The 71,744-nt window shown below is 39.8% G+C and overlaps 4 protein-coding genes and 1 pseudogene across 6 annotated transcripts; 2 read left to right on the forward strand and 3 right to left on the reverse strand.

Moving 5' to 3' along the window:
• Positions 1-580: 580 nt before the first annotated feature.
• LOC110043916 (uncharacterized) lies at positions 581-8,058 on the reverse strand (annotated as a pseudogene). The gene is made up of 3 exons (XR_016202155.1): positions 7,176-8,058; positions 1,212-5,973; positions 581-1,126 (listed from the first exon to the last, which is right to left on the reverse strand). The product of XR_016202155.1 is annotated as an uncharacterized LOC110043916 (transcript).
• A 13,745-nt stretch (positions 8,059-21,803) lies between these two features.
• On the reverse strand, positions 21,804-34,610 carry LOC149102725 (uncharacterized). Its single transcript, XM_089274061.1, has 3 exons — positions 32,605-34,610; positions 30,100-30,992; positions 21,804-28,909 (listed from the first exon to the last, which is right to left on the reverse strand). Exons 2-3 carry the CDS (start codon positions 30,926-30,928, stop codon positions 25,083-25,085), a joined length of 4,656 nt encoding a protein of 1,551 aa, XP_089130187.1. The 5' UTR covers positions 30,929-30,992; positions 32,605-34,610; the 3' UTR covers positions 21,804-25,082.
• Positions 34,611-36,581: 1,971 nt separating this feature from the next.
• On the reverse strand, positions 36,582-43,291 carry LOC110066583 (uncharacterized). The gene is made up of 4 exons (XM_089274066.1): positions 43,196-43,291; positions 40,829-41,419; positions 40,333-40,539; positions 36,582-38,563 (listed from the first exon to the last, which is right to left on the reverse strand). Exons 2-4 carry the CDS (start codon positions 41,414-41,416, stop codon positions 38,165-38,167), a joined length of 1,194 nt encoding a protein of 397 aa, XP_089130192.1. The 5' UTR covers positions 41,417-41,419; positions 43,196-43,291; the 3' UTR covers positions 36,582-38,164.
• Positions 43,292-53,732: 10,441 nt separating this feature from the next.
• LOC149102726 (uncharacterized) lies at positions 53,733-58,357 on the forward strand. Its single transcript, XM_089273539.1, has 3 exons — positions 53,733-53,870; positions 56,022-56,500; positions 58,211-58,357. The coding sequence occupies exon 2, from the start codon at positions 56,022-56,024 to the stop codon at positions 56,475-56,477; it is 456 nt and encodes a 151-aa protein (XP_089129665.1). The 5' UTR covers positions 53,733-53,870; the 3' UTR covers positions 56,478-56,500; positions 58,211-58,357.
• Positions 58,358-65,428: 7,071 nt separating this feature from the next.
• LOC110055090 (LIM domain only protein 3-like) lies at positions 65,429-71,615 on the forward strand. Of its 2 annotated transcripts, XM_089273195.1 has the most exons (3): positions 65,429-65,997; positions 67,442-67,670; positions 71,226-71,615. In XM_089273195.1, exons 1-3 carry the CDS (start codon positions 65,988-65,990, stop codon positions 71,455-71,457), a joined length of 471 nt encoding a protein of 156 aa, XP_089129321.1. In that variant the 5' UTR covers positions 65,429-65,987; the 3' UTR covers positions 71,458-71,615. The 2 variants fall into 2 exon arrangements, with proteins under 2 accessions (XP_089129321.1, XP_089129320.1); XM_089273194.1 differs by lacking the exon at positions 65,429-65,997 and having other exon boundaries at positions 66,004-67,670.
• The last annotated feature ends 129 nt before the right edge of the window (positions 71,616-71,744 follow it).

A 71,744-nucleotide genomic window follows, 5' to 3' on the forward strand; every position in this document is an offset into this window, starting at 1 on the left:
ATACAAGGTTGCTTGTAAATGTGAAATTTCTCTTCTCGTGTTCAAGTTCATATCTCACTTGTTAGCTGGGCTCACTCGTGAGATATCGCGTTGAACACTCGAAGATAAATTCGATATCTACGCGTAATCCTTAATCATAATCAGCATTATACAAGTATTAGCATCACCGGTTTCCATAGAAACAATCCGACTTGAAAATTTTAACTTTCAGTACTTTTCTGCCAGAAGCGAGTTTTTTTCGTGTTCCTATTATATTTCTTCTGAAGACTAAGAAAAGACCGGTTTAAATAAGTTCTGGCTATAATTTTTACATAACAAACTGTTCTGGCTTCTAAAAATTCTCGCCAATTTTCTCCTGGTTAATCATGATTTCTTTGCCTTTGTTGACTAGAAAAAATGACGGAGTGCATTTCATCAGAAGGAATTTACCGTTATCTACCTAGACAGGCTTATATTTGCAGAGGGCTTTGTGTTTATAAGAATTTTCTAGCTAACCGTAAAATACACGAGGTGAACATCTAACGTTAACGACTCAAAACACGATAGCGAACTGGAATAACAATAACAAATTCTGCAGTCGTCGAGTAGGTATTACAACTCAGCTTTGGAACAAACTGCTATGACAAATATAATACAAAAGAAATCTCAGTGGAGATTTAGGACTTAAGACTGAATCTAAACACAAGCCTATAGGCTTCGGATCGAACGGCCTAATATCTAAACGATTATTGCGTTTGAGGTTTCAAGAGCATATTTTCGAGTCTGAAAAGTAGGAAAATGTTATTTTCTGTAACTATGCCCAATATCTGACGATGACCGATACATTTAATATGCTGGATTCCTAGAGATAACGTAAACAGGTGCATTTTGATCAAGCGACCACCAGCTTCAATTCAAACCCGGAAGAGGCTTAGATGGAGACAAAACGGTGCCCTGGTAGTTGGGGTTAGGCCACAAGAGGGGTAGGAGCTGGAATAATGGGCAGGGGAAGAAGAAAGAAAAATTTTCCCATCTCTTTCACCGCCCACTATTCCTAAGCCAACATGGCGGCTAATCTACTCGATCACAAGTCACTACGGATACCTCGCGAATACACCGTGCACGCAGAAAACAGCTGCTCTGTAGGCTAGGAAAAGAAAAAGAAAAAAAAAACAGTTACATCCTTAATCAGGGATGTTTAAGAGAAGGAGTAAAAAACTTAAAAAACGTACTCATCACTAGCTGTCAGCGATCATTAGATACTCTTCATTCAAAAATTTAATTCTGATATCAAGAGCACGCTTTTCTGACTCAAGGGCGGCGGTGTAATCAGTCAGCGAATGCTGTGTAACTCCTAGTGAATGGTAGCTGTCAGCGGTCTTGGGATGTTCTTCACCAAACAATTTAACTCTGATATCAAGAGCACGCTTCCTCGACTCAAGGGCGGCGGTGTAATCACTCAGCGAATGCTGTGTAACTCCTATTTCACAGTAGCTGTCAGCGGTCTCGGGATGTTCTTCACCAAACAATTTAATTCTGATATCAAGAGCACGCTTCGCGGACTCAAGGGCGGCGGTGTAATCACTCAGGCAATGCTGTGTACTTCCTACTGAATGGTAGCTGTCAGCGGTCTTGGAATGTTCTTCACCAAACAATTTAACTCTGATATCAAGAGCACGCTTCCTTGACTCAAGGGCGGCGGTGTAATCACTCAGGCAATGCTACTGAATGGTAGCTGTCAGCGGTCTCGGGGTGTTCTTCACCAAACAATGTAACTCTGATATCAAGAGCACGCTTCTTTGACTCAAGGGCGGCGGTGTAATCACTCAGCGAATGCTGTGTAACTCCTATTTCACAGTAGCTGTCAGCGGTCTCGGGACGTTCTTCACCAAACAATTTAACTCTGATATCAAGAGCACGCTTCCTTGACTCAAGGGCGGCGTTGTAATCACTCAGGGAATGCTGTGTAACTCCTATTTCAGAGTAGCTGTCAGCGGTCTTGGGATGTTCTTCACCAAACAATTTAACTCTGATATCAAGAGCACGCTTTTTTGACTCAAGGGCGGCGGTGTAATCACTCAGGGATTGCTGTGTAACTCCTAGTGATTGGTAGCTGTCAGCGGTCTTGGGATGTTCTTCACCAAACAATTTAACTCTGATATCAAGAGCACGCTTCGCGGACTCAAGGGCGGCGGTGTAAACACTCAGAGAATGCTGTGTAACTCCTAGTGATTGGTAGCTGTCAGCGGTCTTGGGATGTTCTTCACCAAACAATTTAACTCTGATATCAAGAGCACGCTTCGCGGACTCAAGGGCGGCGGTGTAATAGCTCAGGGAATCCTGTGTAACTCCTAGTAAATGGTAGCTGTCAGCGGTCTTGGGATGTTCTTCACCAAAGAATTTAACTCTGATATCAAGAGCACGCTTCCCGGACTCAAGGGCGGCGGTGTAATCACTCAGGGAATACTGTTTAACTCCTAGTGATTGGTAGCTGTCAGCGGTCTTGGGATGTTCTTCACCAAACAATTTAACTCTGATATCAAGAGCACGCTTCTTTGACTCAAGGGCGGCGGTGTAATCACTCAGGCAATGCTGTGTACTTCATACTGAATGGTAACTGTCAGCGGTCTTGGGATGTTCTTCACCAAACAATTTAACTCTGATATCAAGAGCACGCTTCCTTGACTCAAGGGCGGCGGTGTAATCACTCAGGCAATGCTGTGTAACTCCTAGTAAATGGTAGGTGTCAGCGGTCTTGGGATGTTCTTCACCAAACAATTTAACTCTGATATCAAGAGCACGCTTCGCGGACTCAAGGGCGGCGGTGTAATCACTCAGGGAATGCTGTTTAACTCCTAGTGAATGGTAGCTGTCAGCGGTCTTGGGATGTTCTTCACCAAACAATTTAACTCTGATATCAAGAGCACGCTTCTTTGACTCAAGGGCGGCGGTGTAATCACTCAGGCAATGCTGTGTACTTCCTACTGAATGGTAGCTGTCAGCGGTCTTGGGATGTTCTTCACCAAACAATTTAACTCTGATATCAAGAGCACGCTTCCTCGACTCAAGGGCGGCGGTGTAATCACTCAGCGAATGCTGTGTAACTCCTATTTCACAGTAGCTGTCAGCGGTCTCGGGATGTTCTTCACCAAACAATTTAATTCTGATATCAAGAGCACGCTTCGCGGACTCAAGGGCGGCGGTGTAATCACTCAGGCAATGCTGTGTACTTCCTACTGAATGGTAGCTGTCAGCGGTCTTGGAATGTTCTTCACCAAACAATTTAACTCTGATATCAAGAGCACGCTTCCTTGACTCAAGGGCGGCGGTGTAATCACTCAGGCAATGCTACTGAATGGTAGCTGTCAGCGGTCTCGGGGTGTTCTTCACCAAACAATGTAACTCTGATATCAAGAGCACGCTTCTTTGACTCAAGGGCGGCGGTGTAATCACTCAGCGAATGCTGTGTAACTCCTATTTCACAGTAGCTGTCAGCGGTCTCGGGATGTTCTTCACCAAACAATTTAACTCTGATATCAAGAGCACGCTTCGCGGACTCAAGGGCGGTGGTGTAATCACTCAGGAAATGCTGTGTAACTCCTATTTCACAGTAGCTGTCAGCGGTCTTGGGATGTTCTTCACCAAACAATTTAACTCTGATATCAAGAGCACGCTTGGCTGACTCAAGGGCGGCGGTGTAATCACTCAGGGAATGCTGTGTACTTCCTACTGAATGGTAGCTGTCAGCGGTCTCAGAATGTTCTTCTCCAAACAATTTAATTCTGATATTAAGTGAACGTGTGAACGATGTGATAGCTTCTGTGTAGTTGCCTTTCCGGTATTGAATTTTGCCTAGGTCGAAATAGTTCTTGGCTAGCGCCTTCTCCTGTTGTTCTTGACTTTTACCACTCTTGTCTTTTTTTTTATCGCTTTGTTGCAGTGCGCGTTTGTGAAAGTTTATCTTTTCCTCTGTAAGCATTAAAGCGTCTTTATCCCTACCAAGTGACTCGAGCACATTAACGACATTGCGATGAAAGGTAAACCAACCAGTTTTAGTGGTGTTGAGTGTTGCTTCACAGTCGTTTATTATGGTAAGCAACAAGTCGCCAAGAATTTGATTGTTTTCAGAGGTAGAGAAGTTTGCTATTACTTCGCTCACAAGAAAGATAACTTCAGCTTGAAGAGACTGGTTTTCCGACGGAATTGCTTTGTTTGTCGGAATGATGCGTTGTTCACCAACTTTCTTTATTTCTGGCTCTGGCAAAGGTATCACCAGTAAACAATTGTCTCTGGCATCTCTGCATTCCTTTAGTGCCTTTAGATAAAAGTTGGATGAGCTCACGGAATCATTTTTGCTTTGGTAATAGATTGCAAAAATTTGAAAAATAACAATCCTCAAAATGGTGTGCTCTTGACTTGTGTTCATGGAGGAAAGCGCTTCTTCCAAAACTTTCAGTCCATCCTCTGTCTTTCCGATAACAAGCTGATGGAGTCCATAGTAGAACAAGTGTTTTCCTTTCTCTCCATCACAATGGGAAGAAGTTGGCACTTTAACAGCCTTGGACATAAAAAGCAACTTCTCTGTGTTTCCACTTGCGCCCCAGGTCACTTGTCTAAACGCCTTGGAAGTAAGTAGGTTCCGGTAGGAAACATTTTTCCCAGTCTGATGAGCCGCCATTATTGCTGAATCGAGAATTTTGTCAAACGTAGAACCCTCATTAAAAAATAGAGTGTCAAGAAACAACTCTGCTTTCGCCAAAACATGGAAAACTCTGTCGGCTGTTTTCGACTCCAAACAACCATCAATTAGACTTTGAACAATGTTTTTTTCCTCTTCATAGAACTCAATGAACGCAGACATGGAATGCCCAGAAAGGAAATTATTATTTAGTTCCTCGAACAGGGCAATGTAAAATGCATGGAAGCGAGATTTTGAGACGAGAACTGTTTCTTTCAGGTCAGCTTCTCCCTTTTCTCTTGCAAATGACTGAATTAGTTTATGCATAGAGAATTTACTAAAATCTGAACAGGAATCAATCAGAGATTTTCTCTGAAGTCTTCGCAACACCTTTTCTGCTTCGGTTCTGGTTATCCCCAAAACAGCTGCGGAAATCTTTAAATCAAAATGCGCAGGAAGAATACACAAAGATACCAGTGCCTCTTGGTCTTGTGTAGAAAGTCTCTGGAAAGACGACTCGAAAAGAGATCTCAGTCTCGAATTGCTTGGATAATCAGGGTTGTCCAAGATTTCTACAATGTTTTCTGTACGCCCCATGAATTCAAGATACTGACTTGACAGAGTAAAATCTTCAGAAATGGAGGAACACAGTAATTTTATGGCTAAGGGAACCTGCCCACAGATTTGTGAAACTTTTGTCAAATCAGAAGAGCTTGCTTCTGGGAGAAATTTTCCAGCTAGGGTTTGACATGACAGTTTGTCTAGCTCTCTTATTCTGACAGACTTGTTTCCCTGAAAATGTAAATTCAAATAGGGGAACGACTCTCTTGTGGTTAAAAGAAAGTTGACCTTGTCACTACGATTGAGGCTTTCTTCGATGAGGTTAAAAACCTCCTCCTTTACGTTTGGCACACCACATTCAAGCAGGTCATCTGCATTATCCAGGATTATAACACAGCGATCCGATAGTCTGTCAAAAATTAAGCAAAGCTCATCGCCAGCTGATAAATCCTGCAACTTATCAGTTTCAAGTGTCCCAGCTTGTCGGAACAGACTAAGAAATTTGGACGTTAAATCGCTTTTTGACTTGAGCCCACGTAATGAGAGAAAGTAGACGGGCAGCTCACGTGCTTGAAGATGATGACCCACGGCGATGGCAACTGATGTTTTTCCAAACCCTGGCGAACCCCAGACGGAGACGAGTCGGGTAGATTCGGTAGTCATGTGACCAACAATTTCATCACATTCTTCCTCACGGCCAATGAAGTAGGGAACTTTTGGAGGAAGGTTTGATCTCGGTAGAAATGTTTTAAGTCCTGTAAATCAATTAACCAACAAATAAAAATCAAATTAACGAACGAACGAACGGGAAGATGGATGGATGGACGGACGGACGGACGGACGAATGGATGGATGGATGGATGAATAAATAAATATGTGCACTGGAGGCTAGTAAAACATTGCTACTCAAGAGATAGAATATACAAAACAAGTATTATATAACATACTTTTCCTTCAGGCCAAAGTTATTCGGAGGCTAATTATTGCTAATGCGGGATTAGAAAAGAAAACATTTTTTGTTTATTCTTTTTGTTTTAAGTCAATTTTTTCTCACCAATTTTCTTGAAGGAGACAACAAGTGTCTTGCGCAAGTCATTGCTGCCATTTTATGAAACAATTTAAAGTTTTCGTTAACCCGGGACTAGCTTAGCGCTTCTCAAACAGTAGGGAAGGGAGACTTTTGAGGGCATCACCAGCTTTGGCTGCTTGAAACTTCAAAAGCACTGAGGTAACGAACTCCTAAAATTTATTTGGGAACAAATTGGTAGGACTTATCATCGCTCAAGGATCTTGTTGTTTGAATTTTCCTGTTTTAAATGAAAATAACTTGAAACATTTCTTGCACTAGCGTTGTTCTAGATGTTGACTACGTTTGAGCCAGTTTTAGTGGTTCTCTAACGCTTTTAAAATAAACATCAGAAAATCCAACATGGCGTCTGTTCAGAAATACTGACGCATTTCTTTGTCGTATGACGTCATAGTTCCATGTTGTGGACTTCAAAGGAAATAGCTTGAACGAGCAATAAATCCTCAGGTTTCAGTGTGACAGCTCTTATGTTATAGAGTGCGGGCTCAACCACCCCTTCCCCCAGGATCCGCGAGACCACGAAACTCCGTCTGAATATTGTTAGTCCATTTTAATTAACTGGCCCATTTCATTCCAGAGGTTTGATAAAGCTAGCAATCTACAGTTGATAAGTCACTCTTATGTTGAGATTTCTTTTCCACTGACCATATAGACGGCTGAAGCAATGTAATTTTAGTTTCACTACTAGATTACGAAAAATTCTTTCTTTTATACATAGGTAGCCGATGGTTACTCACCGAAACGGGAAAAAGGGTAGCGTCCTATTTTAGCGTGCCTCTACTTACAAGTCCTCTTCTATGGTAGGCACCTATTGGAGTTTATCAAAGGATTGTAACTTGAAATAAAAACTCTGGAGTGCTGCTTATTTACCTGGTCGCTCAGTCTTGAGAAGCTCTTTAATCTCGGCAATTTTCTCATTCGCCATTTCTTGGTTTGCAGTTGCCTTTTCAATGGTCTTTCTCAACTCTAAGGCGTCTTCTTGTCGTTCCTGCCTCGACTGAGCAAGATCTGACCTCACACCCATTAGTTCATCCTCCACATTTTCCTTGAGAAAGGTGATTTCTGTTAGCAACTCCTTTGTGATGTCGTCTTTTAACTTGCAAACTTTTTCGATGGGAAAGTCCGACTCGGTCAAACTTCCAACGGCATCAATAGGGTCAGTCGTGATTCCAAGAGCAGTGATGGAGTCTTTAGTGTGTTGAATGTATTGATCAAATGTCTTTTTGTCAATCTCGGAACTGAATGAGTGACAAAATGCATTTCTTAGGAGTCGCAGCTGATCAATCGCCATTGCAAACGTTTCAGCATGATTTCCGCTCAAGCTTACCACGGAAGAATGAAAGGTTCCATGAGGCAGCTTACAGTGCTTCAAGTACAAATCACTGAGTATCCGGTGATGACCTGTTGTGTCTGGTAAAGCGAATGACTTCGCGTAGATAGTGGCCTGGAACAGGGCGCTACAATCCCATTCTTCGTAAGGGAGGTGTGTGGGTACTTTGGTCTTACCACCCTCTGTAGCAAGGAACATGTTTCGCACAGCAATGGAGTCATCCCACGGCTGGTAACCAGGGAGATGTGCAAAGGTATTGTCCCACATTTGTTTAAAGGTTTGGCGTAGCACCTTGGGTATCTCATCCAGGACAACAAAAGCAAACTTGAAATAGTTCAACTGTTCGTTCGTAAACGGCTGTAGAGCCATTACTGATAGCAATACACTAATTCCAGTGAAAAGTGTTTATATTGCCAAGACGACAATACTGTCCCTGTTAAAAGAACGACACAGAACAGTTATCATTGTATGGTGGCCTTGGCAGCGATTGAAAAATTGAAAAATTAAAGCGAAATCCGATACGAAATCGAGCAATTTCAATTTTTAACGGACAAAACCTGGTATCATAGTATAACTTTAAGTATGTTACATACATAGCAATAACTAATCCCGGTGAAAAGTGTTTATATCGCCAGGACAATACTGTCCCTGTTGAAAGAACAACAGTGAACGTAAATCAAGGAGTGATTAGAACAAAATCGTTTTAAAATATAAAAAATATTGTTTTTTTAGGATGAGAATTTATATCTCAGGGTATAAGACCCCCTTAAGCTATAAAAAAAATCCAAGTGGGGTAAAACACCTTTGAAATCATGGATGGGTGGTCTTTTTATTTTTTAATTTTAGTCCTGAAATTCACAAAGTATGACCACCATAGCTTGAATGCTGTTTTCATAGGAAAAATTCAAATCAGCGCGGCCCCCCAGGCTTAATTGGATAAAACGCTGGTTTAAACAAATCCTTTAGTACTTGTATTTAGAGCGGGACTCCGGGGGCACCACAACTATAGGAAGAGAACCACATGCATGCATGGAAATTAAAAAACCATGCAACTCATTTTGATGGTCAACATGGCTAGCGGCGTGGATCGCGGGCGCGGGCGCCCTACGAAGTCGCACAACACGGCGACCATACTCCAGCTAATCCCAAGTTATGCAGCCTTGGTTTACGGTGCACAACTTTGATATCGGACATCCTTGTTATGGTTAATTGACCCCTGTCAAAACAAATTATCCCGCTGAACAGCGTCACGTGACCGTATCGCAGCCTCAGGTTTAGAGACCAAAAACTGCAAGGGACCGCATACGATAAACGCTGTCAAAGTAGGATCTACAAGAGATCTGATCAGCTCAGATCTAATCTCTTGTAGATCCTACATTGGCAGCGTTTAGCGTATGCGGTCCCTTGCAGTTTTTGGTCTCTAAACCTGAGGCTGCGATACGGTCACGTGACGCTGTCCAGCGGGATAATTTGTTTTGACAGGGGTCAATTAACCATAACAAGGATGTCCGATATCAAAGTTGTGCACCGTAAACCAAGGCTGCATAACTTGCAGTTGCTGGTTTCTCATTTATGTATTTTCGAACCCATAGTTAGTGGAGGGGACTATGTCGAACCGTAGGTCTTTCAGATCCGATACGCTGCGTTTTAAAGCATGGTACTGGCCATGCGGTTTAATGTACAGGCTGGCCTTATTCAGCCACATTTATTTGTTTGCTTTTCGAAACACCAATCGTGGCACTTTGTCTCCTTGTGTCCCGAAACACGTGATGTGGTAAAGCGTGCTTCGGGGCGCAAGTGCATGAGTTCAAAGTAGGGAACTTGATATAGTGAACGGGTCATTTTGCAATTTATGTGCGTTGGCTGTTGGGCTGGCGTTCTATATCTTCGCTACACAGTGCTGACGAGTCCCAAGAAGGACGAAACAGCTGTCCACTGTTGCGATCCTGCTTTATCGGTTCTTGTCATTGGTGTCTCGAAATTTTTTCACTTAGTATCAGCCTTGCAGTCTATTGTTTGTCAGGTTTAGAGCTCACCAAGAACTGGGTTTTGGTTGGATCGCCGGCTCAAGCAAGTTTAACTTGATATAATTTGGGCCTTATACTTCGGAAGCCGGTTAACGCTAACCCAGGATTAAAAGTTAACCGAACCCTAAATTTTTCTTGTATAATTCCGTTTTTCACTGCCTATGCTTTGTGTAGTTTGAGGTCATTCAAACTCAAAAGAGAAGGTCACAGAATATAAACTGAAGACCTCACCACAAAGTTACAAAACTCAAATCAAGATTCTCGTTTATCCTGGGTTAGTTTAATTTAGCTTGGAACAACCCGGTCCAGGAACTGCGCTTTTAGGCTTGGCTAACTCTATTTAAAAAATAAAGAAGCCTCGACTGTGTTCTGTTCTGTTGTAAAGTACGCAGGAAGCGGTAGAGCACGAAAGAACTACAGGGGAAAACACGAGAAGTAGTCGAGTGTTTTTTTCTACTTTTTGAGTTTTTGACAAAGCACGCTGTTTCAACCAATCACAACGCGCGTTATATGGAAACTTTATTATAAATATTAATAAAATTTCCTTATAACGTGCGCTCTGGTTGGCTGAAACAATCTGATTTAATTATTAGAGTGCAGATGCGTGGTAAGATAATTTTCAAATTTTTGCTTTGGCTTGTTGACAAATGTGACCCAAATTAAACGTCCCCTTTGAAGAAGACAAACGAAACGGCAACGAGCTATTTGTCTGCAGTAAACATAGCTGTATGGAGACCATTGTCAACAAAAGTAGTGTTTAAGCTGTACGAAAACAAGAAGTTTTAATTTGCTATATTCCGACAAAACAGCAGTAACGTAGAGAAATAACCAAATTCTCAATCTAGCAAAGCTTCGGCGATAAAAAAAAATATTTGTTAAAAAGGCAGAAATTAAACTTTAGATGTAAACAAGACAGGGACACAGGGCGTACATAGCATGGCAAAGGTGGCGTAGAAGTCTTCTCAATTCGTATACAAGATCTCTGCCAACTTAGCTTGTGAACAGGCGCCCTACTGTGTTTTATGGGAAGGAAAAAAACGGGGGAGCGGAGATAGCCGAGAGTGGTCTGGAGAGGGAAAAATCCCACCCCGTTAGTTTCGCTTCGCTCGTTCCATTTTGTTTTTTCGGCCTCGTTGGGAGCCTGTTCACAGACGGTGCCAATTCTCCCATATTATCCAGTAGGCCTGTCCCAGTTGTGCTCGGCAACTTTCGAGCAACTGTTTAGGGTTCTAGCAACATCGACCAAGCTTTGTCTTTCTGAGCAACGTTTGAGAAAAATATAGGTTTAGAGCACATATCAAGCACGGAAAAAGTCAACGATTTCATACAAAACGTCAATTCAATTTAATTATGCGAATGTCTTGAATGTTTATCAACTTTTTGAAGTTTGAACACATAACCTGTCACTTGACGTCAATCGAACCATGTGTTTCGTTCCGTTGGCTAAGAGTGTCCTTAAACTTTCGCCTATATTTACGAGCAACTCTTTAAAGCTAAGTTTCAAGCTATTTTTCTTCACCGATGTTAGCAATTATTGTGAAGAACGAAAAATAACGCTTTTAATTAACGTTTATATAAAAATATCAAGACATTTTGGTAGCAACGATTAGGGACAGGCCTATTATCCAGGAGTCTCCTGGATACAGACCGAATCCACCGGTCTCCCGTACGAATCACCACTTTTACTTTGGCCAATAATTATCATTTTCGGGGGAAATATTTGGAATATTTGCCGATGCATTTTTGTGGTGGAATCTGCAAAATTCTCCTTCTAACGACGCTTTTTAAGGTCGAGAAAGTAAAACTGCCAATGTACTAGCTTACTTCTTCTTACGTGATGCATGCTGGGAAAAAAATTATCCGTGATGCGTGATTCGATTGAAGAATTCAGCGTGATGCGTCATTGGAATCCTGAAGCAAAATTTCACCTCAAAGTGACCTGGAGAATCAAAATTTACCTTCGACACTTTTTTTCGTTGTTATTGCATCGTTTAGGAAAGTCAGCGTGATAACGGAGCGGCCGGGAAAATACAGAAACAGGCGAAGGGCGGATTTAATCCTCGTACTATAGCTCGTTCCTGGATTAGCGTGCGCCGCCTGGTGTGGATCTTAATAGGGTATTTCATACTTGATTTATGCATCGCTCAAGTCCAATCGATATCAAAATAGAAATAGATTTAGAAATCGATATCGCAGCCACACATAATCTCATTGTTTAAGTATCAATCTACTTGTCGTTTAAAACTTTGTCTAAATCCTCTTCACATACACTTCGAAAACGCAAAGATACTGCCGCCATTTTGTTCTGTTCTGAACAACCGCACGCTTCTAGGCTACCACAAGCTTTGTAGCTTTAATTCTTACCGTATTAAAATAAAGGTTTTATGATTATGTTTATGTTTATTCACTATCTACAGTAGAATAAGAGAACGGCATTCGTGATAGAACGTGAGTAGATTTATACTAAACACTGTTAGCTCTTATCACCTGTCTTATGCTCGATTGTATTTTTATCGAGCGAATTCTATTATTCTGCTGTTATCGAGCAAAGCAAACTCGAATGACTCTGGGGCTAAGTTTGAATAAAATTACTCAGTATTAAGATCTATTAAATCGAACCTTTTATATTGGGTGATCAGATTGAACCCTTGGGAGAGAGAAAGCATACATTGCAATAGGTTTTAGCCACCCAATTAAGCGAGCGAAAAATGATAGTCTGTGGTTCCGCTTTGAGTACCTTGTAAACAGAAAGTTTATATATACAACACTCTCTCTTACCTTCAAGGCCCCTTTAGTATTCTGGATATTTCGAGGATATTCCTTAAAGAAACAAGAACTCTGTGCACGATTGTGGTAAAATGACACAATTTACCGAACGTTAAAAGAAGTCTGTTGAATTTTCTGAAGCCTTTTTCGTCAGTCTTTTTCCGTGTCGATTCTGTGAATTTTAATGATTCCGTAGCATGATGCAATCCTAACACATCCCAGAATACAATAATTATAAAGGCGAAAACATTATTTTCAGTCATAAACTGAATGAGGCAGAAAGGATCCACAAGACCACGTCTGCTACGTGATAAAGTGCAGATGACACTAACTTTCTTAGATATGTAAAGTAGGTCAAAAATGAAGATGTCATTGGCTAAAAAAAGAAAATACTCTTCATTGCTGAATAGCATGCAACGAAAACTAGAAATGACGTCAACATTGGCGTTGATAAAACAAAACAAAACAAAACAAAAAAACAAGTTCTATAAAAACAAGTTAAGTGTTGTCAACACCGTTCAACTTGGTTTCTTTCTTGCTCTGTAAGTCGATCGTCACCATTTAGTACTGACGTCTCTTTTCCCACCTCGATCAATAATGCTGAATCCGAATGCAGGTCTAAACGAGAGAGCTTTTAATATGTTTTGAACGAAGCTGCGTAGACAAGCGAATATATCTTGCATAATTAAAGGCCAGCCGAGTGTCACGGGCTGCGCAGGTGCAAGATTTCTTTTTCCATATAGGCTTAAAATTCCTTTTGAGCGGCGATATTTAACCTTACTGTGTTCTTTTAGCATTAAGAAAAAGTAAAGTTCTCAAAACTAAATTATTTTGAGGTCAGTCTGCGTTTAATAATTTTAACTTGTTCCGTGTTTCCGGCCCCGTCGGTCGCAGCGTAGTCATAATACACCAATAGTAATTGTTTCGTGTCAATAGTTTTTTTATCTCGAAAGATTTCTTACTGCTACTAACAGCCACGTTAATGCAGATTCTACAGTAAAAAACGATTTAACGGTCGCGATACGAAATCATCTTACAAATCTTGCCGTAACATATTGCACTCCATTTTAATATTGTCGAATTGCAGCACGATCCACACATCTTTTAAATTAACCGTCATATGAAAATATTAAATGTAAATGTTTTTTTTACTAAATTTGCGAACTAGTAGCAGACAAGAAATAACTTTGAGATTAAAACACACAGTTTTAAATTTGAAAAACATGTTTCGGATGACCAACATCCATCGATCTTCAGTTGCAAATACAAATGAACCGCTAGTCGGTGTGGTATAAAAGCGAACTTTCATAGAATATACGAATACTAAATAACAACATGAATATGAAGCACTAGAAGATACAATAGTTAAATTTTCACGAACGCGTGTACAAGACGTCGGTTTGTCTCGTTGACATAACAGGCGCTGCAGCCTGCGCAAGAAAATTTGTAAATAACATGGGATCGTGACAATTTAGATATGGCATCTTTGGCACTAAATAAGTTCTTGATCTTGTATGGCGTAAACACTAACTTGATGTCTAAGTTCTTGCAAGAGAATTGGGTTAAGCGCTTGATTCTGTGTTGAGCGTTGCTAGAGAAATTTATCCTTCCAAATTATCCCTTTTATGACAGCTTTCTCTTTGTGTGTTCAAGGCAAGGGCTATCCATTGTAGTCAATATTTTCCTTTGTTCACGCAACACGACTGGCTCTGACGCCATTTTGAATCCCGGGTTTTGAATTTGCCGAATTCAAACTTGAAACTGATTCCGCCTGAACTTTTCACGTTTCGAACGAAACGTTGCACATGAGTAATTTACGACATTGTCCCTTAAAGCGATGTGCAACCGATTTGACAGGTCAGTTCAGTAAGTCACGTACTACTGCCGTGGAATGCAGCGCAAAGCCTTACTGAGACAAGGCTTTATACAATCTACTCTCGATAACTCGAACCCTCCCTGACTCGAACCTCGCTCTAACTCGAACCAAATCGATTTGCCCTGGATTTTCGTCATACATTTACTGTAATTTTACCCTCGGTAACTCCAGCCCTCGATGACTCGAACCTCCCGGTCATTTTCTGCATAATTTTACCCTCGATAAGTCGAACCATGTCTGTCAGAACGTGACAAGTTAAAACAAACAGTGTACTGGAAAAAACAAAAAACAGCCAAATTTATTTTGAAGTAGCCCGACATTGTTCTCTTTAAAAAAAACCTGTACAGTTCACAGTTCCTGAACTTCTCCCTGCTGCTTTCCTTTGTTATAGTTTTCACATTACGTTACGTTCCGATTTATACACTAATTTAGAGGTGTATTGTTTTATTTTCACTCGCGGACTTCTCTATTCTGTTATTAATTTTATTAAAATGTACACTGCATGAATAGAAAAACATCAAACACCGTTTCCAGTCATTTGTTCTCAACTCCCGATAACTCGAACTCCTGATAAATCTCCCTTCTCAAACTCACTAATAATTTGTCTAGTTAAAACAAAGAAAATCACAACCGTGAAGGAGGTTTGGTCTTAATTACCATAGATTTTACTTCTCCGTTTGCTCCTTTTTTTATCAAACACTCAAGAAAACGTTTCAATGGTTATCCAAACACCTCGAATTTCGTCAAAAATACTCCGCTGCGCGTCGTATTTCAACTCTGTTCTCGGTGTTTAGATGTCCCGATGAAACACTGTCTCTCGTGTTTGATATATTACTTGAATTGAAGGGTTGAGTTATCCGAAGTCGACTGTAGTTTACACTAAAAGAGATTTTCCCGCATTCGTAAATGTTTCCGGATTCATCAATTTTAGAGTATTCGGATTCGTAGGCGTTTACACTGAAAGGGTGTCCTGATTCCTAACCATTTCCACATGAAGACAACTCCGGGGACATTCATGAATGAATGGTTAACAAGTTGTCTGCTGTCTCGACAACAAGCAACAAAATGTCGCCAAAAAGAAGGCTAGGGCTACGGTGAGAGAGTCTGAAGTTTTCTTTGCACTCGCGGACCACGCTATGGTTGTCCATCATGTTGTCCCACTAGGCATTTGTACCGGGTTTTATATAAAACCGTCGGGGTGAGGTCTTCGATCGTGCCATCCTCTTCGTCTCCGATGAAGTGTGGAGGACGTAAACATTGTCGTTGTCTCAGGAATATGACTTTCGCCATCATAAAATTGATTGTCGGCACCTGTAATAGAGCTGTAATAGAATGAGGCAACAGCGACCGGCCGCCATCATATGACTACTAGGCTAAGTCCGCCTCTTAGGTTATATCACGAATTCAAAAGACCGCAGGCGGAAAAATAACCGGATTCGGAAGAAAATCGTTTACACGACAAAACTCTACGGATTCAAAAGTTTTCGTATTCAAATTCCCACTTGAACTGATTCCGGATTCAAAATCTCCGGGGACACGACCAAACCGGGAAATTCCTATTTCGGATTCGTCCTCTTGTGTGTAAACGGCAAAACCAATCCAGTACTAAAACGTTCCGGATTCGTCACGAATCCGGAACAATTTCGGCTTAACAGTGCCTTTCAGCCGTCTCGGATGTCCTTGCTCCTGAAGATTCGAATTGTTTAAGTGCAAGGGAAATTTAAAAATATTATAGTAGCACTTGATATTCAAGAAATATAAAGTGATATTAACTTTTTGAATGAAATTTCTACCAAACAAATGGCCCCCTCCCTTGCACATGTTGCTGCACAGTCCGGCTAAACTGCCCTGCATAATCAACTTCGGCTGTTACTTCCTAGCAAAACTTTTGCCCTCAGAACTCTTCCTCAACCTCTCCTATTGCCATTCACCTGATCAAAATGTGCCCAGTTGAGAGTATATATACTGTGACGCTCCTATAAATACGCCTGCATTACAGGCTAGTCTTGGTCAATTTCAATGAAAATTAAGACCACCCCGGCCCTCCCTCATTTCAATAATGGAAACAATAGCACGGTTTGGTTGTAACTTGAGTTCAACATTAATTCGGGGGGAGGGGAGGGGCGGGGATGTAGGGTGGTTTAATTTCTTTTTAAATCTGACCAAGATAGTAGGTTACAGAAATCACCATCTTTAAGACAACAGTAGGAAAAAGAATGAAATTTACGGGCTTAATTTACCGCCCTCATATTTTAGAAACATCCTCTGCCTGTCGTCCAAGCATTTCACTAGAGTTTCCCACTTGCATCGCGCCAAATTTATCGGTGGAGTTTTCCACCGGTGACGTAAGTACACATTAACCAATGAAGAAACAAGTATTGACTATAGGTCATGACGTCACGCGCGATCAACGACACAACTTGCTGAGCAAATGTTTGCTGAGTTCAAATACTACAAAAATCTTTTTTCATTTCAATAGCTTTTGATCTCGGATATACTTAAGGATATGAATTTAATGGGAGCTATTAAATACGGTCTATCTAACTCAATTTCAAGTCTTTGAAAGAAGAAAAAGGAAAAGCAGTGGAAGGCTATTTATCCGACCAATACGTGTTCACTTACTGATGGACGCGAGCTGAGCTCCTACGTGATCCAGATCGCTTGAGAGAATTAAGTTTGGACCTTTCGAAGAATAACAGAGGCGTTCCTGCAGTTTGCGTAATTGTTGCACTTAGTTTTAGTTGATTCAATGAATGACCAAGTTTCTTCTCTACAAAGAAAGAGCATCGCAGCAAGTTTTCCTCGGCCGTTTTACCGTGTTGAAAGCAGTCGTTGATCGATGAAGGTCTTTTGGGAACAGTGCATTTATTCTCTGCCGTTCGTTACGACTTCGATTCTCAACTTTATTTAATCAAGAGAGCTTTACAGAATTAAAGTTCTCCTCGACTAATTCCGTCTTTTTTAGTTAATTCGGATTCTTGTCGGTACAAGCTAGATCTACATAAGTTTATGGCATTTGTCAGGCAGTTTTCTGGTCGATCGCTAACCTGAGTATTAGGCCTTTCTTAGCAAGAGGGTAGGGGTAGGGGAAAATTGCAGAGAAAGGCCTGACACAAACGTTTTAATTGGCTTATGTCGAACATCCAAAATCTGGATGTTACGCTGATTGGATAATACACAATGCAACATAACATCACACTACCTGAGGTAAAAGCATTTCGTGTGGTGGTAAATTCTTTTCTGTCGGGATATTCATCAGGGTTGTTCAGAGCTTGTTGTTTCATCGTCGAGCTCAGAGTATCGGGTCAGAAAACAGAGTTCTCTTTTCTGAAGGTCTTCGCTGAGCCCCTTCAGTTTCATTTTCACAAGTGCCTTTTTTTTTGCTGCTTCGCCTTTGGCGTCACTCCAGTTGGGGATCGCTGGCCTCGAACAGGAATTGAACCTCTTGGACTGGCTATCGAAGGAGTTCGTGGAGTGCTTTCCTTGGCCTCCTCGAGTGCCCTACCACCCGCTAATGTCTCCAGTAACTCCGTGAACATTCTGCAGCAATTCACTATTTTCCTAGCGCATTTTTTGCAAACAGACCTTTTGCCGTCTTCACTACCTTGAATGACACTGAACAATTCTCAACTTGAGAAATAATTCCACAAGAATGACAGGTTCTTCACACAAATCATTAGAAAACTCTTTGTACGAAGTTTCAGAAAACAGCGGTACTGTAGCGACACACCTTCCATACTCTGTGTGAAAATTTTCGAGGCAAATTGTGCAAATATTATCGGAAACCATTACAAACACGGACGAAACTGGATTATTTGCTCAAATTCTCGCCGTTGCAATTGTGATCTGTGGTACATGCAAGTAAACATGACAGCCGAAAATGATTCTAATTGCATTGGTTAATACGTACAATGACGCTTATCACGCTATGAGGAGGCGGAAGACTGCAATAAAGACCCTCGTGTCAGGCTTTTCTTTGCCGGGTGTTTCCTCCTCCTCCTACCCCGCGAGTAAGAAAAGCCTGATACTCAGGCTAGTCGATCGCTGGTTAATCTACACTAAAGCAAATAATTCTCGATGAGAGGGGCATTGGGGTATATAAGAAACCGCAAAACCGGAGAAAAAAATCATCGAAAACCGCAAAACCGGAAAACAATTCACCAAAAGCCGAAAACCGCTAACAAAATCGTCAAAAACCGATACAATGGTGACAAAAAGGGCATACAGAGCAAACTACACTAACACTAATTTTATCAAAGTATTAGTGAATGTCATGGACTTGTCTGAAGCCTTCGTATCCTTTAGTATCTTTTAGCTTTTGCAGCCGGGCTTCTCTCTTCCCTTTTCACTTAACATCTAAACGTGTTTCTCTTTCGAAAATTCTCGCCGCTCTTCCCCTCCTCGTAAAAAACACAACACAATCCACAATTGCTTATTCCGTTGCTGGGGCGGGAGGCACGTTGGTCTGCTAGGTCAAAGTCTCGGGCGTCATTCGAGACACGTGATCCCCTACCGTGACATTTAGTTTGTCACGCATTCCTCTCAATAACTTTGGTGTTTCGCGGCCGAAAAACCGATCTCAAAATAGCCAAAACCGCAAAACCTAACATCCCAATGTCCCCCTCCTCGATCGGTTTAAACACAGTTTTGTCTTTTCAAGAGGCGTTACTCAATGGAACAGCTTTTACCTTTCGTCAATATTGCTGACTACATACTGCACGGTACACATGACAAATAAATTGATTCGAGTTAGGGAACAGTACTCGTAAACGTTTTGATGAAAATCATTTTCTGCTTTCGCGGCGATCGCGCGCGGAGCACATGAAAAGTGAGAAATGTCAATCATGTTTTTCGCGCCAAAAATTTACGCTCTGATTCACATCGTTGCAAGTGAAGCAAGTCGACCACTCGCGATTTAAGACTGGTTTCCATATGATCGCAGACGATCGCAGAGGATCGTGGATCGCAAATCGATGATCGCAGACGATCGCAAAGAGAGTTGTTTCCATACAATCGGAGACGATCGCAAACGATCGCAGAGCGGACTGTTGCATACATTTCGGACAGTGTCAAAATTACACGCGCGTTGTGCTGACAGGAAAATCAAATTAATTTCTTCTTTTAGTCAACCTATTTTGAAATTCCCTTGGCACTACATCTCGCCCCGATCCAGAAGGTAACGTTTTCAATCGCTTCAGATAACGACTATACGCAGTTCTTATGTTGCGGAATTTCACCTCCGCCTCAGCCGCCGATAAATTAAATTTCTCCCCGATTTTTTCCCAGCAGTTAGCCTTTTTGTTTTTGTCTTTGAAATCTTAACTGTTACGGTGGTAAACGCACTCATATCGCGCAACTTTCTCCATAAATTTCTCGTTACTAACGTTACCCTGTTCAACGCCAGCCATATTTACAACAAATAAGTGGTTGCTTTGTTGCTAAGAAGCGTTGAATCATGGGTCGGAATTCAAAACATTATGGGATACGTTTCGATCGCAGATCGCAGAACTTTGTTTTCCATATGATCGCACGATCGCAATTGATCGCAGACGATCGCAGAAGTAGGGGTGGCGAATGGTCCTTCAAAAACCATAGGTCTCGCAAAATTTTCGCCGAATTTCACGGGTCTCGCAGTCTCGTTTTTTAGCGGTTAGGTGCGTCTCGCAGTCTCGATTTTTTTCAAGGCTAAGAAAGTCACGAAGTACCGATTTATATATATATTTTTTCAAGTTAGTAAAGTGAAATGACATCACAACATCTTAGAAACTTAACGTCTTGAGTTCGCATTTAAAACACTTTAAAGTCTCGGTCTCGCAATTGAAGAAATTAAAATGTCTCGGGCTCGCAAAGAAAAACGCTAATCTCGTCGCCTCGCAAAGTCTCGCATTTACCATTCGCCACCCCTAGAAGTGTTTCCATATGATCGCAGACGATCGCAGAACTTTTTGCGATCTGCGATCCGCGATCGTCTGCGATCATATGGAAACCAGCCTTTACGTCGCAAGCGCACGCCCTCGCGACTTCGTCGCTCAAAGATTATCCTCACGCCTCGCCCGAGATAGATAAATAAGTCAAGGCTTAAGAAAAGGTCGACTTGTGGCAAGTCTACGCTCGCTTCTGTGTTTTGTTCCTCTTTGCGTTCTTCGCCGCGGAGTTTTGAGTAAAAGAGAGACTGCTCGCAGTCTAAGAGAATCCAATAAGTATTTCGCACTCTTTTCTTTCCTCCCAGACCTCCATGCGCAGTTCACGATAAACACGCGCAAACTGCGAGAATTTCTTGCGCGTTTTAAGGAAAGACATTTTGCTGGTCACTCATTCATTTCGCTGACTTATTTGTTAACATGACCCTTTGTCATCAACGGCCAATCCCAGTCGAGAATTTGTTGGTTGAGAATCTGTCTGACGGTGACGCCAGAATGGGCGGTTTATTCAAGACCGCCATATCAAGACTCGGTACAGATGAATAGAATACTCTTTGCTCAATTTTAATGTCTTGTAACTGGGAAAAGCCGATTTCCAAGGATGGTCTCCTCCCAGTTTATCGTTGCAATGCAGGCACGGCATTGTGTCGTGTTCTTGTTTAAGGAGCTAGGCCACGGTTTTTGAATCTGCGAGATCAATATATGTCACGACACCAATCAGGGAATGTTGTCTTGTTGTATCTCTCTTACCTGAACTAACGTCAAAAGAAACATAACAAAATCCGACTTATCAACTTGAAAGTGAATAATTTGTTATCGATCCTTTTCAGAATAATTTGTTACCGATCCTTTTCAGAGTATCAAGTACAGAAGCAGAATATGGCCAATCTCACACACTACAAGCCTCCACTGAGCAGGACAAAAAAACAGTGGCTAAATGCAATACGAAGCGTTATACCCCACCCCGAAAACTATTAGACCTACCTATGATGTCACGCGTGCTTTCCAACGTCACGCAACGCCTCGGGTACGGATAGGAGCGTTGAGACAAACCTTAATGCACAGCAGTCGACGTCCGGGAGAAATTGCGTGGGGAGTGTACGAAGTCACGAAGTGTCCTCGTGGAAACTTTTTGCAATTGGTTGGGACTGACACAGACTTTTAGTATAGCAAATGAACTTTGTCCGGTCCGCCACCTCCCAGGGATCATGGATAAAAGTCAAAGATGAACTTTGACCCCCCAGAAGCGATCAGTTCCCAAATCCAGCCAGGCATAGTTTATGAGAATGGAGAGATTGGTCATCTCGGTAAAGAAATTGTTGACGATAACCAAGTTATGCCAAGGGCAAGAACATATTGCGTCGCAATGTTTTGAAACTCAATTATTAAATTCGTTGCTTCAGTCCTTTTACAAGGACAGAAAACATTGCGGAATACCACTCTTTAAGCGTACTTATTATAGAATGGGGTGCCGAGGCTGAATAAGGTTTGTGAGGGCAGCCAGATTCTTCCAGTTGCAGCGTAAAATGGATAAAAGATAACCAGAAAACAAAAACAAAGACTATAAAAGCACAAGGGTTGTTTTCTCAGTTTGAATACTTTTGTAACGTTTTTGCACACGCGGTGACAGACCCCGGTAGCTAGCCAAATCTCCATTCCAATTTATAGCGAGCTGTACATTACAATTGTAAATGTTTTTTGAATTATTTACTTTAAAAATAGTTATTTTCTAATGACTGTTGTAAAGCTTTTAAATTCAAAATTATTAGAACGGATCACCGCGCCTGCAAATATTGGACCAGCCAATCGGAACTCGACAATCACCGAAAAGCGCGGGAAAGTCAGGAGCAGTCGGTGACGAATGTGGGAAAGGTCACGTGAACTCATTCACTGAGTTTTCAACGCACCTGATTGGCTTTGAGAATATAGTCTCCGCTCTGATTGGTTAGGGTCGGTTGCATAAATTGCACGGAGTGTTTTTAACCAATTACAGTCAAATGAAAATCTGTCCAGGAGACAAATTTAATACGTAATAATGCTTTGAGACTGATGTGCAGTCGTCTTGAGCAATACTAGTGGAAATATTCTAAGAAGAGAAATATTTTATAGTTAACAAGCAATAAAATATTGCATTTATAATGCAGTGAATAAAATGATAGCAATTTTCTGTAAATTAGTAATTGGAGTATTTACTAGTATCTACATTACTTAATTTCTGTGTACAATGCTTTTTCTAAAGGCTGGTTTTCACTAGCACATAAGGCTGCTGGCAGTTTGTTTTTCTCTTGAAATTCAGCAGGGATTAAGAGGCGACACGCTTTAGCCTCGAAGGAATTGGGACGAGACTGATAAACACTCGTCTAAGAGACCCTAAGGGCGAGTCCACACTTTGCCGGAGGAGTTTGGAAACACGGTAACGGTGAAAGCTACTGTCCACACTTATCTGTCCCGTTAACGGAGCTTTTCGAAAACCCCCTTCATACCGGGGAAAATTTAAAAACGCCGGCTTTTCGTTTTAGCGTGGACATGAAACATTTTAAAAACGGAGCTTTTCGAAAACGATGGCGTCAAGGCAATCACTTGATTTCTCTGCCCGAGTTTTCCTAAAACGGGTCAATCCTCAGCGGATTAATGCGTTTTCAAATTTCTCCGACGTAGTGTGGACGGAAAGCATTTGATGCGTTTTCACAGTGAAAACGCTGGTTTCCAATTTCTCCGGGTTTGGTGTGGATGGGGCGTAAGAGAAGAAACTGGCTGCCCGGAGCTTACTAGCACATACGCAAAGGCAGTAAGATGTTGACAATTAAAGTGTTGTCACAGGTCAGGAAATGGTGCGGGAAAATAATTCTTCAGGTCAGGGAAAAGTCAGGGAATTTTTATCTTGAGTCAGGGAAAATTGACATTTTGAAAAAGAGAAAATTTAATCAGTCTAACACTGTTAATTTTCTTCCATCAAAGTCAGGGGAATGTGGCAGCAATGTAATTAGAGCCTGTTGTGCGGAAAATTTCCCAGCAAATGGCAGTTAACAGCAAGTTACTTCATCTGCATATGTTCTTTCAGGTTACGCGCTAATGAAAACTAGCCACTATACAGAGGCAGTGCAAAAGGACCTTAGCACTGGGGTTAAAGATGCATTGTCAACGAAATGTTACCTCTTTTTTAACAAGACCTTTAGATTTGATACCTTCGTAGGGTAAAATCAATATCCTTTGATCATTTTGAAAGTACAATACTTCTATCAACACGATGCCTTAACTTACATAAAATGCTAATACTTCTTTTGATGTTTTTAGCTATAAATTCTACTTGAGTTTTCCAGTTTAAGTGTGAATCATTTAGTATGTCTGCGGTGTTTTACATCGATTACAAGCCCTGAGAAAAGCCGTAATCGAACACGTGTAAAATTACGATGATTTCAGTTGATCATATCGATGAAGTAATGTTAACGTCTGAAATCAATCATGCCAATACTTGTATATTGCTGATTACGATTTAGGATTCATTAATTAGTGTTTGATAAATAAGGAATAAGACACGGGCGCGCGTAGATATGGAATTTATCTTGGAGTGTTCAACGCGATATCTCACGAGTGAGCGCAGCTAACAAGTGAGATATAAAGTTGAACACGAGAAGAAGAATTACCACATTTACAAAAAACTTGTATTATAATAACGACGTTTTTTGACAGGTTTCCGAAGTTTCCGACTACTTTCCAAAGATTTCCAAAGACTCTCCAAAAGTTATCCAAAGGTCACACGAACGTTTCTGAGCATTTCCCGAAGATTACCAGATTTACAAAGACTTCCGGCGAAGATGTTTCAATCAAACACCAACAAATTTAAGTGCAGTTTAAAGGGTTAAACATGATATCCATAGAAACAATCCGACCTGAAAATCTTAACTTTCAGTACTTTTCGCCCAAAAGCGAGTCTTTTTCGTGTTCCTATTATATTTCTTCTGACGACTAAGAAAAGACCGGTTTAAATAAGTTCTGGGTATAATTTTCTCATAACAAACTGTTCTGGCTTCTAAAAATTCTCGCCAATTTTCTCCTGATTAATCATGATTTCTTTGCCTTTGTCGACTAGAAAAAATGACGGAGTGCTTTTCATCAGAAGGAATTTACCGTTATCTAACTAGTCAGGCTTATATCTGGAGAGGGCTTTCTGTTTATAAGAGGTTTCTAGCTAACCCTAAAATACACAAGGTGAACATCTAACGTTAACGACTCAAAACATGATAGCGAACTGGAATAACAATAACAAATTCTGCATTCGTCAAGTGGGCATTAAAACTCAGCTTTGAAACAAACTACTATGACAACAACAATACAAAAGAAATCTCAGTGAAGATTTAGGACTTAAGACTGACTCTAACCACAAACCTATAGGCTTCGGATCGAACGGCCTAATATCTAAATGATTCTTGCGTTTGAGGTTTCAAGGGCATATTTTCGAGTCTTAAAGGTAGGAAAATGTTATTTGGTGTAACTATGCGCAATATCTGGCGATGACCGATACATTTAATATGTTGGATTCCTAGAGATAACGTGAACAGGCGCATTTTGATCAAGCGACCACCAGCTTCAATTCAAAGCCGAAAGAGGCTTGGATAGAGAAAAAAAGGTGACCTGGTAGTTGGGGTTAGGCCACAAGAGGGGTAAGAGTTGAAGTAATGAGGAGGGGAAGAAGAAACGAAACTTTTCCCATCTCCTTCACCGCCCACTATTCCTAAGCCAACATGGCCGCTAATCTACTCGATCGCAAGTCACTACCGATACCTCGCAAGTACACCGTGCACGCAGAAAACAGCTGCTATGTAGGCTAGAAAAAAAAACAAAAAACCAGTTACATCCTTAATCAGGAATGTTTGAGAAAAAAAGTAAGAAACTTAAAAAGCGTACTGATCTGTAGCTTTGAGCGGTCATTGGATGCTCTTCACCAAACAATTTAATTCTGATATCAAGAGCACGCTTGGCTGACTCAAGGGCGGCGGTGTAATCACTCAGGGAATGCTGTGCAACTCCTAGTGAATAGTAGCTGTCAGCGGTGTTGGGATGTTCTTCACCAAACAATTTAATTCTGATATCAAGAGCACGCTTCTTTGACTCAAGAGCGGCGGTGTAATCACTCAGGGAATGCTGTGCAACTCCTAGTGAATCGTAGCTGTCAGCGGTGTTGGGATGCTCTTCACCAAACAATTTAACTCTGATATCAAGAGCACGCTTGGCTGACTCAAGGGCGGCGGTGTAATCACTCAGGGAATGCTGTGTAGTTCCTAGTGAATCGTAGCTGTCAGCGGTCTTGGGATGTTCTTCACCAAACAATTTAATTCTGATATCAAGAGCACGCTTGTCTGACTCAAGGGCGGCGGTGTAATCAGTCAGGGAATGCTGTGTAGCTCCTAGTGAATGGTAGCTGTCAGCGGTGTTGGGATGTTCTTCACCAAACAATTTAATTCTGATATCAAGAGCACGCTTGTCTGTCTCAAGGGCGGCGGTGTAATCACTCAGGGAATGCTGTGTAGCTCCTAGTGAATCGTAGCTGTCAGCGGTGTTGGGATGTTCTTCACCAAACAATTTAATTCTGATATCAAGAGCACGCTTGGCTGACTCAAGAGCGGCGGTGTAATCACTCAGGGAATGCTGTGTAACTGCCACTGAATGGTAGCTGTCAGCGGTGTTGGGATGTTCTTCACCAAACAATTTAATTCTGATATCAAGAGCACGCTTCTTTGACTCAAGAGCGGCGGTGTAATCACTCAGGGAATGCTGTGCAACTCCTAGTGAATAGTAGCTGTCAGCGGTGTTGGGATGTTCTTCACCAAACAATTTAATTCTGATATCAAGAGCACGCTTGGCTGACTCAAGGGCGGCGGTGTAATCACTCAGGGAATGCTGTGTAGCTCCTATATTATGGTAGCTGTCAGCGGTGTTGGGATGTTCTTCACCAAACAATTTAATTCTGATATCAAGAGCACGCTTGTCTGACTCAAGAGCGGCGGTGTAATCACTCAGGGAATGCTGTGCAACTCCTAGTGAATAGTAGCTGTCAGCGGTGTTGGGATGTTCTTCACCAAACAATTTAATTCTGATATCAAGAGCACGCTTGGCTGACTCAAGGGCGGCGGTGTAATCACTCAGGGAATGCTGTGTAGCTCCTAGTGAATCGTAGCTGTCAGCGGTCTTGGGATGTTCTTCACCAAACAATTTAATTCTGATATCAAGAGCACGCTTGTCTGACTCAAGGGCGGCGGTGTAATCACTCAGGGAATGCTGTGTAGCTCCTAGTGAATAGTAGCTGTCAGCGGTCTTGGGATGTTCTTCACCAAACAATTTAACTCTGATATCAAGAGCACGCTTGTCTGACGCAAGGGCGGCGGTGTAATCACTCAGGGAATGCTGTGTAACTGCCACTGAATGGTAGCTGTCAGCGGTGTTGGGATGTTCTTCACCAAACAACTTAATTCTGATATTAAGTGCACGTGTGAAGGATGTGATAGCTTCTTTGTAGTTGTTTTTTCTGTATTGAATGCTGCCAAGGTCGTAATAGTTCTTGGCTAGCGCCTCCTCCTGCTGTTCTTGACTTTCACCGCTCTTGTCCTTTTTTTCATCGCTTTGTTGCAGTGCGCGTTGGTGAAAGCTTATCTTTTCCTCTGTAAGCTTTAAAGCGTCTCTGTCTCTACCAAGTGACTCGAGCACAAGAACGACATTGCGATGAAAGTTGAACCAACCAGTTTTAGTGGTGTTGAGTGTTGCTTCACAGTCGTTTAGTATGGTAAGCAACAAGTTGCCAAAAAGTTGATTGTTGTCAGAGGTAGGGAAGTTTGCTATTACTTCGCTCACAAGAAAGATAACTTCAGCTTGAAGAGGCTGGTTTTCCGACGGAATTGCTTTGTTTGACGGAATGATGCAGTGTTCACCAACTTTCTTTATTGCTGGCTCTGGCAAAGGTGTAACTAGTAAACAATTGTCTCTGGCATCTCTGCATTCCTTTAGTGTCTTTAGATAAAAGTTGGATGAGCTCACGGAATCATTTCTGCTTTGGTAATAGATTGTAAAAATTTGAAAAATAATAAGCCTCAAAATGGTGTGCTCTTGACTTGTGTTCATGGAAGAAAGCGCTTCTTCCAAAACTTTCACTCCATCCTCTGTCTTTCCGATAACAAGCTGATGGAGTCCATAGTAGCACAAGTGTTTTCCTTTCTCTCCATCACAATGGGAAGAAGTTGGCACTTGAACAGCCTTGGACACAGAAAGCAACTTCTCTGTGTTTCCACCTGCGCCCCAGGTCACCTGACCAAACGCCTTGGAAGTAAGTAGGTTCCGGTAGAAAACATTTTTCCCAGTCTGATGAGCCGCCATTATTGCTGAATCGAGAATTTTGTCAAACGTAGAACCCTCATTAAAAAAGAGAGTGTCAAGAAACAACTCTGCTTTGGCCAAAACATCAAAAACTCTGTCGGCTGTCTTTGAATCTAAACAACCATCAATTAGACTTTGAACAATGTTCTTTTGCTCTTCATAGAACTCAATGAACGCAGACATGGAATGCCCAGAAAGGAAATTATTATTTAGTTCCTCGAACAGGGCAATGTAAAATGCATGGAAGCGAGATTTTGAGACGAGAACTGTTTCTTTCAGGTCAGCTTCTCCCTTTTCTCTTGCAAATGACTGAATTAGTTTATGCATAGAGAATTTACTAAAATCTGAACAGGAATCAATCAGAGATTTTCTCTGAAGTCTTCGCAACACCTTTTCTGCTTCGGTTGTTCTGGTTATCCCCAAAAGAGCTGCGGAAATCTTTAAATCAAAGTGCGCAGGAAGAATACACAAAGATACCAGTGCCTCTTGGTCTTGTGTAGAAAGTCTCTGGAAAGACGACTCGAAAAGAGATCTCAGTCTCGAATTGCTTGGATAATCAGGGTTGTCCAAGACTTCTATAATGTTTTCTGTACGCCCCATGAATTCAAGATACTGACTTGACGGAGTAAAATCTTCAGAAATGGAGGAACACAGTAATTTTATGGCTAAGGGAACCTGCCCACAGATTTGTGAAACTTTTGTCAAATCAGAAGAGCTTGCTTCTGGGAGAAATTTTCCAGCTAGGGTTTGACATGACAGTTTGTCTAGCTCTCTTATTCTGACAGACTTGTTTCCCTGAAAATGTAAATTCAAATAGGGGAACGACTCTCTTGTGGTTAAAAGAAAGTTGACCTTGTCACTACGATTGAAGATTTCTTCGATGAGGTTAAAAACCTCCTCCTTTACGTTTGGCGCACCACATTCAAGCAGGTCATCTGCATTATCCAGGATTATAACACAGCGATCCGACAGTCTGTCAAAAATTAAGCAAAGCTCATCGTCAGCTGATAAATCCTGCAACTTATCAGTTTCAAGTGTCCCAGCTTGTCGGAACAGACTAAGAAATTTGGACGTTAAATCGCTTTTTGACTTGAGCCCACGTAATGAGAGAAAGTAGACGGGCAGCTCACGTGCTTCAAGATGATGACCCACGGCGATGGCAACGGACGTTTTTCCGAACCCTGGCGAACCCCAGACAGAGACGAGTCGGGTGGATTCGGAAGTCATGTGACCAACAATTTCGTCACATTCTTCCTCACGGCCAATGAAGTAGGGAACTTTTGGAGGAAGATTTGATCTCGGTAGAAATGCTTTAAGTCCTGTAAATCAATTAACCAACAAATAAATGAACGAACGAACGAACGGGCAGATGCATGGAGGGATGGATGGATGGATGGATGGATGGATGAAGAAATAAATAAATGCACTGGAGGTTAGTAAAACATTGCTATTCAAGAGATAGAATATACCAAAACAAATATTATATAACATGCTTTTCCTTCAGGCCAAACTTTTTCGGAGGCTAATTATTGCTAGTGCGGGATTAGAAAGACCAATTTTTGTTTATTCTTTTTGTTTTAAGTCGATTTTTTTCCCGTCAATTTTTATGAAGGAGCCAGCAAGTGTCTTGCGCAAGTCAATGTTGATGTTTTATGAAACAATTCAAAGTTTTCGTTAATCCTGGACTAGCTTAGCCCTTTTCAAACAGTGGGGAGGGGGGACTTTTGATGGCATCCCCAGCTTTGGCCGCTCGTAACTTTAAAAGCATTGAAGTAAGGAACTCCTAAAATTTATTTGGGGACAAATTGGTATGACTTATTATCGCTCAAGGATCTTGTTGTTTGAATTTTTGTATTTTAAATGAAAATAACTTGAAACATTTCTTGCACTAGGGTTGTTCTAGATTTTGACTACGTGCGTTTGAGCTATTTTTAGTGGTTTTCTAAAGCTTTTAAAATAAACATCAGAAATCCAACATGGCGTCTGTTCAGAGATACTGACGCATTTCTTTGTCGTATGACGTCATAGTTCCATGTTGTGGACTTCAAAGGAAAAAGCTTGAACGAGCAATAAATCTTAAGGTTTCAGTGTGATAGCTCTAATGTTATAGAGTGCAGGCTCAACCACCCGTTCCCCGGCCCCAGGATCCGTGAGACCACAAAACTCCGTCTGAATATTGTTAGTCCTCTTTTAATTGACCGGCCCATTTCATTTCACAGGTTTGATAATGCGAACAATGTACAATTGATAAGTCACCCTCATGTTGGGATTTCTTTTCCACTGACCATAAAGATGGGTGAAACAACATAGTTCTAGTTTCACTACTAGATTACGAAAAATTCTTTTTTTATAAATAGGTAGTCGATGGTTACTCACCGAAACGGGAAAAAGTGTAGCGTCCTATTTTAGCGTGCCCCTACTTACAAGTCCTCTTCTATGGTAGGCACTTATCAAAGTTTATGAAAGGAATATAACTTGAAATAAAAACTCTGGAGTGCTGCTTATTTACCTGGTCGCTCAGTCTTGAGAAGCTCTTTAATCTCGGCAATTCTCTCACTCGCCATTTCTTGGTTTGCAGTTGCCTTTTCAATGGTCTTTCTTAGCTCTATGGAGTCTTCTTGTCGTTCCCGTCTCGACTGAGCAAGATCTGACCTCATACCCATTAGTTCATCCTCCACATTTTCCTTGAGAAATGTGATTTCTGTTAGCAACTCCTTTGTGATGTCGTCTTTTAACTTGCAAACTTTTTCGGTGGGAAAATCCGACTCGGTCAAACTTCCAACGGCATCAATAGGGTCAGTCGTGACTCCAAGAGCTTTGATGGCGTCTTTGGTGTGTTGAATGTATTGATCAAATGTCTTTTTGTCAATCTCGGAGCTGAATGAGTGACAAAATGCATTTCTCAGGAGTCGCAGCTGATCAATCGCCATTGCAAAGGTTTCAGCATTATTTCCGCCCGGGCTGACCACGGAAGAATGAAAGGTTCCATGAAGCGGTTTACGGTGCTCCAAGTACAAGTCACTGAGTGTCCTGTGATGACCTGTTGTGTCTGGTAGAGCGAAGGACTTCGCATAGATTGTGGCTTGGAACAAGGCGGTACAATCCCACTCCTCATAGGAGAGGTGTGTGGGTACTTTGGTTTTACCACCCTCTGTAGCATGGAACATGTTTCGGACAGCGATGGAGTCATCCCACGGCTGGTAACCAGGGAGATGTGCAAAGGTATTGTCCCACATGTGTTTAAAGGTCTGGCGTAGCACCTTGGGGAACTCATTCAGGACAACAAAAGCAAACTTGAAATAGTTTAACTGTTCGTTCGTAAACGGCTGTAGAGCCATTACTGATAGCAATAAACTAATCCCAGTGAAAACTGTTTACATTGGCAGGACGACAATACTGTCCCTGTTAAAAGAACAACAGAGATTGGTGGCGATTGAAAAATCGAAACAATAAGACCATATCCGATAGGAAATCGAGCAATTTCCATTTTTACAGTGGACAAAACCTGGTACCATAGTAACTTAAAGTATGTTACAGTCCTTTTTGCATTTTCTAAAAGCTAAAGATATAAACAGTTGTCCGAGACAACACCAAATACAATTTCCGATATGAACTCGAGAAAATAAATTTCAAAGTTCAGAGAAATTGTGCAAACACAGGTAAAATTTCATTATCAGTTTCATTTCAACAGTAGTTTCGACAGTACTTTCATGTGAACTTTAAAATTTGTTTTCGACACTTGATGTTAAGTAATTAGTGGAAATGATTTCTTTTGAGAAGATAGCACAGAAGTTTGCAATACAATGTAAATAATCTCGGTACAAAGTTTTTGTCCGCTTGTTACTCGAACTTGTGGTGGATTCTTTCTTAAGCTTATAAAAAAATTAAACTCGGGTAAAACGCACTTTGAAATCATGGATGGATGGCTCTTTTGGAAAAATCACAAAGTGTGACCACAACAGCTTGAATGCTGTTTTCATAAGAAAAGATTTAAATCAGCGTGGGGCCCCAGGCTAACTACATGTGGGAATACAAAAGTTCTTAGTTGTATACAAATTTATAAAAACGTTTTTCAGTCCTGGCAAGATTTTCGTTGTTCTTGATGCACTTTTCCCAGCAAAACAGACAAAGCTCTGTCTTTTACCATGCAACATAATTACAATACAGTACCCTTGATTAATGGCGTTTCGAAATACCAGCAACTGTCATAACTTTATGCATAACAAAGACATCTAAAATCGTCAGTTTCAGTATCGCGTTGATTGCAGATAATTCAAAATAAAAACCATCAGAAAGAGCCTAGATTTCTTAACATTATTACAGAAGATAATAGTCGATTTTAATGCAGCAGATTGTCTTTGCTCAGTTTCGCAACTCGGTCTTGCGGGCGTTTTCATCCATGAATGCTTATGGTATTTAATTGTTAGAACATATATGAATTTGTGATTTCTATCGCGTGATAGCTGACGAGGGTGCAGCCCAAGTTAACTATAACGCATAGAAATCGAGAGCAAATAATCTGATTGTTTTAGTATAAATTTGCTACTTGTTTAAAACTTATCTAAATTCTTTTCACAGACACTTCGAAAACACAAAGATGCGGCCGCAATTTTGTTAACAATCTCACACTGTTAGTCTACTCACTATCTAACACATAATAGATAATGAGTTGGGTAGCCAATAAGAGAACCGCATTTGTGATTTCAACCAGAAACTGTTAGTTTTTATTTCGATTGTATTCCAAAAGATAGAAATAGAGCGAGCGAGTTCTATTGTTCTGCTGTTATCAAGCGGAGCAAAATCGAATGATTCTGCGATTAAGTTCGAATAAAATTGCTCCGGTATTAAATCGAACTTATCATGTTGTCTGATCAGATAGAACCCTTGGAAGAGAAAAGCTCATATTCCAATAGGTTTTAGCCACAGAATTGAGCAAGCGAAAAACTATATGTAGTCTCTGGTTCCGCTTCGAATAACTTGCAAACAACAAGTTAATTACAACTCTTTTACTCACCTTCAGTATTCTGGATATTTCGATGATATTCCTTGCAGAAACATGAACTCTGTTCACGATTTTGGTTAAATGAAACAGTTACCGAACGTTAAAAGCAAGTCTGTTGAATTATTCCTACTGAATAACCTTTCTAGTCAGTCTCTTTCTGGAATCCTGTGGCATGACAAACGCCTAACACATCCGAAAATATAATTATAAAGGTTAAAAAGTCATTCTCGTAGACTGAATGAGGCAGCAGTAGTTTGTCTAAACTGATCCACAAGATACACAAGACTACGTAATAAAGTGTAGATGACACTGAATTTCTTAGATAGGTAAAGTAAGTGTAAACTAAAGGTGAAGAAGATATTTTTCAGTACAAAACAGCAATGAAAACTACACGTGACGTCAAAAATTTGGAGTGACAGAAAACACAAGTTTTGTAAAAACAAGTTATGTAAGTGTTGTCGATCCAATTCAGTTCGTTTTCTTTCTTGCCATGCAAGCCAATCATCACCTTGTGAAACTTTTCCCACCCCGATCAATGATGCTGAATGCAAAATTAAACCTAAACGAGAGAACTTTTATATACTGGACGAATCTTTGTAGGGATTCAGTGAATATAGCTGAATCTTACATAATTAAAGGACCCCTCTTAATCTTAAAGCAACGTGCGAGAGATTTGACGCCTCAGTTAAGTAAGTCACGCTCCAGTGCCGTTGACTCAATGCAGCGGAAAGCTGAACATAGAATTAAACAGTCCTTACATGTATACAATGTTTATAATTGTTGTTCAGCAAGAAAATATGATCAGGATCATAATCTCTTGTGTTCAGTCGTGACAAGATTTTCATTTCTGGTCCTTGATGCCCTTTTCTTGGCAAAATAGACAAAGCTGTCTTTTACCCTGCAACACGATGTTAATGGCGTTTCACAATACGTGCAACTGCCACAACTTTATGCATAACGAAGACTTCTAAAATTAGACTATGAACGCGAGAACGCGCAGCCCGATCGAGTCAACTGGACAGTCAACTGTACTATCACGCCTTAGAGATCGAGAGCGAATAATCTAATTGTTTTTACTATAAATCTACTAGTCGTTCAAGACTCTAATTAATTCTCTTCACAGACACTTGGAAAAAGCAAAGATGCGCTCGGCCGCCATTTGTTAACAACCGCACATGTACACTACTAGGCTACTCACTATCTGCAACAGAATAGAGAATGAGTATGGCAGCCAATAAGAGAACGGCTTTCGTGATAGAACGCTAATAGATTTTTTCTAAAAGTTGTTAGCTCTTATATTTACATATAGCGAGCGAGTTCTTTTATTCTGCTGTTATCAAGCGGAGCAAAACCGAATGACTTTGCGATGAAGTTTGACTAAAATTGCTCAGTATTAAATCGAACTTTTTATCTTGTCTGATCAGATGGAACCCTTGGAAGAGAAAAAGCTTATATTTCAATAGGTTTTAGCCACTGAATTGAGCGAGCGAAAAAATATCTTTAGTCTGTGGTTCCCGTTCGAATAACTTGTAAACAACAAGTTATAACTCTTTCACTTACCTTCAGTATTCTGGATATTTCGATGATATTCCTTGCAGAAACGAGAACTCTGTGCAAGATTCTGGTTAACTGAAACAGTTTACCGAATATTAAAAGGAAGTATGTTGAATTATTCCTACTGAATAACCTTTTTAGTAAGTCTTTCTCTGGGAATTTAATCCTGTGGCATGACAAACGCCTACTGTAGCACATCCGAGAATATTATTATAAAGGTCGCAAAGTCATTCTCGTAGACTGAATGAGGCAGTAGTAGTTTGTTTAAATGGATCCAGCGCAGAAGACTACGCGATAAAGTTTAGACGGCCCTGATCTGACTTTCTTAGATATGCATGTAAAGTAAGTCTAAAATAAAGATGTCATCGACGAAAAAAGAAGAAAATATTCTTCAGTGCAAAACGACAATGAAAACCAAAGTGACGTCAAAAAAAGAAAACAAGTTCTATAAAAACAATCCCGTTCAACAAGTTTTCTCTTTTGCCCCGCCTGCAAGTCGATCATCACTAAGTGAAACTGAAAATGACGTCTCTTTTCCCACCCCGATCAATGACGCTGAATGCAAAATTAAGTCTAAACGAGAGGGATTTTATTTACTGAATGGATCTTCGTGGGGAAGCGAATAAAAGTATTCTGTTGGGTTGCCCCAACAATTCGCTGACACCTATTTACCGTACCGGCACCCCACCGGCACCGCACAGTACCCCTTGATTCGGTGTGCAGCGTGCGTGCTAACCAATAGGCCACTCTGTCTCTATCAAATGATCGACTTGAACGCTGCTTCAGGCCGTCGATAAAACCAGGAACATGGAACATTCCGAAACATCGCGGAACATCGAATAATTATGATAATTATAAGAAAAATATGCGAAATTAACTGAACAAAAATTAAATTAATCAAAAATAAACTGGTATCAGCTCGGAAAGTAAAAAACAAAACAAAAACGTAAACGAAACAAAACAAAACAAAAAAAGACTGCAATGAGTGAAGGCTCGCAACTTAGATGACTAATCCATTCCTTCCAGTCGTTCGCCATCAGTTTAATCACGTGACTGTGCCTTATTTCCAGATTTCGTTGTTCATAGAAAACCAAGCTGGTGGCGTTCGAACTCTTTAATTAGACCGAAAAATATGGGTACACGAGTGTGACTTCTTTATTCAATTCATTACGTCAATTCAAAGCCTGATAGGTATACACGATTTCTCGTGAAGAAATAGTTTCTCCATGAGATAGAAATAGAAACTCTTGGGCATTGAGGTTCTGGTCTAAACAAGTTCGTAGTGTTCAAGCTCTGATGACAGTGTAAACAAATACAAACAAAACATTTAAAAACATTTGGCGACGCGCTGTCTTGCAGGGACGCTGGTCACAACTTTATTGTCTCAAGAAATATTTGTTACAAGTGTTCAGTGTCGATCTGAAAAAGAATTCGCCAAAGTCTCGCCAATGCATATATACCGTAAGAAAAGGTTGTGCTTCAGGGTGACAGTTCACATGTTTTTCCTGCAAAATGTTTTGTCCGGTACAAGTTAATATTTAATTAATTAAATGAACTTTTATTACAGGCTATAATCTATTCATCGGTAGTTCAACTTCACGTGTAATTGATATCTGAAATTCGATAAAACTTAGTTTTCTATCGAGCCTCTCGAACGCCACCAAAGTAGACCAAACATTTGAAGTACGCGCGTGAACGCATTGCTCTAATTTTTGATTACCACTAGTTTATTGAATAATAACTTGCTTGTTACTCGGGCTTGCGGAAAGGCGAGTCTGCAGCTGAGTTTCTGCACTTGGTGGGTCATAGTGCCTGGCGTTCCTCGCGGAGAGCGCGAAAACTGGAGATGACGATTGCAACATAACGACGGAACAGTAGTGACAAAGCTATGGCTATTGACTTAACAAGCAACCATATGATGCCCCTGTGAACACCTCAGACGTTGAAGAAATCTGGGATCAACAAAGGAAACGCAATGAATTACCTAGCATTCATCGTCCGAATGTTCTATGCTCGTGTGCTGTAAGCCACGTGACGCAATTGGCGGGAAAGAAGAGGAGCCTGCACTCATTGTGGTTAGTTGGATGAATATCCAACGCTCCCTACCCCACCCTGCCGACTCCCCCCTACCCCCCCCCCCCAAATATCTTTTCATATTTTGAGCTGATACCTTTTTTTGGTTTATTTTTTACATTTAATTTTACATATTTTTTCTCATAATTATCATAATCATTCGATGTTCCGGGATGTTCCATGTTCTGGCTTTTATCGACGGCCGCTGCTTCATACATGCATGCGTTCTTATCTTACGCCTTAACCTTATCAGTGGTCTCGTCTACGGTCCACCGAAGCATGAGATGGAGAAATCCCAGCGCCTGTGCAAACTACTGTCACAAGCCTTTTGTTATTTTAAAATCAAGCGATCCGGACACACCTTATTGGCCCTGATTTGAAACTTCTATTTAAAACATATTAACAAATTATAATCCAGCAAATATTTTTGCTCGCGCGCGATTGGTCTAAACGCATCACGTGACTGAATATGCCCCAGCTAAAACTGGGGAATATCCGAGTGATATTCCCCAATTTTCAAAACTGCGCGTATTGCGAAAAAATATCCGAAGGATAATAAACACAATAGTCTTCATTTGGCGCGAAAATATGCTTGGATATTTGTCCTTGAACATTATCTGCTCCCCAGGGCTCACAGGTTTTCTCGAGCTACCCTCTGGGAAAACTGTTCCCTTCTTGGAACAGATAATGTCCATGGACAAATATTCGAGCATCATTTCACGCCAAATGGAGGCTATTGTTTATTTATCACTGGACAAACCCCAAGTTATTTGACTTGTCTATTTCCGGACCACTCAAAAGTTAGTTCTCTGTGCCCTTCAAATCTCTAAATCCCCGTAGTATCTACAGTAACATCTGAGAAACACGAATTCCCTATGCTGCAACTTATTTAAAACATTTTTCAACTTGTCAGTTTTTTTTTTCGTCTTAACTTCTAAATTTGTCAGCGCATTGAAGTTTTAGAGTGCCCCAAAGAACTTAACTTATTATTATTAAGTTATCCTATGTTACGGACGACTTGTTATATATCACGGCATCCTGTTTTATCGCACGAAAAAATCCATGTGTTGTAGTTATAGAAAATCAAAGTCACTTGAGCGATATTTAACAATTATTCTTTGAGCGCGCGTTGGATATGAGATGGTAAATAGCCAACGAGGCCCGTAGGACCGAGTTGGCTATAACCAATTTCATATCCAACAAGCGCGAATGGAAAAATTGCTTTATGAAATACAGTACGCTTATATACTTGGAAATTATAGCTTAAAAAACCCAGGTCACTCATATCATTTCAGTCTAAGTCCTTTTTTGGAAGGCAAATGTCAGAGAAAGTAGCTTACAAGCAAGGAAAGGCCGTTGTCCCGACTGATTACCATGGCGTCTTCGGTGCGCAACGACACTTCAGATCAGCAGCAGATACAAATGGTACAATTTACACGGTACTACTTTAGGTACAAACTCTTTTAAGAAACCACTCGACGGCCTACAGACCCCCGGTCGGGCATCTAATAACACAGACAGACGTAAAAAGTAGGAACCTTTTTTTATACGAGGTTAGGAAATCACACCAACAGTATTATTTTGTAATGTTTTCTCTCGAGTGTCATTGCCCGAATCATGAGCGTTTTTTCCCGAAAAATTACGTTATTTCCGTAGCTGGAGGAGGGGGGCTGCAGCCTCCCTCACCCGCCTCCCCCCCTCCCCCCCAGCTCGTAAGCCTATGATTAGTATAGAAAATCGGTTTGTTCGAGAAACAATTAGGGATTAATTGTACGCGTCAACCGATTAGTAATTTTCAGGAGTGGCTGTGTTACACACATATTTTCTTTGTCACCCATACATGGTACTATTTACAGTATGTAATGAACTACCACCAGGTCTCACGCGGCCCTTAAAACTTCATTATTGCAATATCAACAAGCTTTCCCTGTCTGTTAATTGTTCACTATGCAGTCATGTAAACTAAAAGTTTTCTCTCCCCTTTGAATCCCAGTCTGCCGTGCTGAACAGCCAAGTCATCCAACACCAACAAATCACCCTTCTTCCATTTAAACCCAACTGCGCATGTCCATGTGGTAGCTAATATGTGCTGCAGTACTGCAGGTTCGATATCGCTGCCATCCCCATAATAAGTATGAGAAGGCTGTTTGTGATCGGGGATTTCAGTTCCCCCAGGAAATAACCGGTAGTACATGCAATTAAGACTTGTTGCCTGGTTGAACCAGATTTTCTCCCCTGTCTCCGGGTGTTGTATACAGGCGGGCCTGTTATGCCAAAGGTATAAATCCCCGCTGGCATCCCATGTGACTTTGCTGCCTTGCTCTGTCACTCCCTTTTCCACGACCTGTAATGAGGGGAATAAAAAAAAAATGGACTAAATTTTTGACAATTGTGGTGAATACACTTAGCTTCAACATACGTACGTTCCAACATACTTCAATGGGCGCCTAGCTAGTTTTTAGACATGCCACTCAAGCAGGCCAGGCGGTGTTGGACACGACTCGCTCATTTTCAAGTGATCGCCGAACGGCAAACATGTCAGTGTGCAGAAATGATAAGGGAATATGAAGGTTGCTCGCTTCCAATGCTGAAAGAAATCTTGGAAGACATCCGTATTAACTCTTCCGCAGGCCGCCATCTTCAGTGCTGAGCACCTGATTTAGGAATCGAAGCTTCGCAGTACGTCGAGTCTCTAAGGTTGAACTGAAAATTACTATTTCTGCTTCTGACATTTCGGCTGTTTCTTTTTAAGGTATGTCAAGTTATGCATGAAGTACATCGGTGTACTTCTGGCCCTGTCTTGGTGCTCGATATAGATTTTCGTTCGAGGCCAAAAGAGCTGAGAAGTAAAACTTCTAAAGAAACTGGGAGAATAATTCGAAAACAAAGCAATGGTTTGTCCTTGAAACTTGTGTAAGGCTTGATTAGTCGAGTTTCGCTCGCTGTATTTTCTAATCAAAAGGAATCATGAAGAGCTTGCCAATAAAGAGATGGTAAACTCTGATTATTTTATTGCGGAAGAAGAGCATGATTGATGGAAAGGTTGTAAAATAATATTTGTACCAGTCCCCCATACCAAGTCATACTTTCAGTAAATTCTTGTTTACTTACAAATCTAAAATTAATGTACTGTACACAGCTATATATAGTCGACAATGTAATATACACGATTTTGGTCTTGCTCAACTTCCTTGAATGATCTACTGATGAATTCCCCCTATAGACGTTCCACCACTGGCAAATTTATTCAAACTGGTGAGGGTAAGAAATTTCTCTTCGCCTAGTGCTGTTATTAGATGTAACTTGTATTTGCTCCGAGTGTCCTTTCTTGGGATATCGGAAAATGTGATATGGCTGAAAGGAGAGAGGGCCCACAAAACGAATGTTTTGACCAAATGACGTACCTCAAAAGATGTACCTTTTACAAAAAGCAATACATAGATTTAGCCAAGCCTAAAAGCGGAGCTCCTGATTACAATGGTCAACTGGGAAGCGGTCAACTTTAACCTCGATGAACTGAACCTGAACCCGTGACATGGTGATACGATAACATGGATGTCCAATATCAAAGATGTATGTAATAATATGCTAATTTATGTATAAAATGTACAAGAATGCACGTACAAGAATGTGCATGAGTGAATAAGAGCATGAATAAGTATGTCGTAATTTATGCGTCCTTAGTCAGTTGCATGATGTAACGCGACGGTTAGGATCTCTTTAGCATTAAAGCGTTTCTTCTTCGAATGCTCTTGTCGTGCTTTTAAAGATCAGTTAAAACAATGTACGCCGTAAACAAAGACTGCATGCCTCGGTCGAACTATTAGCTGGGGTATGGCCGCTGCGTTGCGCGACGTCGACGTCGTCGTGCGGCGCACGCGCCCGCGATCCATGCCACGTGCCATGTTGACCATGCAAAAAGAGTTGCATGGTTTTCTATTTCTATGCATGCATGTGGTTCTGTTCCTATAGTTATGACGCTCCGCCTTGCAGCCCTTCGGGCCGCCGGAGCTCCGCTATTTAAGGATATCATCATGCAAAGCTTAGGAAAACACAAAATAGAGAAAACATGGGGAGGGTAGGAGGTGAACGTGAAAACATGCAACTGCTTACCTCTCTGTCTTCCGTGTTATACACGTGTTGCCAATTCAAGTACTTTTTATTGGATTTGTCTGGCAAGTATCTGACGTAGCGCACTTGTCTCTCTTCAAACTTTCGCACAACTTCGGGGTCCAGTTTGGAGAGGAGTTCGCTGTTTTTAACCAGAGATGTTTCACCACCACAGCCATCTGCAGGTTCTTTCAGGCAGAAAAAGAAAAGCTGTAGGGAAAGAGAGAGTGGTAACAATTAGTTAAAGGCTGGCTAATTAACGTCACTTACAATCGATATCGCTTCCATAATAAATCCTCCGCCTTCTAATATATGTTTAAGTTCTATTAAAAAGAGAATATAAAGGACTATTGTTTTCTTACCTCTTGGGTATAACACGGCTCTTTCTTTGGGATCTTTTACACATAAAGAGCATTCTATTTTGCACCACGGGATAATTTATTGTTCATGACTCCTGCATTCTCAATTCGTGTACTCTATACTTAATCAAACTGCTAACCTTGGAGGGGTAGACCTCAGTGTATGACATTTCGTTGTGTGGATCTATAGTCACATCATCTGGATCATCGTTAGCGGTGTAAGTTCCTACACTTTTGTCAATTTGCTGTCGGAACGCCGTACCACCCTCGTAAGCCATTCCTTTCCAAGGAATTTCCTTTGCAATAGTTGAAAAGTCCTGTGCAGTTTCCGCTGGAAGACCGCGGAACAAAATGGCGAGATGGTTTGCGTGTTTTTCCTCTACGTACTCCATACATTTTGTGGTCAGTTCGGCGAGGGAGGAATGGTGCGGATTAATAACTCGCACGCCATGTGGGAATGACTCTCTTGGTTCTCCCAGGAATTCTGGGAAACCTTCACCCGTTGAACCAACAGTGAACAGCCTGTCCTTGAGCCTCGACTTGAATTTAGTCACCAGTTCCTCTCTGGGTAGTGGATGAAAAATTCTCTTTGTTGTTGGATTTTCCTGACTTTGCTGGGTTGAATAACTGCAAATAACATTTTTGACATAGGCCTTTCTGGCTCTGGGAATACTGCACCTAGGAAGTCTCGAGACAGATGTGCGAAGCCGCAGAAGCCGAGCTGCCATATTCTGTTAAGGGAGATAAATGATATAGAGGATATTACACGATTGCGAAAAGATATGAATTTTATGTTCGAGTGGCAAGAACAATATATTTTTCTTGGCATTCGAACATAAAATTCATACCTTCTAGCTAACGTGTAATGTTCTTTTTATTATATCGACATACTGACGACAGCGTTTTTGACGATTTTCCGAAGATTTCCGAAGATTCTTCGAAACTTGTCCGAAGGTCACATGAACGTTGCCGACTATTTTCCGAAAATGTCCGAAGAATACCGAAGAATACCGAAGATTGCCGAAGACTTTCGAGGAAGACCCGAAGATGTTTCGATCATACACCAACGAATTTAAGTTCAGTTAAGAGACAAACTCGATATCTTCACTAGTGAGGATATGGAAAATACGCCACTCGAGTCCTGGATGTAGTTTCGTATGAATTTTACGAGTGGTGTATTTTCCAGTAAAACACTCGTGTCCATGTAAAAAAATAGGAATTACGTTTAAAGCACGACAATTCATATTTCAAGTTTGAACAAGCTCAATTCCATAAAAATTAAATGTTATTGATATAGACTTAAGACTTTCACTCTTTTCTGTTATCACGATATTCCAACTGAAAACTTGATGATACTTGATAATATAGTCAATATACATCTTTTAGACTGACGGACAATGCTCGGGATAACTCTACGCTTAATTAAAGTCAACTCATTTGAGCACAGATAGCCCAAGCTCAGTATGTGAGCATCATAAGAAGCGAAGCGAAGGTTGGAGTCCCTCTCAGGACCGGGTTCGCTTTCAGCGGCGAAAAGTCTCGTCAAATTTACGCCATTGTGATTTTTCCACCAGAAACGGTTTTGCTGATAAATTTGCCACCTACTCCATTTTTCTCGTCTCTGAATTCCGATATTAGAGGCTGCAAATCGCCGATAAAGTACACTATTCAACGACGTGGCAACCCGTGGCCGGACTGCATCAGCAACGGAATAATCCACCCGTCAACGACAATTTGAAATCCAAATACAGTGACAATTCGAAACCAAGGAGAGTCGGCTAGACTACACTTAACAGCGACAAAAGTACTTTCCATACAATCTCTTACAATGAAGGTCATGTTCAATTGTTTTAAAACTACGCTCCGTACAATTTTAAAATTAGGACTGTATGTCGATACTTTATGACACATACCGAGCTTGCGCTACCTATTATTTGAGCGTGACGGCTTGTCACAAAGAAAATATTCTGTGTACGGCTCCCCGCTTTACTCTTTAAAATAGCCTGCGAGCAGGCTCACCTTTGAGCGGTTACACGCCGAGAGCGCGGGCGAAGCGATCTGACGGAGATAAGTCTCACGTGAAGACTAAAGACGAGACCGAGGATGGTTATCACTGTTTAACAAAGCTTTATTCCTCAGACAATTCAAAATGCCAAAATAATGTGTACTGTGCAATTCGGGGGACCTAGATTTCAATAGAACCATTTATCCGACCACGTAAACAAACTGTAGCGCCGATAGGTTTCCCGAGTGAACTTGATATCGAATCAAGTTTAACGACCATCTTTACTGATCCAATACGTTAAAACTGAAAGGCAAGTAGAATCACTCTACTACATGGTAAACTAAATCCGATCTGAATAGACAACGAAGAATTGTTGCTGAAAATTAACTTACATAACAACAGAGATTGATCACTTGTGGAAGCATAAACTACGTTCCTTGCATACAAACGATAAACAAAGCCTATAAGGCGACGATAACTGGATAACAATATCGTTACATACCTCTATCCCTATTCTGGGGCGAACAGCGTGAACATGAAGAGCGAGTGTTATCGAAAGAACTAAACCACGCACGCTGCTCTTACGCTTCGGTGCGCATCAATTATGACGTCGCCGGATGTAACGATAGTGCAACACGAGAGACGCTACACAAGCAGACCTCATCTGTATGTATTTCATTGAGATATTTGGCACATCTATTTACGTCATTTACTACAAACTACAGACTGCAGATGACCTCCTGGAAATGAGGGTATTCCAAAAGACACAAAGTAAGAATCCATGCTAAAAATCGTCCTTTACAGCGGCCACATTTGGGACAGAGTGACAGAGAGAGAGGTGGCCGTTTAATATGGGGAGGTAGGGGTGTAATATAGCACCTACTTTTTCGGGGTGCAACATTTCCGTGTCTTAAAAATTGCTTATTTTAGCATATAAACTGTACTTCATACAATCAACTTCTAATTGCTTGTATGAGTCTTACGACAGCTTCTCACTACGGTTGATAACTACAGCGCGTTCGACGCTTTCAATGAACAGGAATGACTTGACGTTCAAGAATATGTTTGAGGTAAATAATTAATTGCAGTTTTTTTCTGTAGATAATTATTTTTCTCACCATGAAAGAGAAATCAAAACGCTTTTTAAGCCAACTCGTAATGTTTGAAAGGAACATCTTTTATGTGATGCATATTTATGACAAGGAGGTCAAAAAGATTTTGAGGACTTTGGTTATTGGGCCATCGTAGTTTAACGAGGAATAAAACACAAATAGCGGTGATAAACATGTTAAACTTACGCATTTTAATAACTTGACGTTTCGTATGCTACGCAACATACATTTTCAAAAGTGGAATAAAGACCGTTACAATTTTTGAAAACTATATATGAAATGTAAATAAGGGGTCTGGAAACGAGATTAAGAAACATCTGTTTCTTAACAGTAAAACAATAAAAGCCTGAGCCTCAGCCATATCCGACCATATAAAAGCAACAGGTCACAACATCAAGTGGGATCATTTTCATATTCTAGCTTCTGGTAAAACAGATTATCATTGTAAAATTAAAGAAACTTTGCTCATCCAAGAACTTAGGCCGGCTCTTAATGTAAACGCCAGCAGTGAGCCGCTGATACTTTATTAATAAGCTCAGGCTTTTATTGTTTTACTGTTAAGAAACAGATGTTTCTTAATCTCGTTTCCAGACCCCTTATTTACATTTCATATATAGTTTTCAAAAATTGTAACGGTCTTTATTCCACTTTTGAAATGTATTTTGCGTAGCATACGAAACGTCAAGTTATTAAAATGCGTAAGTTTAATATGTTTATCACCGCTATTTGTGTTTTATTCCTCGTTAAACTAAGATTTTGAGGAGTATGTATGTTGCGTGACACAGCATAAATTATACAATTATACATATATTAAAAAAAACAACTGAATGTGTTATTTAAACAGTACTTTATAAGTAAATAACTATGATCAGCTTAAGGCGGGGGTTAACCTAAAATTCTGTAAAAAAAAAAAATCGAAGTTTTGTCTTTATCGGAATTTGAATCCTAAGATATTGAAGTTTTATTTTTGAGAATTTTTTACTATAAGTTCAAAGCTCGTTTTCTCAAAACGAGTTATTTTTGCCTTTGAGAAAAGATATTTTGAGAAGTATTTGTCCAGTTGAGCTGAAATTTTCAGGATTTAAATTTGTTGTTCTGAGTAAGTTTTGTGTTTTAAACATGGAGCTTTTCCATTAGTGCATTTTATTTAAGGTATCCATTGAAACGTATGGTGGACTTTCTGTATCAGATTTGACTGGTCACCACCATTTCATGGGTTTTTAACTTTGAAAAATCTCTATACTTAAAAGAGCAACGTATTCAGTCTTCTTTTAAAAAATGTAAAAAAAATATTCATTTTGATCAGTTCTTGTAGAGTATATTTCCTCAAGTAAGTCCTGGCATTCCCCAGCAAGTGGTAGATTTAATCTGCCGCTGTCAGGTTTTCGACAATACAGTCCAAGGGTACAAATATATTTTTTTATAATCTTTGGTCTTTAAGCTTTCCAAAATTGTTACTTTGCCATGGTTTGGAATTAAATCTTAGCCACGAGAAAAGTTTGAATAAATGGTACGTTTTTAGGAGAACCCCCGCCTTAATCTTTATCAAATTAAACCAAATCTATATTTATTATACGTCTGCTCGCCTTTAGAATTGCCCTGGTGAGTCGAGGGCTATTCTGATATCGATGTTTTTGTCCCTAGGACTTGCAATTTGTCAGATTAATTTTCTAATTCATCAGTTGCACGTTGGCAAAGTGGTAAGGTTTCATCCGGGTGGTCTGAAGTTAGTAAGGTCGGTGGTTTGAACCCTGGTGTTAGACTGGTGTTTTTCCCCTTCTAGCTATTAACGGGTGGTTTGCGTTTATAAAGGTATTGGAAAATAAAAATAAAAATTACAGTCATAAAAGTAATGAAGTTATAAAAGAATATGAGGCGGTATGGACATTTGAAATAATTCGCGGAAGAAAAACTCTTCTCGAGCATGAAACCCTCGCAGATGATTTGTGGCAAAGATTTGGTTGAAAGCCACTGTCAAAGCGGTCGATTGATCGAATTATACACCCACCTTTGTCGTAATTTGCTAGCGCCTGTTCGGCTCAAAGCACGAAAGATCAGTTCGTCGATTTGGCAGCCTTTTTGTTGTAAGGCAATTGTCACTCCCAGTCTCGCAGAATACACTGGTCAGCGGAATTACCGGCAAAAAAGCAGAAGACTCATCAACTGAATGACTGACGGAGCGAGTGAGTGAAGTATTTCGTCCCCAACTAACGGCTAGAACTCTCTCTAGCCATGTTATCGTGATCACTCGTTAGGTGATAAGTCGTTTTACGAGACACTTACTCGTAGCTGCTGGTATCATACTCATGGCAGCTGAACTGAGATGTTCACCGTAAATGCAAACTGAACGATTTCGAATTAAAGGCAGGAATTAGATTAGACAAGCGTGGTAGGTTAAAAGTATTGTTATTAACTGAATTTTAATCTCAATTAAGTTTCATTCGAGCCGGCCTTCGCAAGTCAGCTTATTCATTTGACGCATGTAATTCAATATGTTTAGTTCATTAACCAGATTAACCCGAGACCAAATCAAGATGTGCAAAGTGTGATTTCATGCGAAAATCCTCTTCTTCTCTGGGTTGGTCGAGTGCAGTGGCTCTCAGCAGCCTTTCCAGGGCGGAATGTAGCACACTCTTCATTTAGTAAAAATTACATCGCGTGCATCTGAGTCCCCCTCCACAATACGCCGGAGGAATTTGGAAACGGAGGTTTCACTCTGAAAACGCATCAAATATTTTCCGTCCACACTACGCCGGAAAAATTTGAAAACGCAACAATCACCGGCCATTTTGGATTTGTGTTTGAGGAAAACTCGGTCAGGGAAATCACGTGATTATCATGACGTCATCGTTTTCAAAAAGCTTTTTTTCTGTCCACACGAAAACGAAAAGCCGGCGTTTTCAAATTCTTCTAGTCTGAAGAGCGCTTTCGAAAAACTCCCGGTTTTCGGATTAGTATGGACGGTCGGCCCAACCGTAGAAATAAAGCTGCGTTTTTTAATTTCTCCGGCGTATTGTGGGAGCTGCCTAAGCCGAATAGTTACTACACACACGGGGTACGTACTCGTGACGTCATAATGACGTACTTCTTACTCGATACTAATAGTTGTTAACAGTAGCCATAATGGCTCCTGTTGTTAATTGTTAGTACTGAAAATGACAGAGTTATGTGTCACGATTTCTCTGTCCAAACAAAGATCAGCAGGTGTTCACATAAAACAAACGCTTGAGTAGTCGACTATACATCCTCTATCAAGAACATCTAGTCTATCCATTGGATCCCTGAAATTGCGTAACAATCCAGGGACGCGAGAGATAGACTCAATAAAATTTTAATCTCTTGTGATAAAGGTTTAACTTAAGTAACAAAAAAGAGGAAACTAAAGATTTGACGCAACACAGATTGACATTTCTTCCAATTAATCTGCACTAGCTTCACTTCTTTCCACCACATTTGAATAACAAAATATGAATTACGTAAATGAAGTCCGATTAGAATACCAGATTAAACCGGATCAAAACAACTTAGCCCAAAGGTTTCCTTGCAATTCTTTGTCAGTTAAAGAGGAAATGATGACCGTTTGAGAAGCAGGCATTGTGTTTTGGTTACGCGATTTCAACTCGTTACTTTGCCATAATGATCAGGCAAAGACGATTTCTGATTCTTGAAGGCAACGTTCCCTGTTCGTGATCTTCTTCCTTGTCACCTGTCCACACAAAGCATTGTTATTGAAATGAACCGTTGAAATAGAGCATGTTTTGTTAGTTTCAGTACAGTTAATGTTAATTTTACTGCTTCATGCTCCACTATCTTTAGGTCACTAGGTATATAGGTCAGTGTACTCTACATGAAGTGCATGCCAACTCACTGAGGGCATATATCAAAAGCTATCACAAAAAAATTCACTTGCTTTACTGTTAATTACGACACTTTTCTCATTCTGTTTTGGCTAAGACCTTTGATAACCTTCTTTTATTACTTTGTAGATGATATCAAATACAATTGGCTTGATCAGCTGATTTATTAAAACGAGAAACTACTCTGATAAGACTTAAATATCAAACTGCCAGCCGGCTTTAGGTTTCTCTTGTTCAATACTTTTACTCTTGAATAAAATAAAACTTCCCTTTAAAGCCAATTTTGAATATAACTCGTTTGTGTTGAATTAAAAAGAGGTTCTCGGGCATCAGGAAATAATTTTTTTTCTAACTGGTAACGAGTTCCTAAAGGTACAGATGCACCGTTTGACCTTGCCGCCTGTATTGTTCGCGTGACTGTCCTTTGATGTCAAAGAAAATATTTACCGTGTGTTCTGCTAATAACTGCCTTCTTCTCCATTGCAACGTTTTACGAACCACATACACAAGGCAGGTAAATACTCGGAGTTTGTGCTAAGGGAACAGGGAGTTTGAGAAAACCACGACGGCAACGGCAACGGCAACGTCGCTAAACAAAAGGTTTACAAAGGCTGTGCAAGTGCGTTATAACTCTTGGTACATTTCTTTGCCGTCCTCTGCAAAACAACAACGTAAAATGACCAAATTCTGCGTTGTCTGGAGAACGTGTCGGCTAATGTTTTAAATTTTATTTCGAAGTTATCGATATGTCCTAGATTCAGTTGCGTGCTTTGACAGTGATAAAAAAAGTAAATGACTTAAGGGTACCGCGAGATTCGTAGGTAAAATATAACATTATTTCCCGGCGTGGTCTCTTAAGCACCCTAATGAAGAAGACAGTTCTCTTAGTGTTTTTGTCTTCGATGTGCTACTTAAAACGCGGAGCTAATATTGGAAGAAATGTAGCGCAGGTTGTAGGGAGAATTACAGGGCTAACATTTTTCCTACAGTTAAACTACCCCAGTTTCGGATGTCGAATATCAAACAGCGGACTCTTTGGGATATAATCTCCTAGATGTTAATTAATCATCTTATTATTTGAATTTGTCTATTTTTCCGCTCGCTTGTTTGGATTCGCTATTGAGAATAACATTTTAATGGTTATATCTGAAACTCTGCCTCGAAACATCTAATTCCGGAAACTTTAACCTAAACAGATTAAAAACATAATTCTAAGGGTTATAAACTTTGTAACTGAAAACATTCGGGTTTTTTTCTTAATTGTTTGACCTCTTTGCAAAAGTGACTTTGAAAGTGTAACAAAACTGACAAAATATAAGATTTCTTGGAAGCGATTTTTTGTATTGACCGTCAGACTGGATCGTATTTGTTCTGCTACTGCATTTAATTACTTTCTTATCAAAATTAAAAATACCACTGATTCCCCGAGAATTCATTTCCTATAGGTCAGTTCTTTTCGCACCAGCATACAATGGCTTAAATTAAAGAAAAGATGCGCTTTAAGAGCAATTCAAAGTTTCTTCTCTTCGCCAGCCGAACAAGTTTGAGTAAGGAAAAGATCGACAAAGTCTGTTCCATTTCAAGTGGTTCAGTAGAAGTTACTTGAATAGACAGCTCTTTGGATTTAAAGAAAAGGTTTGAACTGGTTTACATTTTGTAACTATCACTTGCCCAAACTAACATGTAGAAATAGACGCCTAGAATTTTATATCTATAATCTTGTGGTGTTAATGAAATTGTATTTGCATTAACTATACTGAAACAGTTTTTTAGCTGCACTCTTTACCCTTTCAGGAGTTTTAAAAAGAGAAGCGAATCTCTAGTTGGTTAGCTTTCTGAAGATACATGGTAGCTATCGTCCCCTCAGTCGAACTTGTCCTTACTAAATTACAACCGTCAATTATTCAGAATATTCACTTTCTTTCATGAATGAAATTTGGTAGTCAAATATTTCATTTACAGTACAGCTGGATAATTATTTTTTATCCAAATGCTTTTTCAAACAGTTACTTTCAGCTTAAGTGCTAAAAGCTCGCTCAAAGAGATATGTTATTTGACAAAACCTTTTGTTCTGTCGCAGTGTCTTCTGAAAGAGATAGAACAAATTTTTCCCTTTTTTATAGTTAAGAAACACTCGAGAAAGTCTCCTCTTGTGGTGTTACAACGTACTTGATAGAAACATGTTTCCTCTTTCTTAAATCGACTGTGTTAACTTATGTGAACAATGTTCACGAATTTAAAGGTAAATGTAAAAGGTAAAGTCTGCTTACGAGCCAAGTGGCACATCAGGCCGGAGCTTATCCCGGTTTCTGTAGCATGAAGCGACTAGGAGTATTTCTACTCCCCCCTGGATGGGATGCTAGTCCATCGCAGGGTTATCCCCAGCATTAAGCTCGCCGGTACCCATTTATACACCTGGGTGCAGAGAGGCACTGTGAGAGTAAAGTGTCTTGCCCAAGAACACAACGCAATGTCCCCGGCCAGGGCTCGAACCCGGACCGCTCGATCCGGAGATGAGCGCACTAACCATGAGGCCACCGCGCCTCCCATACGAATAACAACGAATTTAAAAAAAAGGTACATTCTGTAGCATAAATATATGATTTTTTCCTTTTTGTTTTCAAACGTTTGATATTATATAACGAGAGTTTTATACCGAAAACTAAATCACCTCTAGAGTCGATGTATAACACTTGTGCGCACACGCTACTAAATACCCGGATGCAGAAACACGATATCTTTTCCCTTTTCATAAGGGTTCAGTCGCTAGTTACGTTATCAACCAAGTTCAGAAATCATCGGACGTCTTCGGAAATGATTAGAAATCTCCCGAAACTTTTGTGAATCTTCGGAAAACTTCGGTCAATTTTTTTTTTTTCAGTATCTTGACAATTGTTCCTCACAGCCCATTGAGCATGCGCAACACTTCCCACTTTTTGATGATGCATTCGTGGTCAGTGAGATAAACCATATATTGTCCGTAAGTACCCAGGTACTAGACAAATAACGCATTTATTTCAGGGGAATAATGCACCTTAGACGCGTTATACGTCTAGATAAATATGGAAAAAAAAGACGCCTTAAACATCAGACGGACTTGGCATTTTTAAACAAGCGCAACATACGTCTCAGGCGAGAAGCCTGATCAAGGAGAATAATTCTTCCAGCTAAATACGAGACGCATAAAATAGAGAAGCTTATCTGAAGTGTTGTAATCAAGCTATCAATAGTCTCACAAAATAGACGATAATCTAGATCATCGTCTCTTAAAGACTCTCATTCGTGTATTTACGAAGACGTATACTTCTGGGATGCCTTATTCGTCTAAACGACGATCGCGCTATTTGTTTCTGCGCATCCTTACTGCGCACGCAAATTCACACGCCACGTCATGTAAGAGAGCGCGCGCTAAGTCATAAAATGAACAATGATAGGGCAGATGGCCATTGCTATAGCTTTGCCTGGATTTAACGACCTTGGACGTTCGGTGACCCCTACCTTTTTTCCAGAAACAGATTTTATTTACAATTATCTCCACATTGTCCAAAAAGGAACAAAAAAGTCAATGTGGGAAGTTAAAAAAATTTAATGATTTCTGTCCACGGGACATCGAACCCTGCCATCTTACGGCTGCAAGGCGCGTAAAACTATAGTCGCGAAATGCGAACTTGATCTTTAGGGAACCTCACCAGTTGATTAAATTCACTTAATAGGTCCACTTAAACAATATTTGGCAGAGAACATTTCACTTCAAAGATATAATTGCAATATTTTTGGGCTTACAGACACTGTGGCCTTATTCGCTAACGAAGCCCGATCTTTTTCAGATTTAGGGTGTTCTTCCCGGCATGTTCTCTCCAAAACAAAGTCAGTGAACCCCCATTTTTTTTTTTTTTTTTTTTTTTTTTTTTTTTTTTACATTTCTGACATAACTAACTCATCATCTTACAGTGGTAAACGTCTCAGAAAAAAATGGTGGAAAATTTTCGCGCGAACGTCCTTAATAGATAAATACGGCCATTGATTTGGGTTTCTGGCAACACGATTCTGAAAACTATTCTCTCGTTGTCAAGATGGCAAAAAGGCGCAGTAGGAACGTTCGTCTACTTGAAGGGAACAGGTAACAACGGTTATCTAACAAAGGTTAACAAACGTTATATAAGTCATTTGGCTCGTTTGCAGACTTTACCTTTACCTTTACGCTCCTAAATGTATTCTTCCATTGCCTTCATTATGTGAAACACTAGTTGCTTTATTTGATCTATTGTATAATTTTTGAGAATTGTACAATTGCGTTTAACACTTTGAACAATGCTTGTTTGTTCAAACCAGATTTCATTTACACCCGTGAATTACACCTGGATCAAATCGTATTTTGTTACAATGGTGTCGTTGTCTGAAAATATTCTTACAGCTTGAATTGCATTTTCGCTATCAAATTCATTTTAAGGCCTAAAAACTGAGAAAATTCTTCCTATGCGTAATGCAACACTTTTTAAACTAAACTATACTCTTAAAATATCACACAGTGTTTTTAAAATTTGATTACATAAATGATTCAGTTGTGAAGGCCAATTGTAGGGCACCCTGCCGCAGAATCACAGTGTTCACACTACAGGCAACGAGAGCGCATCGACTGTAATCTTGATGTATCCGTCTTGCTTCCGACGTATTTGCAATTTCAGACTTTCTCATTCTTTGGTTCTTTGTGTTAACCCACGTTCAATAATAGTTTGGGAGCAAACGGTAACGAGAACGTTACCAAACAAAAGGTTGAATGAGTAGAACAATGGCTGTGCACGCGCGTTATAAATCATCAGTTGTAAATTACGTAACCGTCATCTGCAAAACAACAACGTGAAATGACCAAGTTCTACGTATTTTGAGAAACGTAAGTCACGGCGGCATATTTTTCGTATTTTCGTGAGTAGGGTTGAAGACCGCTCGGCTCACTGAGTAGTTCTAGATAATTTCGAAATTCAAAGGTAAAATATAAATCTATTTTGTTTTTTCTAAGCGTCATCCTTGGAGTTGTCATTGTCATTGCTAAATCTCCCTAGAACACCGCTATAGATTTAATTAATTTTTAGCCGCATAAGATGGAAAACAAAAGAAAAGCAAACACTCTTATTTTGAAAACCTCCCCTTGTGTATCTCTTGTTAGTTTTTCTTCTGCTAAGGCGGGGAGACTGCAGCTCAGTGATATTTTAATTCAAAAGAATGATTTTTTTCCACAACAGTAATTTTTCAAATGATGAGAGCATTATGCTTGCGACGAAAGGTTAATTAAACATGAAAGAAAGAAGAGTAGTAACGGATCTAAATTAATCTGCTTCCTGTATATTGTAAAAGACCCAATTTTTTACTGTACTAGCCTGCCCTAAAATGAGTTTCAGTTACATTCATAAGCATCTAACCAAGTCTTTTTTTTTCCTTTTTCCTTTTTCTTTTAGAAGAAGAAATATCATTTTGTTGCACAAATTTGACTTTGCTGCACAAATGAATCTAAGAATGTTTAAAATGAATCCAAGAATAGAGTAAGGACGGAAAAGCAGCATCTTACCTACGTAAACGGATGCTGACTAGCCGAGTAGCGAATAATTACTTCAATTAGTCGCCGCGTTTTTGCACAAAATAGAGATGAAACAACTCTCTTAGCGCGTCTTGTCTTGCTCCTTTGTGGGAGATAAAAACTGAACTAAAGTGATATGCAACTGAGCCATTCGACTGACAGTGCAAATACAAGTAGTCTCGAATTTTCGCTTACTCTCTATATTCTTTTCCTGGTGCGCTGCAACGTAAAAACAACTCTTTTGAAATGAAAACTGAACATTAAGATAATTGTCCCTCGTTTCCTGAACATGCAACGCAATTGTTCGCAAAGAAAGTCAATTTCCTGAGAATTCTGTAGAAGATTAATGCAAAGTGGGTGTAAATAATACAGTTCAGGGTTTAACATTTAAAATCGGTTTCTTTTCCTTTGTTGATGATTTTAAACACACGAAACGAAGACAAAGACTATTTTGTCAGCTAAAAGGACATCATTCCTGAAGCCACAGAATATATAAGAGCGCGTTTTTCCTCGAAAGAGCTGCAGTGTGGCTAAATTTATTTCCGAAAGCTGCTTTTTCGTCAAACGTATTCAAAGAAATAGCCGAAGAAGTTCCTTTCTAGGATCGAGGAATTCTTTGTCACATATTAATATAAGGTGAGATTCATTCACGTATTGCGATGTTATTTCCCTGCAATAACTTGACTGGCCCACAAAATGATCTTCTCGATCGAGTGTCAATGCAATTTAATTTGTCTATGGCAGCTTTGCAAGGTTCAGGTTTAATTTCAATCATCTCTCAAAATCTACACGAAGTAAAAGAAAAAGAAATAGTTGTTTAAGGACGTTCGCACCCAAAATGGTTCCCCGGACAGAGTTTTTTAAAACTCACCATGAAGTAAGGTAAAGATCAAGTTTTGCCAAAGAGCTAAAAACAATGGGGAGTCCCCGTGCTCGTTTTCGAGATTAGGGGCGTTGGAGTCCATCCGTTTTTAAAGGTTTTCGTTATTTTAGACGCTATTAGCTTACAACTATCGGCCTTAAAAAAAGCTGCATTAGTGAAATTTAGATCAGGTGAACGTTCTCAATTCAGCACAAATAACTATATTAATTAAACTTTTTGAACTGATGTCGTTCATTGAGTTCTGAGTAGGCCCACGAAAAGAATAAATATTAGCCTTGCCCGTCCTCATTCGAAGAAATCCTCGCTCACTCGGGGGCAGAAAAAGCGAAATATTTGTAATTTCTTACGGATTGACTTTTCCTGGTTTTTTTTTTTTTTTTTCTTTTTATTTAAAATGGATAAAATCGGGAAAGAAATTGATCTACGGAAAGAAAAATGGGGGTCATGGTGCATCCAAGATAGTAAATTGTAGGCGACGTTAGCGCACCCTGTGTGAATTCCTATACTTGCTTACATTTCTTTAATTCTCACCGCGCTCGCTTGAAGCATGACGTAGCGTGACGTTGCGACGTAAATTTCGTGCGCAGTAAGGATGCGCAGTAACAATGGGCGCGAACGTCCCTCAATCTGAAATGAAAGCCCATGACCTGATTAGTAAAGAGGCATTTTTTCCCACATAGTTATAATCCTCAATTTTTGTTGGATTTTTGTCACAAGACTGAGAACGAGTGTGTCTCAGTTGCTACTTAAGTGTATTTCAGATTATTTCATTGGACACACCCAGAAAAAAGAGGGATTTTATGGGGTTTAGCTGATAGCTAGTCAAATTTGCAGCTGAGGCTAGCTGACATCTAAAAAATTTACAGATTTACTCAGAGTCGGATGGACTAGCATTCTATCCGGGGGGGGGGAGGTTGTTGTCGAAACTGCTCCTGACACCTGAGGTAATCGTCGGCAGTTCTGGACTACAAGGCTCGTCGAATCGTTATCCTTTTTGTAAACAACTGTTTGGCTCGTTCATGTGAGATGAATGTGCACTGCGATCCAACACGCACTCGTGAAATAACTGTCAATTATCCACCCCAAGTTGATAGCAAACTAGGCTGTTTTCCTTTTTTTAAATATTGTTTTTTGGACGCTGCGTTTGTATGTTCACCGTCAATTTATTCAGATGAAGCACTTCAACAAAAAGTTTTAATTTGAATACCTGCTAATTTATCAATCTCTTGGAAGTTCCAATTTCAAACTAACAACTGCATTTATTCGCGTCTTTCTGATCATTCGTTAAAGGCTGTAGGTTGGCAGTCGAAAGCTCATTTTGACCAATTTTTTTCAACCTGAGAACGTTTTAATTGTTTTAATATGTCTAAAAGTGGTTGCTCGTCTATTTTTAATAAGATCCAAGTAAATTGTGCAAAATTCTAAAATTATACAGTACACTTAATACTTGAAAAAAAAAAAAAAAAAAAGGAAAACATTAAATTTGACATCACCTAACATATTAACTTTGATGTAATTTTTGCAATTGTTGTTTAAACCCCACTGGGTTTTCACAAATGAATTTTGATCGTTACGTACATGTAAAATGACGTCAAACTTTACTCGCATTATCAGTTACATATTACATTTTTTAAAATTATAAAATACAGAAGAATAAAAATAAAATCAAAAATAGAACTCACATAGCGTCTCTTTTCCGGCTACTTCACCTGCCTAAACTGAATAAATATAACTTGTTTATAAATATAAAAATGTGTATATAGAGATGGACGGCAACAACAACAACAACAACAGAACAGACGTCATAACCTTTGGCAATATGCAAAATACAGTTATCGTACTAACTGACAATTTCGACAGTAAATGGCAACCGTTATTATCAAATTTAAAATTTCTTTCCACAGATGAGAGGAATATTCGGTATGTTGTTGCTATTGATGATAGCCGCTAGCGTTCAAGCTGATACTTCAGCTAACGATACAGCAACAGCCTCGCAGGACAGCGGACTGGACGGTGATCTGGCTTCTACTGTTGGCCAAAGTGAACCCAACATGTTGATATGTCACCCATTCTGCTTTCCAGAGCTTGGTAAACGGGAAATTCACACCGCAGCTTTGGCCGCTGAAAGGATGCAAGACACAAAAGCACAAAGAAGATTCCAACCTGAATCTCGCCGGTCGATTGTTGAAAAGAGCGACTTTACTTCATTGCCCATTCCGCGGTTAATCGAAAGGAAAATGAAAGCTTTAAAACGCCAACAGCAAACACAGGCAAAGCAGATCAGGAAAGACGGTGAAAGTATAGCGTCTTACAAAAGAGGAATTAGTAACCAATCTCTGCTGCCCGCAAGACTTCAATGAGAACTACAGAAATACAACAAAAGGTAAGTAATCATTTATAGTGAGATAAACGAGAAAGTATTTTTAGTAACAGAAAGTTGCTATTGAAAAGGCTTCAAGAATGGGAATCACCGCAGCAGTAGTCTGCAGTGTTTCCGTACCTACCATTAGGTATAGACTCACTTACTGAGAAAATACCCTCATTTAATTTAAGTAAAGCATTTGACACGGTCAATCACTCTATTCTGTTATCCAAACTTGACTCATATGGTATTCGAAGCATTGAAAATCAGTGGTTTAAGTCTTACTTGAGCAACTGGAAACAAAAGGTATTTGTTAATGGTATCGAGTCTAAATCTCTTTTAATAAGCTCAGGTGTACCGCAAGGGTCGATTTTAGGTCCTTTTCTTTTTCTAATTTATATTAATGATATTGTTAAATCAACCAACTACTTCTCCGTAAGACTATTTGCTGATGACACTTCTTTAACTGCGACTGGTAAAGATTTAGACGTACTTTTACATAGAATAAATTCTGAATTGCCTGCTATTTATGAATGGTTATGCTCAAACAGATTAACCTTGAATTTAAGTAAGACAAAATACCTGGTTTTTCAACAACGACAAAAAAGAAATTATAATTTACATATCCCTCTTAAACTAGCAGACCGGTACCTAGAACAGTCTTCCAGTGTTAAATATTTAGGACTCATTATTGATTGCTCGCTGTCTTGACACGACCATATCGGTTATATCAGTAATAAAATTAGCAAAAGTGTAAATGTTATTGCAAAACTAAAACCCTATGTGACATCCCAATCCCTAACAAGTATTTATTATGCACTTATATATCCCTATTTAACTTATGGTTGCGTACTGTGGGGTAATAATTACGAGGCTGCATTGTCACAATAGGTGAGACTACAAAACAAAGCTATTAGAATAATCAACAATGTGCCACTTCGTGATCATATTACTCCCCATTATGTAAACCTTGGTCTTATTAAGCTTCCTGACATTGTTAAACTGTATACCTACCAGCTATTATATGACCACTTAATTGATGAAAAACCGTCTAATTACACCTTATCTCTGGTATCTGAGCAACATAACTACGTTACTCGAAGTGCATCCCTACAACACTTAAATCCCGGTTTCTCCAGAATAAATATAAGGAAATTTTGCCCCACTGTTATTGGATGTTACTATTGGAATGACCTTCCTTTATCTATACGTAACTTAGCGACTAGAAAACGTTTTTAAAAAGCACTCTTCCAGTATTATTTTGCTCAGTATTAATTAATTCATACCTCTTCCTCTCCTATGTTAAGTTAACTTTTTTACCCTAATTATTACTGTCAATTAAATAAGGGCATCTGATTAGCTTGCTATATTTTTGCCCTTTTCCATTTCTCCTGTTACTTGTCTACTTTATGTTTATCTTTGTAATTTTAGAATGGAATGAATAAATAAAATGAAATGAAATGAAACACCCTCAATAAGAAGTGATCGCTAAAAGCCACCGTACTTCTGTTTCTCCATCCGAGGACTTAAAAACTTAAAAACCGGAGTGTTTAGTTCCGAAATTAAATAAATAAAATCAAGCTTGGAAGTTTTTGTGTCTAGCGTAAGCCGTTTACATTTACCTATCAATAAAATTTCTCATAACTGCCGTTAATATTTGATTAATAGCAAACTGATACAATGCAATGATAAAACATTGAATTTCATCTTTGTGGTTTTTTACTCTTTCAGCACTACCAAGAAAAGGCAAGAGATTTTCATATTATGAGGAAATGCATACTCGTCTTTTGATCGGGAAACTTAGAAAGATAAACGTTATAGATTGGACAATAGATATTGTTAGATGAAATAAAAAAAACTGGATGTGTCCGCAATAAATTTGTGGTTTTTTTTGTTTTTGTTTTTTCACAACTTCTGGGAGGTCCTGAGAGTGAAAAGAAATAGGGAAGGCCCAAAAAAGGACAGGATCATGGATTTGCTGATCAAACTCTTTCCGTCGCTGTTCGTTTCTTCTTTCTTCCCTGCCCCGATAGATAATGACCCTATCGCTTAGTTTCTTGAAGGAGGTACTTTTCTTGTGCACAATAATTCTATTTTAGCTACAGGTTCTTATAGCCCTCCTTAAGATTCGAACCCTGTTTGGTGACTTTTGTACAACCAATAGCAGAGCATTATGATATTCCAGGTTATTTCATTGGACAAGCTCGGTAAAATAAGGGTTTTTAGGGGTTTTAGCCGATGGCTGGTCAAAATTGGAATCAGCAGCTGAGGCTGACATCTTCAAAATTTACGACTAGCCGAGGAATCGGTTAGAATTTTAACAGATAGCCGAGAAATCTCCAAAAAAGTTGCTGTTAACTGAGCCCTCACTCAGAACCTCTTAAAAGCACTGTGTATTTTAAGCCTGGTTTTCACTAGCGACGCAAGCACAAACGCAAATAATAGGAATGACCCAAGTGAAAACGAAATCCGACGCAAACACAAGCACAAGCAAAATAACACAAACCTTTCAAAGTGTGTAGGCGCGAGGTAATCTGGATCCAGTATTTTCATTGGCTAAACATAACCAAATGTGGTAAATATCCTCGTACTTATGTTATGCCTGAGCAGTATTTCGTTTTCACTTGTTGCTGCGGAAACGCAACCGTAAGCGCAAGCACAACAAAAAGGAAAAAAATTTGATCCTAGTGCTTGTGTATGTGCTTGCGCTTGTTATGCCTGCATCAAGGCCGTTTTCACGGTGAAATAAGAATTATTGTGCTTGCGCTTGTGCTTACGTCGCCAGTGAAAACCAGGCTTTAGTCGCCTTTGTCGTTCAAGTCCTGTGCTAGTGTGCGATTCAGAAGAGATTACGCCCATCTTACTATTGAATAACACGTAGGAAAGACTGTCATTCCATCCAGAGGATGTCGAAACTATACTCCTCGTCGCTTCCGACACAAGTGAGGTAATCGTCGGCAGTTCATCACCACAAAACTCGTGGAATCGTTTTTCCTTTTCTAAACCGACTGTTTGACTCGTTCATGTAAGACGAAAGAACGGGGCTTTATATCAACTGATCCAACACGCATTCTTGAAATAATTGTCAATTATCCACTTGATAACAAGCGAGAGCAGATTCAGAAGGCTATTTTAAATTTTCAAAGTATTTGTTCGCAGATGCCACATTTGTAAGCTTACCGTCAATTTATTGGCGCTGAGATCAAGCATTTTAACCAAAAAAAGTGCTAATTGGAATACTTGCTAAATTTCTCAATCACTTGGAATTTACAGTTTGAGACTAATCAGATCTAAATAAATAGTGCAAATTCTAAAATTGCACAGTAGCTTATGACTCGAAAACAAAAACAAAAACAAAACAAAACTAAACTAAATTTGACATCGCCTAAATAGTAACCTTGATCAAGAGACTTCGGTGAAGGTCACAGAAGAACAACAAAAGGCTAGTTTTCATTTTGAGTTAGATAAACGAGGAACTATTTTTAGTAAAATACAAAGTTGCCATTGAAACATCAAGAATGGTGGTCAGCAGTAGTCTGTGTTTCCAGTAGTACCTTTCGTATATACTCACTAGAGAATAGTTTGGTTCTTGAATAAGTAAAACTATGCTTTGAAGTTTTTGTGCCTAGCAATTTTGTTTTGCTCACATCTTGCTTATTAATAAAAACTCTCTTTAATAGCTGGTGCTAATATTTGATTTATGGCTAACTGGTGCAATTGTAAAAATTGAATCTCCTTTTACGGTTTTGCTCTTTAAGCATCACCAAGAAGAAGCAAGAGATTACCATGTAATGTGGGATGCCGATACGTTTTTGATGTGGAAATAAATGTTCTGAAGATGTGATCAGTGATCATGTTTATAAATTATGCTGTAGATTGGATTTTAAAGGAGTTCAGTCACGGTATTTTAAGTTATTTTGGCCACATACAAAATTACCTGGTAGGAAACATGAAAATAACAGTTTAATGAGGTAGAAAAACACCAAAGACATAATGATAAACCATAAAGGAACAAGGATAGTTAAGGATGGAGAAGATTGACACGGATTACAAACGACGAATTTGAAAAATTGAGGCTAAACTTTTCAAGATGCACAAACCGTGACTGTGCTCCTTTAAATATTGTTACATGAAATAAAGAAGACTGGACATGTCCGCGATAAGTTCGTATTTCCTAATTTCTTAGAAGCTGCGCAAATCTATCTGTTTGGTTCTAAATGTCCTGTATGTTTAGTTGGTGTTCTTTCTTTAAATGGGAGAGTGACAGGTCTAGCTCATGGCGGCCCAAATAGGGAACTCACACATTTCTTAACCTCAAAAGGGACAAGGCCATGTATTTTCGAATCACTGTTCGTTTCTCCTTTCCCCCCTGCCCGGATAAATAATGACCCTAATACTTTGTTTCTTGTAGGGACTTCTTTTCCGGTGCACAATCATTGAGGGGGACATGGGGATTTGCGGTGTTGCGATGTTGCGGTGTTGATGTTTTTTTTAATGCGGTGATGTGGTGAATAAAATCTCAACTTGCGATGTTGTGGTGATCTCAAACCACTACGGTGTGCGATGTTTGTGTTTTTCACGCTGCGGTGTTCGGTGAAATAAAATTGTTTGCGGTGCTGGTGTTAATCCATGCTAATTTATGACAAACACGCACCATTGAGGCTAATAATTTGTAACAAAATAGAGACCATCACTTTCTAGTCAATCTTCAATATGATTCGGCTGCCAATCCGAAGCTGTTCTTATTTATACGTAACTTGACAAGTAACTCGACCTCTGCCACCCGGAGCTCAGTGTTCGGTAGACACGTGGAGGAGCGAGGACAGAAACAATCCTAGAAATTCTGGAAACGCCAAGGCCGAATATAATGTATTATTGACTTTGCAGCTTTTTCCTACGCAAAAAAGGAAAAGCTGGCGAAAAGTACCGGCAACTGAAAATATATTCAGATGTCGCGTCTGCAGGGAAGAAAGAAGGCTTTCTAAGTTAAGGAAGCTTTGTAAATTACACACGTTTACTTTTTTTTTTCCTTTGCTATTCGGTTTCGTCTAGAAGTCATTCTGATACCGGTCTATACCCACTCCCAGGTCCTGCGACTTTCTTGACCTTCTATTTTTTCAAACGATTATCGATATCAAACGCAAACGCAGCTAACTCCGGAAAGCAATACTTCCAGTCAAGATAGGGCTTCAGTCTGTGGGTTTATACACCAAGAAAGGTGAGCGAAGTACATGTAAAAGAAGAGAGGGATCTGGGGTAAAGGCAATCTCTCGAGGCTCCTCTCTTTTTTTCTTCGTCCGCTTCCTAGCTTCCCGCAAGGTTTCTTCACAAGAGCAAGAAAACTGATTTACAGGCATCAGCAGTATCGACACATGCGCATGAAAAGCGCTGTGATGAATGAATCATGGCGCTAAAAACACGAGTTGCGGTGACGGTGTTTCCAGTTGACTTTTCTTGCGGTGATGCGGTGTTCGTTAATTTTTTTTTTTTTTTTTTTTTTTTTTTGCGGTGTTGAGGTGTTCAGAACCCTCCCCGTGTCCTCCCTCAATCATTATATCTTAGTTACAGGTAGGTACTTATAGATTCTAACTATGATCCCGAATGTAAGAAGACCTTTCAACAGCCAACACTCTAATACCCCGTCCACACTACGCTGGAGAAATTTGAAAACGCAGCTTTATTTCTACGCTTTGACCAACCGTCCACACTAATACGCCGCGAAAACTGAGATTTCCGAAAACGCTCTTCAAACAGGAAGAATTTGATAACGGCGGATTTTTCGTTTTGCGGGGAGGGAAAACATTTTGAAAACGGAGCTTTTCGAAAACGATGTAGTCACTATAATCATTTGATATCCCTGCCCGGGTATTCCTCAAACACAAATCCAGACTGACCGGTTATTGTTGAGTTTTAAAATTCCTGCGGCGTAGTGTGGACGGAAAACATTTGATGCGTTTTCAGAGTGAATTAAACCTCCGTTTTCAAATTTCTCCGGTGTTGTGTAGACAGGGCCTAAAAGCCAGTCTAAAATTTTGTATAAAAAACGCACGTGCAATTAAATTGCACATTTGTTTGAGCTAGATAATTTGTATAGGAAATTCAAAAGCCCCGGCCAAACGATCGCAACATTTCAACGCAACATACCGCCCTGTTGCGTCATGTTGGGACATGTTGTGTGTCGTTGACTCAAGTTTGAAAATGATCAAATTTTTGATGCAACATTTGAGGATGTTGCCTGATTTTGTACTCGTTTGACCAGGTTCGATTCGTGCAAGAATGTTGCCGATATTTGTTTTGAGATGTAAGCCCACAGAATGTAACTGAAGACTTCGCAGCTGAAATGTTTGAAAAATTCAACAGGAAGAAATTATACTTCAAGCAAACCCGAGTCTTAGCATTAGGTCGTCAGAATGCTACAGTTTGGTGGCAGAAAAGCTTATAAAGGAAAAAAAAAACTCTTTTGTCGTATCGAAATGCGCTGCTCTTTTTCAACGAAACTTCCGTATTGTATATCTGATCGAGAAAAGGGTCACCTTTTGTAAGACACGCCATTAAACTGAGTAAACAAACCTGCAGTATCGGAAATGAACACAGGAAATTTACATTACAATTATGTTGTTGTGCGTTACCTGTAGTCACCAGTTATTTTTACATCTAAATTGGTTGCCAGGACGATGGTAATAAAGTCGAAAATTCAGTCTAGACAGGAGGGATTTGATGGGATATTTGCAGAACCTCTCCATGTTATAGAACAGAAGCGGATGCTCAGCTCCAAGTTTCACAAAAACTGACAAAACTGAATGTGGAAGCACGGGGGCTCATGGTTAGTGCGCTCGCCTCCGGATCGAAGACCGCGGACGGTCCGGTCCGACTTGTGTTGTGTTCTTGGGCAAGACACTTCACTATCACAGTGCTTCTTTCCATCCAGATGTATAAATGGATACCGGCGAAATTTATGCTGGGTGTAACCCTGCGATGAATTAGCATCCCATCCAAGGGAAAGTGGAAATACTCCTGGTCGCTTCACGCTACAGAAACAGGGGTAAGCGCCGGCCTGATCGGCCACTTGGCTCGTGTATAGAATTAAACCTTTTGTAGGGTGCATAGTGTCCATCAAAACGAACATGCATCGACTTGTTTCACGTTTTGTTTTGCTACAATTCTGCTCAACATCGTAGTAACATGCGACTTTCGGAAAAACCTCTAACGCTGATACTGGGTAACCGTTGGTTAATAGATTTGAACGATTTTCGCAAAATTTAGTTCGGTTCAGCAAATCGCGAGGTCTCGCCTTCTCCATAGTTCCCGCCAAAATAAGCAACAAACATAACACTTACTGAATAAGTCTCGACGCCAACCTCCCGTCCCTTCAAATAAAATGAGTGGGATCATTATTCTCAAAATGAAAAGTGGAAATCTATTTTTAAGTTGCAAGGCAACTCGGTGGGACCGGAAACTTGTCGCAGACGAATATTTACACAAACAGCCGTCAAACGCCGTCAGGTGGAAAAAGATACCTGTGCAGCGATGTTTAGCTCAGGAAAGGTTATAAATAAAGAAATGAGATTATCTCCTTTTATTTTTTGTCTGAATATTCTTCTTCAGTTGAACCTTGGATCTGATCGCTGAGAACACATATTTTCAAGGCAAGAAAAACGAAACGGCCTCGTCGGAAAATAAAGTTTCAAAACGTAAACTGAACATGACCTTGTACTAATGAACAAGAGAAAGAATACAAAATATGGCATATGACTGGATTTTTACTAACAGCTCAGTTACTACCGTTTGTTCTTCCGTTGAGTCAATTTAGATGCGCCTGAATTTATTGACCTCGATATAGCAAAGAAATTCCCCGACGAGATTTTTATTCAGTCTTAACAGGATATCTTTTGATTTAAGTTAATATTTGTCTCTGGATTATTTTATTTCATCATAATTGGATCAACTGACTAATTTTGCCCTAAAAGTATGCAAAAGTCACGAGCTAAAAAGAACATTTACCATCTTTATACACTTATTAAAACAATAAATTACAGTATTTTCCCCTCTTTTCACCCTTTGAAATACATGCATTTTTGTAGCGGCGTATTTTAGTTTTGTTCAGTAGCAAAACGCTGGAGCCTTTAATCTATTTTTTTTCTGGATCACGAGCCGGGTGGAACATTTTTGTCATTCTTGGACACCTTAACTTGTTCTGTCTTTTTCCATCGAATTTATTAGCGGCTTATCGGCCAACTACATTTCAGGAACCCCGTCACGGCATTTTGAGTTATTTTGGTCACGTATAAAATTACCTTTAAATTGAAGGAAACCCGAAAATAGTAGTTTACTAAGATAAAAAAAACAAACAAACAAACAAACAAAGAGATAATAACGAACCATAACGGAACAAGGATGGTTAAGGATGGAGAAGATTAACGCGGATTGTAAACGACAAACTTGAAAAATTTTAAGATAGGCAAACCATGACTTGGCTCCATAATACACCACAGTGATATTTTTGTTAGCCCGTAGTAGACAGCACCACGAAACTAAATTGAATAAAATGTCTATACAGAATGCCTGCTCAAGTTGCCAGAAAAAAATAAACATTTGTCTTATTTACGATTAGGTCTCTCCGGTTGCCCTGTAAGCATGTTGTTAATTCTGGTTGGTTTCGTTATAGCCATCACTTTTTTCCAAAGCGGTACCGTTTGTAATGAAAGAAACAGATGGGTGTGGTTATGTCGCCTTTGGTACTTTGCCAAACTAAATGTAAGTGCTCCACTTGAAATCCGCCCATTTTCCCGGCTCTTGGGCACCGAAATTGTTATGCCATTTATTTGTTGACAATTGCATTTCGTTATTCGCGAGGTTTGCATTCCTAACCTCGAAGTACACGCCAAAAGTCCACACCCATATGCAGATAAACACAAACCGCGATCTATTTGTTATTTTAAGATAAGAATAGCCATTTTTTTCTTTCTTCCTCAGCGTCCCAGTTTGTTTGTAAAAACCTTGCGATGTAAAACAGATGCTACCATTTGATGCTGCTAAATACCTCCTCTTGACCGAGAAAGTTTGCTCCTTCATTGAAGAAAGATCAGTTTTCTCGGGGTTAAAAATGGTGTCCTAAAATCCCCCGTTTTGTTTCCCTACTTCACAAGACTTGAGTGACATCGAGTCAGTTGTAAGAGATTTTCTTGACGTTAAGTTTCATTTTCTCCTTGGTGCGCGCGCGTGTTTGAAAGGCCAGCCCCGCAAATAACTAAAAACAACAATGTGAATTCTGACCTTGTCTACACGTTTGGCTCATCTCAAGGGCTTTCCTTTGATTTAACATTGTGGGATTGTTGAAACCCAAAATATTTTGCGTAAAGAAACACGATCCTGAATAATTCAAAGCCGATTTAAAACTGGCGTGCACCTTAGAAGCTTAAGCAAGATTAGCAGCGTTAGTTCTGCTGTCATCCGGTGGTTAGGACAATACACAAAAGTACATTTCATTTTGGACCTGGAGAATCATCTGATGAACATGGGTAAGTGAATCAATCATTCATTTCTCGTTCAGTTGCTTTAATTGGCATAACTCCACCAATATGATCTGTATTAGGAGTTGCGTGGGATTATTTCGAATCACATGTTTTTTCCGGAAGGAATTTGAATGTTAATTGCAAGTCAAAAATTGATATTCCAAGCCATTCTATAAAACCAGAACGTATGCCGTTCAAAATATTATCTTCAGAATCATCGATGACAAAGATAAATTTTAGATTGATCGCTTCACAATGAGGCAAAGATATCTGAACTGAAATTGGCAGTGACACGGTAATCTATTTTTAGCATGGAGGCTCCAGTAGAGAGCCAGTTCCAGACTCAAATCCTGACAATAATGATTTGACTATTTCGGAACAATACTTCATGAATATACTAGCCTATGGCATGAAGAAGATGGCAAAATGTCAGCAGAGGAATACGTTAACTGAGCACCGATTCCTTTAAATTCTGGAGCCGTCTTGTTTAATGCAACAAAATGATTTTATGGAATTTCATTTTTTAATCCAATTTAAAAAAATTTATCCGACGATTATTCTATTCTCAAGCATAAGTTCCTCTCTGGAGTTGAGACAACGTTAATTTCGCCTGACTAGCCAAAGAATCAACCCTGTGTACATTGTACGTTAGAGAAACCGATAGCTGCTCAAAAAGGTGAAAACGAAAAAAAATTTACTCCAGCCAATCTGATAACTAATGATTAATTAGAAGCTGATAAATTACTCAGTTCTTGCAAAACAGGAAAAGAAACTAATCGAAGCAACCTGCATGAAAAGATAGGTTTTTCGTTTTATACTGTTGAGGTCCTACAAAACTTTTTAAAAATTAATAATTGAGGGTTAATTGAAAGAATGACCGATTTCTTGATTGCCCGATTGGTTGATTGATTAATTGATTAAATGATTCTTGATTAAAATCCGTTCAGATTGTGACGCCCTTTCATCATTCGGTGTGTATCGGAGATTGAAGCAAACAGCCATCGCAGCACTCAGCCGGTACAAAGTCACCTGCGAGAGGCCAAAAGTAGATATATTTTACCCTCTGTTTTGTTGAGACGCGGGAATTTTCTCGTCTTAGCTGTCTTCAAATTGTAAAAAAGAACAGGGATGCCCGTGGGTGACACCTGCGCAATAAAACCAGTCTAAAATCGAGTGAATGGCGTCGGTTTAACTTAAACAGAGTGCGCATGCACCGTTGTGGCTATGTTGTAAGCGAACAGTAAATGACAGCTGCAGGAATGTCTGACTGAATAAGAACGCAGGCGCGGCTATGAATTCTTTCGTTTCTTCATATGGCAGGGTTCCGCAATGCGGTGGAAACGAATGCTTCTTTCAGTGTACATCAGTGCTATTTTCATGTTTACGATATACTTTGCTCATCTAGCCTACAGGGACGATAATGCTCTATTGAGAGATTTGTTTATATTAGGTGATAACGACAATGACGATAAACAGATAGGGGAGGAAAAGCCGAAAGAACTGAAGATCTGTGCACAATGTGGCGAAAAGATCGAAGGGAAGTTTTTGCTGCGAGCTTTGGACCAGTTTTGGCATGAAGAGTGTCTGAAATGTTCCTACTGCAGCACACAGCTGGCCGACTTGAGCTCCAAGTTTTACCACAAAGGAGATTTAATACTTTGTAAACGAGACTACATCAGGTGAGACTTTCTCCTCTTAATAAAAATAAAAAAATGCTTTTTAATTAGGCAAATTAGGCATAAGATGGCTAGCGCGAATCCAAATATGAAACTTCACTAACTTTTTGTCGGTGCCGTTTTTCACAGTCATTGGATTTCAGGGCATTATGAAAACTCCACAGGAACTATTCAACAAAATCACCCAACACGGCTTGGAAAAAGGTGGCCGTATGTTTAGGTAGCGAAAATCCCGAGTTTCTTATGAAACACAGACATGGATTATTATTCAAAGATGTTACTAGATTAAGAGCTTCCGAATACGATCAGAGGTTGACCCAAGCAAGCAGCGACTGATGTTTATATAAGGTTTGAAGATAAGTTGATATCAAACGAGCTAGAAAACTCGTCACATTAATTATGCGGCCAAAGAAACTTGTTGACGGACCATTCCTTTTAAATATCTCGTCGTTAATAATCTATAGCTGCTGTTATCCATTTTTCGCCACATTTACCGTTGTAGAGCATCAACGAGCGCTGGCTTACAGGAAGTTGTGTGCAATTTGACATACAGACGGATTGCTCTGTATTAGCGAAAGCCATCGCTCGTGCCTCGTCATAAGACGTACTAAAGTAGATTGTTTAGTCTGAGCAGATAATCTTGCGTTCGACCCCCTTTTCATATCAATGTCTGCATACAGCTATTTCAACCAGCGTTGGCCCACGTCACTAGACTGAATGGTACTGAACGGGTAAAAGTGAAAAACCGTTACACGCGCCGAACTAAATGAAATTTAAAACATTTTTTGTATTATTCTAAAGCACGTGAGAACGAGCTATGGTCAGCCAGTTGCTAAAAATTAGAAATTTCCAAAACCTCAAAGCAATACAAAAAGAAAAGAGATCTGACGAGAGTGACACAGTGCATTTCTCTTCTCCTTCGCTGCGCCAAATTCTAATCGGTAATTCTGTTGTAGACTTGCTGTTAATCTTGTTCAGTTACTATTTCACTGTAGTCTTTAACGCTTCTACCGATCAATAACTTTTTTGAAACAGCTGTGTTCAAGTAACATTAGAAGTATGGCTCACTGACGTACACTTATACGGCCGCAGTGTTTTTTCATATTAAATTCTCCATGAACCTTTTATCGTCGAAATAAACTTTGATTTATTCACCGGTCATAGGATTATGTCAGTTAACAGGTTAATAATAAGGGTAACTGAATTAGGCAATTTAATGGACAACGATTAATTTTGGCGAAAAAAGTTGCATTGCTTGCTAGAAGGTAAACGAAAAAATATCGGTTGGAAACGATAAGCGTGTAAAAATACAGCCAAATTCCTTTTTTTTTTTTTCCATTTTCTTTTGATAAGATAATAATAGGGACGATTTCCTTGTCATAACATTATTGAAATTTTTGATTTTTTTTTTAGATTATAACCACACACAGCGTTTCAAAGTACGATGTGACCTTGACTGAAAAATGGTCGAATATAAAACAAGTTTTAGAGGCTTGTGGATACTTAGCACGCGGTGTTATTTTGATAATCTCGTAGCACTGCTTGAGCTAAAACCTTTTCAATGTCAGACGCGCTTACAGGTTGAATCGGGCCAGTCTGTGACTTCGATTGAAACAGCCTTTGAGAAGTTCTTTAATTTTATTTGCAAATTGTGGTTGTTACGTTTGTGTCTGTCATGATAAAAGCTTAGTGTATGACCTTTAAATAAAAGCTATTGAGCAGTGCTTCCATGTGGCACTGTTTATTGTGCTGCACCACGTGTTGAGAGCTTTTGAGTCTGCGGATAAAACCCTAGTGTGTGACCATTCAAACAAAACCTCTGGAGCAGTTCTTTCACATGGTATTGTTTATTGTGCTGCGCAAGAAGGCTCTTGCTTTTACGTTTCTGGTTGCAGGAAACACTAGTTAGGATGCCAGTATTCAAGCTTTTTAGCGCACGGTTCTGCTTATATTGCATTGCTAATTCTTTCTCTTCTTACTTTTAATTCTGTCATTAAGAACACGGCTTGTCAGACCAATCCAATAACGAACTTAGTTCATTTCGTGTTGTTCATTATTTTGTACATCGTGTTTTAAGTACCTGTTATCAATTAACAAGCGTGGGAGTTTTCATTCTCTTGAACAATAGGGGTTAATTCAGAGATGAACATGATAAGAACATCGTGTGTGGTTCGATAAAGAGAGTTGGATAGGGGCTTAAATATTGTTTGTTGTTATGAATTATTGATAATTACAACCAAATTCTTTTCAGAGGCAAGTCACTGTTTTGATATATAGTGCTTACGTCTGTACCACCTAACAGCTCACAATACTAATCGGTATAACAAATGTATGGCGATCAGAAATAAGAATGACAACATTGCAATTGAAACAGGAAGCAGGCTAAGAGCTAATACTTGAAAGTGGAATCTCGAGCCCTTGTAATTAGCCTCCCTAGTTTCCTAGCAGTATAAACCATTCCATGTTTGCACTTGTTTATCACTGTTATACATTTTTGTTGCAGCTTATACATTCCAGTTTTATAGACCTATTTTTACAATTCAGAAACAAACCTGGATATCTTGTCATGCACGGATTATGCTGGCATGGCTCCCGGGTTTACCTCGTTGAGCGCACAGCGCGAGTGCAACGTACCGATACGGTAGAGGTATACAACTCTAACATCTGATTGGTTCAATTCTCCCTCGCGACACAACAGACTTTATCCGCACTAGGTTTCAAACCTCAGTGGGGTCCTCGGCGTTGACTATTCATTATATCATATATATAAAAACCTCACTCGGTATAATAATTGCTCGCTGTCTCTGATTACTCTTGCTTTTATTAACACCATTGACCTAGCTTTGTTTAGATTGGGCATTTCAAATTAGAGGCTAGAAAAAGTGCGGGAAATAGCGATCACCCGATCACTTCTCAAAAATAAACAAAAAAATAGGGTGAAGGGTTGACTACCAGATTAAGCATTGTAGATGGAAGCTCCTACGGCCGCGATCACGGAAAAAGCTACGCACACTCCGAAGGTATTGGCCGTTTAAAATCTTTTTTTCTTTTGCACTAGGGCGTCTCGTTTTAAAGAAACTAGACAGATGATACGTCAAGACGAACTATCTGCTTTAGCGTGTCTTGAACGATGAACTTAGAGAAGAAAATGGCTAAGATAGATAATCCATCCGTGTATATAAGGCACATATCAGACGAATTATGCATTGGGGTGGTTATGCTTCACAGTTTATATAGAGGCAGCAGAGGACGTAAAATTGGTCAAAGCAAACTATCTGCTTTTGAATTTAGTGGGCGACGAACTCAGGGCTTAGAGCGCCTGATAGTTCGTTCAGTTCGTTTTCCGTTTTTCTTTTTCCGTTTCGTGTAAAACAACAAACACATAATTCATCTGGACGGCTTATGCATCTCTAGTTTTAAAAGGGCTATTATAGCTGTCTGTTCAGCCAATAGATTTCGAGCTTGCCAATGGCCAGCCAGCGGGTTTTACTTCTATTTACTATTACTTAGCTTTTAAGTCCTTTAACTCTCTGCGGCTTTGTGTTTTCCTCATTACAGGCTGTTTGGTGCCACTGGAATTTGTTCACATTGCTCCAAGACAATACTACCGCTGGAAATGGTCATGCGGGCTCGTGAACATATCTACCATCTTGACTGCTTCGCTTGTCAAGTTTGCCAGTACAGATTCTGCGTTGGAGACAAGTTTTTCCTTCACTTCCATGTAGTCCTGTGCGAGGCTGATTACTATGACGTCACAAGCATTTTCCAGCAAATTCCTTACTACATGTGACATCTCGAATTAATGAATATATATTTTAATCCGAGGCCATTTTTGAAATTTTGTAAACGTTTTGCAGGAGAACGAGAATCGGGTTGAGCTTGAAATGATATACTGTATAGCATCAGACTGGTTGCTGTAATAATAGAATAATACATGTATGGAAAGCAGGGAGGTTTGTATCCTGGGGGGAGACTCCTCTATAAAAAGCGCGAGGGTGTTCTTCGTAGCTCTTAGTAGTTAAAAAGCAGTTTTCGTACCTATTAGGTTGTTTAGCCTCAAAAGGTTCACAGCGGGAG

Source organism: Orbicella faveolata, unplaced genomic scaffold, assembly GCF_042242905.1.
Source record: "Orbicella faveolata isolate gen_17 unplaced genomic scaffold, um_ofav_v1 contig_35, whole genome shotgun sequence".
Taxonomy (NCBI): domain Eukaryota; kingdom Metazoa; phylum Cnidaria; class Anthozoa; order Scleractinia; family Merulinidae; genus Orbicella; species Orbicella faveolata.

Coding starts and splice junctions, on each gene's coding strand:
- LOC149102726 (XM_089273539.1), top strand. CDS start 56,022: ATGAGAGGAATATTCGGTATGTTGTTGCTATTGATGATAGCCGCTAGC.
- LOC149102725 (XM_089274061.1), bottom strand. CDS start 30,928: ATGGCTCTACAGCCGTTTACGAACGAACAGTTAAACTATTTCAAGTTT. Junction 28,910..30,099: donor TCTCAAGACTGAGCGACCAG/GTAAATAAGCAG, acceptor ATTGATTTACAG/GACTTAAAGCATTTCTACCG.
- LOC110055090 (XM_089273194.1), top strand. CDS start 67,321: ATGCGGTGGAAACGAATGCTTCTTTCAGTGTACATCAGTGCTATTTTC. Junction 67,671..71,225: donor TGTAAACGAGACTACATCAG/GTGAGACTTTCT, acceptor TCCTCATTACAG/GCTGTTTGGTGCCACTGGAA.
- LOC110066583 (XM_089274066.1), bottom strand. CDS start 41,416: ATGGCAGCTCGGCTTCTGCGGCTTCGCACATCTGTCTCGAGACTTCCT. Junction 40,540..40,828: donor CTGAGGTCTACCCCTCCAAG/GTTAGCAGTTTG, acceptor CTTTCCCTACAG/CTTTTCTTTTTCTGCCTGAA. Junction 38,564..40,332: donor ATAACACGGAAGACAGAGAG/GTAAGCAGTTGC, acceptor CCCTCATTACAG/GTCGTGGAAAAGGGAGTGAC.